The sequence below is a fragment of the Oncorhynchus mykiss genome, chromosome 15, assembly GCF_057628025.1.
Source record: "Oncorhynchus mykiss isolate SJ-2025 chromosome 15, ASM5762802v1, whole genome shotgun sequence".
Taxonomy (NCBI): Eukaryota; Metazoa; Chordata; class Actinopteri; order Salmoniformes; family Salmonidae; genus Oncorhynchus; species Oncorhynchus mykiss.
The window spans coordinates 57,256,277-57,328,365 of NC_143036.1; the positions used below are offsets into that span (position 1 = coordinate 57,256,277).

Genomic DNA, 72,089 nt, shown 5'->3' on the forward strand with positions numbered 1-72,089 from the left:
TCGCTACTTCTGAGGGAGAAGTTGGCGATCTCCTCCATCTTTCCTCTGCAGAAGGGTGGGAGGCGCACTCCATCAAACTTGAAGTATTTGCTCTGCTTGGCGTGTCTGCCTCCTCTCGGCCATCCTCCGCTCTCGGCCATCCTCAAAACGGGCACCAAACGAAAATATCTTTGTAATCAATTCAACGGTTATAATTAGATTTGTTTTGAGAGCGATAATTTGTTTCCTCTTGAGTATGGCTTGGCTAGGACGTGATAGTGCGTGAGCGAAGTACTCCTTGGCCTTCAGGCTTCAGCCAATCACGTCGTTGCAACGTGATGGAATTGTATGCGATCATGTAATGCAAGCGCCTCCTCTTCAGCTTCAGCACCAGTTCGCTGTGGCGGGGTATGCGCGTGCTCACTAGTCTCTGTAGCCGGAAGAGGAACGCCTTCAAGCGTACGCGAAGCATTCAATATGATGCAGGTAGGCCTCTTGTTCTTGGAAGATCAAATCAACAGATTATGTTTTTAAATATACGTGAATGGTATCATGAGCCTATGGAATGCTCTGGATGTTAGCCTATAGGCTCAAATCGGTTAATAATAAAGTTCGACTTGTCACAGTAAAGCAGGCAGGTGAAACGAATATAGATTTGAATATAATATATTAGAATAGAATAGACATGAATGGATTGCATCGCTCTCATGTGTTACCGATGCAGAATGTGGGGGCGTGGCTCCACCTAAAATAAGGCTCAGCCTCCTTATGCGGATTGGCCAGACTTGCCCTGTTCTAGAACCGGGAAGTTTATGGCAAGTCAGCCCTCCCGCGATTCTCAATACATAACTGTCTCTTTGTACGTTACACGAGAGGAGTAGACTGAGTAGTGTGCGCTAGTTTGAGCCGTCCTCTTTCGGAACTGTTGTTGACATTCAGTAATGAAGGGAACTTGTCATAGACTCCAAGGGTAACATTTGGGAGTCATTATTACAAGCGCATTTACCCAAACGTCTAGGTTCTCTCCAAGGACTGTCCACCCGGGATGTTCGACCTAACGAAGGAATGGAATCTATCGTTCGCCGGCTGCGGGTTCCTGGGGATCTATCACATTGGAGTGGCCAGCTGCCTGTTGGAACAAGCGCCCTACCTCATCAAAGGTGCCACCAAGATTTACGGGGCTTCGGCCGGTGCCCTAACCGCCTCGGTGCTCGCCAGCCAGGCATCCATAGGTGAGCATCCAATACCCTACACTGGCCCCTTGAGTTCATCGCACCCTGTCATCAGTGGAATGAATGCCTGGATGGTGACTTTTACGCAAAAGTCGCAATTTTAGATTAGCAACTAAATTACCTTTAAAGAATAATCACTTGTGGCCTTGATACACGGGGGAAATTATTTCAGCAATGCTTAAAACTTTGCTCTTATGTAATAGATAGGTGGTTATACTGGGGCTCCTTTGTAGCTTAGTGTAGAACATGGCGCTTTTAACGCCAGGGTAGTGGGTTCAATTCCCGGGTCCACACAGACACAAAATGTATTCACACATGACTGTACATCTCTTTGGATAAAATCATCTGCTAAATGGCATGTAATTATTTTCATGTAATAAACTACTAATTATTAAGAATTACATAATTACATGGTTAGAGCCAAAATGGCTGCCTGTGTTTAAATATGGTAGCCTTCCACTCATTGATCATGTCACACCATTGATAAATGTCATCTGGGTCAGTTATAGGACTATTGACCTATTGGTCCTCTAGATCAGAGGCCTCCCAATGGTACTGATAGATCTCGCTGACTGAGGGAAAACACAATCATGATTAAGAGCAAACATGCCCCAGCTTGACATAGAACGTGACTCTTAGCTGAGTCTCGGTGTGATACCATGTCTCTTTCACTGTCTTTTAAACCCAATAACCTTATAGTGAAGAGACAAAAGACTGGGGAACTTAGTAAGTGTCCCAGTTGTGTCCTATCTAAATGAGAGCGAGAGAGAGAGAGTTAAAGAGGGTGAGAGATTGAAATAGTAATAGAGGGATAACAATTGAGTGAACAGTCAATAAAGGCATCATTAAGAGTCAAAAGAAAGTACTGGATTGTTGTGAAAATTGGCAGAAGGAAGATATAGGTTACCGTTCATGACCTGAGAGTTTCATGACCTCAGAGTTTCACTGTCACTCAGTGACTCCAATGTGTTCCACTGAAAGTACGAGGAACATCCTTATTTCAGCCAGATAAGACTACCTCAGTGTTTTTGTAATCACTTGATTTTCTTTACTGGAATTCTGTCTGTGTGTATAACAGTCTTTAGATCCATTCCATCCAAGTGTAGACAAGATGAACACACATAACTAGCTCAGTACAGGTGCAGAGCAGTAAATACGTTAAACCAGTGGAGAAAGTTTTTTTTGTGAGCTACAGATCACTGTTTAGTTCCCTTGAGAATCAATCTTCCTTTGAATAGAAAACATCCAATCCCTCCCAATGGAAGGCCCAAACACAACTAACACACTGTCTCTCCGTCTCTCCCCTCCTCTAGCTAAGTGCTGTGAGGATGTGATCGAGACAGTCAAGGAGGCCCGGAAGCGTAACCTGGGTCCCCTCCACCCCTCCTTCAACCTGGTCAAGGTCATCAGGTCGGGCCTGGAGCGTGACCTGCCCGCCGACGCGCACACACTCGCCTCCGGGAGGCTGTGTGTGTCACTCACTCGCGTGTCTGATGGACAAAACGTCATTGTGTCCGAGTTCAAGTCCAAGGAGGAGCTCATCCAGGTGAGTGTCCCCACTCAACCCACCTGGGCTGCTATTCACAAAACATATCCGAGTACGAGTACTGATCTAGGATCAGTTGGATAAGGAGGTGGCACCTGATCGCAGATCAGTACTCATACTGTAAAACGCATTGTGAATATGGGCCCTGAACACCCCTGAGCACTTGAGTTTTTCCATATCCCAGACATATCCCATACATATTTGACCTTTCACCTACTGGCCTTGCCATTGACTGTTTACATGAGTTGTATGTAATTTAAACTGGGTTGGACTGTGTAACATCTCTCTCTCTCTGATGTGTCTACAGGCACTGCTGTGTAGCTGTTTCATCCCCATATACTGTGGCCTGATCCCTCCATCCTTCCAAGGAGTGGTAAGTGCCCAAGGCCCTAATGCCTCAACTGCTTTCTTACGTTTCTTTTAGCACTGTTTCCTTGTTTTCTAAGAAAAAGCAGCAGATGTTAGACTGGGTTTATTATGGTCTCGTCTCTAATGCCTTTATTGCTCAGGTCATAGTCATAAGGTGGCTAGGTTCAAGTGTAGCGTAATGTTGTGTTTTTCTGTTTGTGTGTATGTCTGTCTGTCGGTCTGTGCATACACTCCGGTACTTGTTCATGTGTCAGTCTACCTTACTCTAGGAGCTAATCAGCCCGTGAACCATTTCTCTTGGCAGACCAGTGGTGTATTATATACTTCCAGACTGGTTTCTGGCCTCAGCAGATTGGGACCAGGAAGTCCAGGGTGGCTCCATTCTAGACTGAGTCACTAGGACATAGGAGCACAGTCCTCCAAAACATCAACTACCATGTAACAATGATCTATTTTTGCCACTTATTCTCTAGTATATTTCACTGCTATCTGCTCTTGTTATCATTGAGGGCATATAGCCTCTATCTGGGCATGTCTCTTGCTCAGTGCCAAATTATACATCCATAGAACACAGGCGGAACACACTAGATTGTTCAATAAATATAGGCTATAGTTAGTGTGTCCCATTGTCGGGTGTGTCAGGCTCACAGATAGCTATTTAGATATCCTGTTTAACCTCCTCCACCCCCGCCCAGTCGTCTCTCTCTATCTATCTATCTATCTATCTATCTATCTATCTATCTATCTATCTATCTATCTATCTATATACACTGCTCAAATCAAACTGTCCACTTAGGAATCAACACTGATTGACAATACATTTCACATGCTGTTGTGCAAATGGAATAGACAACAGGTGGAAATTATAGGCAATTAGCAAGACACCCCCAATAAAGGAGTGGTTCTGCAGGTGGTGACCACAGACCACTTCTCAGTTCCTATGCTTCCTGGCTGATGTTTTGGTCACTTTTGAATGCTGGCGGTGCTTTCACTCTAGTGGTAGCATGAGACAGAGTCTACAACCCACACAAGTGGCTCAGGTAGTGCAGCTCATCCAGGATGGCACATCAATGCGAGCTGTGGCAAGAAGGTTTGTTGTGTCTGTCAGCGTAGTGTCCAGAGCATGGAGGCGCTACCAGGAGACAGACCAGTACATCAGGAGACGTGGAGGAGGCCGTAGGAGGGCAACAACCCAGCAGCAGGACCGGTACCTCCGCCTTTGTGCAAGGAGGAGCACTGCCAGAGCCCTGCAAAATGACCTCCAGCAGGCCACAAATGTGCATGTGTCTGCTCAAACGGTCAGAAACAGACTCCATGAGGGTGGTATGAGGGCCCGACTTCCACAGGTGGGGGTTGTGCTTACAGCCCAACACCGTGCAGGACGTTTGGCATTTGCCAGAGAACACCAAGATTGGCAAATTCGCCACTGGCGCCCTGTGCTCTTCACAGAAGCAGGTTCACACTGAGCACATGTGACAGACGTGACAGAGTCTGGAGACGCCGTGGAGAACGTTCTGCTGCCTGCAACATCCTCCAGCATGACCGGTTTGGCGGTGGGTCAGTCATGGTGTGGGGTGGCATTTCTTTGGGGGGCCGCACAGCCCTCCATGTGCTCGCCAGAGGTAGCCTGACTGCCATTAGGTACCGAGATGAGATCCTCAGACCCCTTGTGAGACCATATGCTGGTGCGGTTGGCCCTGGGTTCCTCCTAATGCAAGACAATGCTAGACCTCATGTGGCTGGAGTGTGTCAGCAGTTTCTGCAAGAGGAAGGCATTGATGCTATGGACTTGCCCTCCCGTTCCCCAGACCTGAATCCAATTGAGCACATCTGGGACATCATGTCTCGCTCCATCCACCAACACCATGTTGCACCACAGACTGTCCAGGAGTTGGCGGATGCTTTAGTCCAGGTCTGGGAGGAGATCCCTCAGGAGACCATCCGCCATCTCATTAGGAGCATGCCCAGGCATTGTAGGGAGGTCATACAGGCACGTGGAGGCCACACACACTACTGAGCCTCATTTTGACTTGTTTTAAGGACATTACATCAAAGTTGGATCAGCCTGTAGTGTGGTTTTCCACTTTAATTTAGAGTGTGACTCCAAATCCAGACCTCCATGGGTTGATACATTTGATTTCCATTGATAATTTTTGTGGGATTTTGTTGTCAGCACATTCAACTATGTAAAGAAAAAAGTATTTAATAAGAATATTTCATTCATTCAGATCTAGGATGTGTTATTTTAGTGTTCCCTTTAATTTTTTGAGCAGTGTATATATATATATACAGTGCCTTGCGAAAGTATTCGGCCCCCTTGAACTTTGCGACCTTTTGCCACATTTCAGGCTTCAAACATAAAGATATAAAACTGTATTTTTTTGTGAAGAATCAACAACAAGTGGGACACAATCATGAAGTGGAACGACATTTATTGGATATTTCAAACTTTTTTAACAAATCAAAAACTGAAAAATTGGGCGTGCAAAATTATTCAGCCCCCTTAAGTTAATACTTTGTAGCGCCACCTTTTGCTGCGATTACAGCTGTAAGTCGCTTGGGGTATGTCTCTATCAGTTTTGCACATCGAGAGACTGAATTTTTTTCCCATTCCTCCTTGCAAAACAGCTCGAGCTCAGTGAGGTTGGATGGAGAGCATTTGTGAATAGCAGTTGTCAGTTCTTTCCACAGATTCTCGATTGGATTCAGGTCTGGACTTTGACTTGGCCATTCTAACACCTGGATATGTTTATTTTTGAACCATTCCATTGTAGATTTTGCTTTATGTTTTGGATCATTGTCTTGTTGGAAGACAAATCTCCGTCCCTGTCTCAGGTCTTTTGCAGACTCCATCAGGTTTTCTTCCAGAATGGTCCTGTATTTGGCTCCATCCATCTTCCCATCAATTTTAACCATCTTCCCTGTCCCTGCTGAAGAAAAGCAGGCCCAAACCATGATGCTGCCACCACCATGTTTGACAGTGGGGATGGTGTGTTCAGCTGTGTTGCTTTTACGCCAAACATAACGTTTTGCATTGTTGCCAAAAAGTTCAATTTTGGTTTCATCTGACCAGAGCACCTTCTTCCATGTTTGGTGTGTCTCCCAGGCGGCTTGTGGCAAACTTTAAACAACACTTTTTATGGATATCTTTAAGAAATGGCTTTCTTCTTGCCACTCTTCCATAAAGGCCAGATTTGTGCAATATACGACTGATTGTTGTCCTATGGACAGAGTCTCCCACCTCAGCTGTAGATCTCTGCAGTTCATCCAGAGTGATCATGGGCCTCTTGGCTGCATCTCTGATCAGTCTTCTCCTTGTATGAGCTGAAAGTTTAGAGGGACGGCCAGGTCTTGGTAGATTTGCAGTGGTCTGATACTCCTTCCATTTCAATATTATCGCTTGCACAGTGCTCCTTGGGATGTTTAAAGCTTGGGAAATCTTTTTGTATCCAAATCCGGCTTTAAACTTCTTCACAACAGTATCTCGGACCTGCCTGGTGTGTTCCTTGTTCTTCATGATGCTCTCTGCGCTTTTAACGGACCTCTGAGACTATCACAGTGCAGGTGCATTTATACAGAGACTTGATTACACACAGGTGGATTGTATTTATCATCATTAGTCATTTAGGTCAACATTGGATCATTCAGAGATCCTCACTGAACTTCTGGAGAGAGTTTGCTGCACTGAAAGTAAAGGGGCTGAATAATTTTGCACGCCCAATTTTTCAGTTTTTGATTTGTTAAAAAAGTTTGAAATATCCAATAAATGTCGTTCCACTTCATGATTGTGTCCCACTTGTTGTTGATTCTTCACAAAAAAATACAGTTTTATATCTTTATGTTTGAAGCCTGAAATGTGGCAAAAGGTCGCAAAGTTCAAGGGGGCCGAATACTTTCGCAAGGCACTGTATATATATGACCCATCTATCTATATAGATGTACAGTTGATGTCGGAAGTTTACATACACCTAGATTGGAGTCATTAAAACTATTTTTTCAACCACTCCACACATTTCTTGTTAACAAAACTGCAGTTTTGACAAGTCGGATAGGACATCTACAGTCATGGCCAAATGTTTTGAGAATTGAGTGGCTTTTATTATCTATTTTGGTTAGGCCAGGGTGTGACTAGGGTGGGCATTCTCGTTTCTTTATTTTTATGTTTTCTGTTTCTATGTTTTGGCCGGGTATGGTTCTCAATCATGGACAGCTGTCTATCGTTGTCTCTGATTGGGAATCATACTTAGGCAGCCTTTTTTCCTTTATTTTGTGGGTAGTTATCTTTGTTAGTGGCAGTATAGCCCTAGTAAGCTTCACGGTCGTTGTTTGTTTCTTGTTTTGTTGGCGACATTTACATAAATAAAGGAAAATGTATGCTCACCATGCTGCACCTTGGTCCGGTCATTTCCACGACAACGTCCGTGACAAGAATGACACAAATATACATTTTCACAAAGTTTGCCGCTTCAGTGTCTTTAGATATTTTTGTCAGATGTTACTATGGAATTCTGAAGTATAATTACAAGCATTTCATAAATGTCAAATTTTTTCTTTTTTCTGCTTTTTTCTGGATGCCCCAAACAATCGTAAAGGGGATTCATCAGAGAAAAGGACTTTACCCCAGTCCTCAGCAGTCCAATTCCTGTACCTTTTGCAGAATATAAGTCTATCCCTGATGTTTTTCCTGGAGAGAAGTGGCTTCTTTGCTGCCCTTCTTGACACCAGGTCATCCTCCAAAAGTCTTTGCCTCTGTCACGTTCGTCATATTGATGAGACCAAGGCGCAGCTTGGTAAGCGTACATAACTCTTTAATGAAAGAGAGAACACTGAACAAAACTATACAAAACAACCAAACATACCGTGAAGCTATATGGCTAGTGCAGAACAGGCAACTAAACATAGAATAACAACCCACAAAATAACCAAGGAATATGGCTACCTAAATATGGTTCCCAATCAGAGACAATGATAAACAGCTGCCTCTGATTGAGAACCAATCTAGGCAACCATAGACATATAAACACCTAGACTAGAAAACCCCTAGACATACAAAACCCCCTACACAATACAAAAACTAAACAAACCACCCTTGTCACACCCTGACCTAACCAAATAATAAAGATAACTAAGGTCAGGGCGTGACAGCCTCACTGTGTGTGCAGATGCACTCACACCTGCCTGCTGCCATTCCTGAGAAAGCTCTGTACTTGTTGGGGGGCCCTGACCCCGCAGCTGAATCAACTTTAGGAGACGGTCCTGTCGCTTGCTGGACTTTCTTGGGCGCCCTGAAGCCTTCTTCACAACAATTGAACCGCTCTCCTTGAAGTTCTTGATGATCCGATAAATGGTTGATTTAGGTGCAATCTTACTGGCAGCAATATCCTTGCCTTTGAAAAAAAATGTAGACCTCCACAAGTCTGGTTCATCCTTGGGAGCAATTTCCAAAAGCCTGAAGGTACCACGTTCATCTGTACAAACATAGTACGCAAGTATAAACACCATGGGACCACGCAGCCGTCATACCGCTCAGGAAGGAGACACGTTCTGTCCCATCTCTGGATTTATATTTATGTCCCATCTCTCTATGTAGATGTATGCTCCATTTATCATGTTTTAAGGTAAGACCCAGATGCAGACTGTGTCGAAGTTACAATGTTTATTACAAGAACAGGGGCAAAGGTACAGGATGGCAGGCAGGCTCAGAGTCAGGTCAGGTCAGGCAGAGCTTGGTCATCCAGAGTTGTGGGGCAAAGGTACAGGATGGCAGGCAGACTCAGGGTCAGGGCAGGCAGAAGTCGATAAACCAGAGTAGTGGGACAAAGTTACAGGATGGCAGGCAGGCTCAGGGTCAGGGCAGGCAGAAGTCGATAAACCAGAGTAGTGCGACAAAGGTACAGGACGGCAGACAGGCTCAGGGTCGGGACAGGCAGAAGGGGCAAAGCCGGGAAAAAACTAGAAAACAGGAAGACAAGACTAAGACAAGACAGGAGCGAGGGGAAAAACACTGGTAGGTTCTACGAACAAAACAAACTGGCAACAGACAAACAGAGAACACAGGTGTAAATACACAAGGGATAATGGGGAAGATGGGCGACACCTGGGGGGGTGTAGTAAAGCACAAAGACAGGTGAAACAGATCAGGGTGTGACACCATGTCTCTATATAGATGTATGCCCCATCTCTCTATATAGATACAGTGCCTTGCGAAAGTATTCGGCCCCCTTGAACTTTGCGACCTTTTGCCACATTTCAGGTTTCAAACATAAAGATATAAAACTGTATTTTTTTGTGAAGAATCAACAACAAGTGGGACACAATCATGAAGTGGAACGACATTTATTGGATGTTTCAAACTGTTTTAACAAATCAAAAACTGAAAAATTGGGCGTGCAAAATTATTCAGCCCCTTTACTTTCAGTGCAGCAAACTCTCCAGAAGTTCAGTGAGGATCTCTGAATGATCCAATGTTGACCTAAATGACTAATGATGATAAATACAATCCACCTGTGTGTAATCAAGTCTCCGTATAAATGCACCTGCACTGTGATAGTCTCAGAGGTCCGTCAAAAGCGCAGAGAGCATCATGAAGAACAAGGAACACACCAGGCAGGTCCGAGATACTGTTGTGAAGAAGTTTAAAGCCGGATTTGGATACAAATAAATTTCCCAAGCTTTAAACATCCCAAGGAGCACTGTGCAAGCGATAATATTGAAATGGAAGGAGTATCAGACCACTGCAAATCTACCAAGACCTGGCCGTCCCTCTAAACTTTCAGCTCATACAAGGAGAAGACTGATCAGAGATGCAGCCAAGAGGCCCATGATCACTCTGGATGAACTGCAGAACTACAGCTGAGGTGGGAGACTCTGTCCATAGGACAACAATCAGTCGTATATTGCACAAATCTGGCCTTTATGGAAGAGTGGCAAGAAGAAAGCCATTTCTTAAAGATATCCATAAAAAGTGTTGTTTAAAGTTTGCCACAAGCCACCTGGGAGACACACCAAACATGTGGAAGAAGGTGCTCTGGTCAGATGAAACCAAAATTTAACTTTTTGGCAACAATGCAAAACGTTGTTTGGCGTAAAAGCAACACAGCTGAACACACCATCCCCACTGTCAAACATGGTGGTGGCAGCATCATGGTTTGGGCCTGCTTTGCTTAAGCAGGGCCAGGGAAGATGGTTAAAATTGATGGGAAGATGGATGTAGCCAAATACAGGACCATTCTGGAAGAAAACCTGATGGAGTCTGCAAAAGACCTGAGACTGGGACGGATATTTGTCTTCCAACAAGACAATGATCCAAAACATAAAGCAAAATCTACAATGGAATGGTTCAAAAATAAACATATCCAGGTGTTAGAATGGCCAAGTCAAAGTCCAGACCTGAATCCAATCGAGAATCTGTGGAAAGAACTGAAAACTGCTGTTCACAAATGCTTTCCATCCAACCTCACTGAGCTCGAGCTGTTTTGCAAGGAGGAATGGGAAAAAATGTCAGTCTCTCGATGTGCAAAACTGATAGAGACATACACCAAGCGACTTACAGCTGTAATCGCAGCAAAAGGTGGCGCTACAAAGTATTAACTTAAGGGGGCTGAATAATTTTGCACGCCCAATTTTTCAGTTTTTGATTTGTTAAAAAAGTTTGAAATATCCAATAAATGTCGTTCCACTTCATGATTGTGTCCCACTTGTTGTTGATTCTTCACAAAAAAATACAGTTTTATATCTTTATGTTTGAAGCCTGAAATGTGGCAAAAGGTCGCAAAGTTCAAGGGGGCCGAATACTTTCGCAAGGCACTGTATATGCCCTATACTAGGTCTATAATGACAAATATATAGAACAGTCATAAATGACTTATAAACAGCATATCTGAGGGCATGAAGTTGAACTATCTGCCAGTTGACGGAGCATGTACTTTTTCAGAATAATGTGCATACTATTTATTTAAGTTTCTTGTGAAAGTGATGAAGTTTCATTTAAACTAGATTTCATCACTGGACTCGTAACAGTTGGCTTTGACACTCTGAACAAGGAAATATAGTGCATTCTTTGTCCTCAGCCCTGAACTCTCTTTGCTAAACTCACTGCCAAGTTGAGTCTTGATCATGCTTTGGAACTGGCACTGCTATCCTTTTTCCCCTCAGATGTTCTCAGCGTTTGACACTGGAAAACGATTTATTCGTGTTGAAATGTTAGAGGGTAGCATCTGAACTTGGAATGGAGCTGCATCGGATAATTACATGAGACTGGTGTAAAAATTGATTAATTCTCCGAATAGTAATGTGAGATTGTTTGGTCATGAGTTGGCAGTGTGGAGAAGCTGGCTAAGGGGAAATCTGACATGCCTAATATGCCCTCAAGAGGGGAATGTTTCCGTGAATGTGTTGTATCGTATCATTAGATTTCAGTGATAACCAAGTTGGGTTGTAAGTTACATATTTTTTAGCAGAAGATAGGCAGAGGAAGTCAACAACAAATATTTATAATATATAAATATAGATTTAGAACAGTCATCTATGTCAGCCCTGAGACGTCCGGACTACAGTATGCCTGGGGTGTTGTTATGTAAAGGCTGTGGTCCTGGAAATAGTCAAACAAATACGGCTTGTTATTCGGCAATTATTCTCACTTTCTCGCTCTCTTCCTCCTCCCTGTCTCCCCCTCTTCTCTCTGTAGCGTTACGTGGATGGGGGAATCAGTGACAACCTTCCTCAGTCGGAGCTGAAGAACACCATCAGCATCTCTCCGTTCTCCGGCGAGAGCGACATCTGTCCCCGGGACACCTCCTTCAACTTCCACGAGCTGCGCTTCACCAACACCTCCATCCAGATGAACCTGGACAATATGTACCGCCTCAGCAAAGCCCTGTTTCCCCCAGAACCTAAGGTAGGTATACCGCTATGACTGCTTACCAATGCGTTATGCATGGCCCTGGGAAGAGGTTTGTAGTCCTTATGTCGGACCTATTCCCAAAGGTAGGATGGAGGATCAGGATGCTCCTTAGTCCAATTCATCAGATGGGTTGTTTATGACTACTTGTAAATAGAAGCCTTATGTATGGGTTGTGTGTTATGAAATCCTTATATAGGTACCCTTGAAATAGTCTAAACATTCTATACATTTCTGTAGGAGAGCGTAGTAGTCTGGTATGGGAGACTGGGCCCCTGACCTTCCACTGTCCTATTCCCTGATTATATAACCCCAACTCCCCCATTTCACCCCTTACCTTGTCTCCTCTTTGGACTCCTATCCTTACCGCCCCCCCCCCCCCCCCACCATACTTCCTATCTGAACTTTGCCCTCCCCTGTTCCTCCCTAACACTGTGATCAATACTGGCAGGACGTTATTGGCTTCTATTCTTGTTGAATTACATTTCCTGTATTGCACATACTTCTTCACTGTCTGGATAATAACATGGGAGTCAACTTTTAGCATCAGGTGAACTTTGCCCTCTTTGAGGTTGGTCTTTGTCTCTTGGTTCAGTTTTTGCCAAGATCTGCCACCGTCTTTTCCCTTCATGTGTGCCTGGAATGTTGTAACTGGAATTTTGGGATTATGCCAAATCCCACCGACAAAGCCATGTGCAGAGGCCCTACTTAGAAAAGGAAGTGTGTGTTTCACTTCACTCTGCCACCGTTGACATATTGTTTACACATGACATTCACAGACACACACACATAGAAGACTCCACCCTACCTTTTCCCTCACGTGTAATAGTGTTCAACCTACCCTGACTAAAATCACACATACTGTATGTCGTGCCACTGTGAAGTTATCTGTCCAGATACCTCTCTCCCTGTTGCTTTGTTGTTGTAGTAACACAGAATAAGGAGTAGCCAAAGAACAGAAAGAACTCTGCCACGTTGACCTTTAACCCCTAGTCAAACACTGTTGCACAGGAGGGTTCCGGCTGATATTAGTCATTCCCCTCTGTTTTATGTGGTTGTAAACAGCTGTACTTGTTTAACACGGTTGTTAACTGTCAGCGATAACATGATTGCTAATCAGTCAGCGGTAGTGATAGTTATAACTAATCACATAATGTGAGATCATGCTCTGTATCGTGTTTGGGTGGGTACAGCTGAGTCCTAATGATCCTGTGATATGATTAGGAGTATGTCTTATATTTATTCAATCTACCTCTTGCATATGATCCCTTACCTCAATAGGTATGATCTTTGTGTTTTCTTTGACAGGTCATGGCAGAGATATGTCAGAGTGGCTACAAGGACGCCCTTCGCTTTCTTGAGGAGAACCGTGAGTATGACTATGTTGCCTTTGACAGCAGTAGTGGGCTGTGCTAAGATCATAAGCTAATGTGATATACAGTACATGCAGTGGGCATCAATGATGTACAGGGTTTAACATGAAGTATGGAGTTAACCTGCACTTATTTATGGGGTAATGTTTTTATGCTGTGTTACAAAGATGATGAATGTATTGTTTATGATGTCAGATCTGCTGAAGCTGGAGTGTCCGACTGCCGGCCCCAGCCTATCAGAAGCCACACACACCTGCTGCTGCAAGCCCATCGCCACGGAAACCACTAAGGACTGGATGCTCCGCCGGCTCCGCCTCCTGAGGAAGCGGCACTGGTGGCTGGACGAGCAGATTGTTGACAACCTGCCAACCCAAATCAAAAAAGGTAGATGGGAGGTTAACCTAGACTCAGATGTTTTCTGCTCAAAGCTATTAGAAACTGTTGTTATCTAGTTACAACACTGACATTAACATTGTGTTGTTATCATGCTCTTGTCAGTGACGTGTGGTTGTTGTGTGTATCTGAAAGTCATCTGAGGCTGTGCCCGTGTCAGCGAAGTGTGACATATTTTGTCTCTATGACTGTAGTGTTTTGTGAAGCGTGCCAGCAGAAGCCTGGTCTGTATGCTCATGTGTCTGAGATGCTGCCGGTCAGAGTGGCCTCCTACATGCTCCTGCCCTGCACACTACCTGTGGTATCAGCCTACTCAGTGGGCAAGAGGTAAGTCTACATCCTATACCACTACTAGTACTACCTACCACAAACTAACAAGCCCTCAATGAACTCAATGCAGTCACAGTAGCTCAAACAGCAACCAATGACAACAGTAATGCAAACAAATCAGCTTTTAAAAAGCCCAGAAATATTATTTAGCATAACTATCCTTTAGCATAATTAGCCTTTAGCATACAGCAGCCGATACCTTCAAACTAGCCCTGACAGCAACCACTGACAACAAAGTAGTCTTTAAAGTAGTCATTAGCCCACCACAGCAACCAAATAACACTGTGAACGCAAACGAACTAGGAATACAAACAGGTTTCCTACTAAACGCAATAAATTTGAATGTGCTGCACAGGGACTCCACCTAGTTGGCAAGTCAATCCACCACAGGAATTGTTGAGGACCCCCCCACACACACACACACTTGGTGCTACATCACAGTACATTGACTCTTCTTGTCCCTCTCCTGTACTCCAGGTTTGTGGAGTGGATCCCAGAGGTGCCTGCAGATATGCGTTGGCTAGCTGGGGTGGCTGGGGATGTGGCTGGGAGCATGTACAGACAGACCCGGAGAGGAGCACCAGCAGACATAACCAGGTGAGAGACATGGAGTTTCTACTACTGGGTTATATTATGGATGGATGGAGTCTACTTGTAGATTTGGATGTATGTCATACAGTATGAATAAAGTCTAATGGCCTTGTGTGTTTTTATTTTTGCAGTGATGGTTCCCTGAGGAATTGCATGAGTCTGCCCCTACCCCTGGACAGTGACAGACCCAGGGAGAGAAACAGTCATCTCTCCGGGTTCGCTCTCTCTGCTCTTGACCTCCAAAGCCAATACTGGAACATCCCCACCGCCCCCTCTTCCCGCCGCCCCACCAGCCCCCTCATGCCCAGCCCCTCCCCACGACAGATCTGCTTCTTTGTTGGCTCGCAGGACGAGACTGACTGACAGTCCCATCCACCAATGAGAGGACACTTTGACTTTGTTTTAAAAGATGATAGGGCAGTCCAGCTCACGATCCCTCCCACAGGGCCTGTCTATAGGCTATAAAAAACTGGGATGGACAAATGATGGTCATGTGATTGAATAGCTTTGGGATCCAGAACTGTTGCTATAGACACACTAATCATGTCTTTTGATCACTCTAACAATCATATTTTATTCTACAGTACACATTGTAGAACAATTTACCAGATCACCACCAAAGACCTCTGCAAGTGAATTATTTTTTGAAATTATACATTTTATAAATAACTATGTCTAGTTTTTCCAGATAACTTGTTGTCACTACAACTATACCTACCTACTTACAGTACCTACCTACCAGAGGACGCTAGTGGAAGGAGCTATAGGATGACTGGCTCATTGTAATGGCTCGAATATAATAAATGGAACAGTATCAACCACATCAAACAGGGGCGGCAGGTAGCCTAGTGGTTAACCATGTGTATGTAACAAATAAAATTTGATTTTTTTTTGTTGATTTTTTAGAATGTTGGGCCAGTAACCGAAAGGTTGCTGGATTGAATCCCTGAGCTGACAAGGTCAAAATCTGTCGTTCTGCCCATGAAAAAGGCAGTTAACCCACTGTTCCCCGGTAGGCTGTCATTGTAAATAATACTATTTTCTTAACTGACTTTCCTAGTTAAAATAAAAAACATATGGAAACCACATGTTTGACTCTGTTCCATTAATCCATTCCAGCCAATACAATGAGCCTGTCCTCCTATAGCTCCTCTCACCAGCCTCCTCTGCTACCTACCTACAGTACACAGGAGGTTGGTAGCACCTTAATTGGGGGGATGGGCTCGTGGCAATGGCGGTAGTGGAATGGTATCAAATGGTTCCCATGTGTTTTCTGTTCCAGACATTATTATGAGCTGTCCTCCCCTCAGCAGCCTCCTTTGCAACAGTACCTACCTACGTGTGTTCAATTAAATGTAGCATTCATTCCTAATGGACTGTTGACCTGAGTTAAAGTTGACTTCCTTGACTATGAGCTGTGCGTTTTCCTGACTACTATTAGACAGGACCCTTGAACTGAACTATGAACTACTGTGATGAGCTGTGATGTCAAGAAATTTGAATCACAATGTTCTTGAAAGTTCCTTTCAGAACTTCTCGTAATGTTGACCGTTGCTTTTGCACAATAACTTGAGTTGCATAGGATTCACAATTTTTATATGGCATCTCAAATGGGTCATTTTCATGAAACCAGTTTTAAAATGTATGTAGAAAACTGAGTTACAAAACCATGATGCATCTGCAAAATCAACTATCATTCAGAGGATTAAGATGTCTAGTTTTTTGGAAAGTGTCTTATTTTCAATACATTTGACATTTTTGCCAGAATTTTTTATTTTATTTTACCCCAAATTCTCTTTACTGAAATGCTTTCGGATTAAATTATCAAGTCATTTTATTTAAAAAATTTTAGGAATATTTAGGACAACCTAATATCATATGAATAAGACACCAAATATGATGCTGTAATTTGTCCATAAATCATACAAATGGTATACTAGTTGACTATAATAATATTTATAATTAAATGCTTCAGAGTTCAAGTAACCGACACATCTCAACGTCAACTCTTCAGAGGAGACTGCATGAATCAGGCCTTCATGGTTGAATTGCTGCAAAGAAATCACTACTAAAGGACACAAATAATAAGAAGAGACTTGTTTGGGCCAAGAAACACGAGCAATGGACATTAGACCGGTGGAAATCTGTCCTTTGGTCTGATGAGTCCAAATTAAAAAAATTTGGTTCCAATCCCATGTTTTGGTGAGACGCAGAGTAGGTGAATGGATGATCTCTGCGTGTGTGGTTCCCACCGTGAAGCATGGAGGAGGAGGTGTGATGGTGTGGGGGTGCTTTGCTGGTGCCACTCTGTGATTTATTTAGAATTCAAGGCACATTTAACCAGTATTGCTACCACATAATTCTGCAGCCATACGCCATCCCATCTGGTTCGCACTTAGTGGGACTATCATTTGTTTTTCAACAGGACAATGACCCAAAACACACCTCCAGGCTGTGTAAGGGCTATTTGACCAAGAAGGAGAGTGAAGGAGTTCTGCATCAGATGACCTGGCCTCCACAATCACCCAACCTCAACCCAATTGAGATGGTTTGGTATGAGTTGGACCGCAAAGTGAAGTAAAAGCAGCCATCAAGTGCTTAGCATATGTAGGAACTCCTTCAAGACTGTTGGAAAAGCATTCCAGGTGACAACCAGCTCATGAAGCTGGTTGAGAGAATGCCAATAGTGTGCAAAGCTGTCATCAAGGCAAAGGGTGGCTACATTGAAGAATCAAATATAAAATATATTTAGATTTGTTTAACACTTTTTTGGTTACTACATGATTCCATATGTGTTAATTCATAGTTTGGATGTCTTCGCTATTATTCTACAATGTAGAAAATAGCAAAAATAAAGAAAAACTCTTGAATGAGTAGGTGTGTCCAAACCTTTGACTGGTACTGTATGTGTTACACTGAAAACCTCTGCCTACTTGTTCCTTTTATCCTTTATTGTTGTTATTGCACAGTTGGCCCTTATCTTAATAACATAAAGCACAACAAAAAATGTTATGATGTGTAAGGCGTCTAGGTGTAGCAGGTAAGGCGGAGTCAGGTGCAGGACACAGAGATGAGTAATTCACCTAACTTTACTCAAAACAACAAATATTCCAACAAGGAAAACAATCAAGTTCACAAATACAGACCAACTTACAACGATTAAACACGCACAAAACCATGGGGGAACCAGCGGGTTAAATAAGGAAATATAGAATTATGGGAATGGAAACCAGGTGTGTACATTCGTAAGTCGTGACATTCTGTGTTTAAATATACTGTAACTGTTCAAATCCTATTGTGGTGCCTCATCATTATGGAAACTGTGTATACGTGTTTTCAATATTGCCGCAGTATGTACTGTATATTGTTGTACTTTCTTTGTGCAAGTGAAAACTGAAAACATTGGGTCAATTGCAACCAACATTGAGCACCGGCTCAACATGAGGTGATCTCTCATTAAACCATCTATGGGCCGGTTTCACAGACAAGGCTTAAGCCTAGTTAGTCCAAGACTAAAATGCCTGTTTGAGCTGTCTTAACTCAAAGCGACTTGCACAGATTTATCTTAAAATAGTCGTAGATTTATCCTGTTCTGGATTAAACAAAGCCGATTGCAAGATGGAGGATTAGAGCTACTCTAAGGACTAAATTGAAGTTTAAATTAATCCTCCAAAGAGGCATGTTTAACTTCTGCTTAGTACCTTTTGTGAGGGAACATGGACTATTTGGAATATCTAAATGTAGACCAACATGCACTACAGAGGCCAGCCAGATGAGGATTTGTGGATAGGAGTAATCCAATAAATTACTTTGATGAAATTGCTTTTTGAGATCGCCTTCGTATGTACAAAGAACATGCATTGGAGATAATATCTTTGCTTGAGCCTAGACTTTCCTTTCTGTCTCAAAGAGGAAGGCCTTTTCCCAATTCTCTCCAAGTTCTGATCACTTTGGGGTTTCTGGCATCTGGAACATTTCATTGTGAAACTGGTGATTTGTGTGGTGCCAGTGAAGCAACTGTGTGTAGAGTAGTTCAAAGTGTGCAGGGCCATTTGTGAACTGAGGAGGCTTTACATCAAGTTTCCTGATACTACAGGCCAAGCCAACTATAATGTGCTATTCCATGAATATGGGCACTTCCCAGGAGTGATTGACTGTATAGATGGATGTCATGTTCCCATCAAGTGTCCATCAACTCTTGATGCTGACTGAGGAGTACAGGAACCGTAAGAACTGGTTTTCCATCAATGTTCAGGGTGTATGCACTCTTAATTTAGAGTTTTCAATCACTGTTGCCCGTTGGAAAGGCGCAACTCATGATTCAAGGATTTTTCTCAACACTTCATTGTATACTCAGTTTCAGAGAGGACAACATAGTGGACATACTACCTGGTGACAGTGGATATGGTAACTTTTCATTCACACCATACATAAATCCCACAGCAGGTGAGCAGCAAAGATACAACAGAGCTCATTTCTGTTGTATGTTTGGAGTATGGAAAAATTTATTCCAATGTTCACGCAATACACTTCGTTTCAAGTGTTGGGGTAGGTTCCTTGTTCGTTGTCAAATATTTGCTTATTGGTGAAATCAGCAATAAGAAAATATCTTTAAGTAAATCAATCAAAAACCTTTATTAATGCAATTGCAGACAGAAGTTGACAACGGGAACATAGCACGCATGTTTCCGAGTAAGTTCGACAAAATAGGAAAGGTTCCAAGTTGCTTTAATATGCTTGCAGTCAACCCCTAGTGATGTAACTGCCTACATCAAGGCCTTCTACTCATGAGACCAAGCCCATGCATATACAGTTATAGAACCTTGCAGGAGAGACAATAGTTCCAGTGTTTTCTAAGGGCTCAGCAGTCATTTTCCACTCCCCAAGTTGCTTTATAGTGGTATGTCTGACTTGTCTCTTATCTCTTTCACTCCCCTGCAGGGTTATGTGTCTATGAATCTCTTTTAGACGCGAAAGAAACACACACCTATTTAGGCAAGGTGCTGGCTAGCGGAGTAGAACACCTATTTAGGCAAGGTGCTGGCTAGCAGAGTAGAACACCTATTTAGGCAAGGTGCTGGCTAGCGGAGTAGAACAACTATTTAGGCAAGGTGCTGGCTAGCGGAGTAGAACACCTATTTAGGCAAGGTGCTGGCTAGCAGAGTAGAACACCTATTTAGGCAAGGTGCTGGCTAGCGGAGTAGAACACTTTAAAAAAATAAAGGAGAGCTGCACACTAAGAGCTCAGATGCAAAAAAATGTATGTCCAACGTTTTGACAGACAAGCTGTCTTCATCAGGGTATAATGACAAACACTGCAGGGTGACTCATTTATATAGTGTCAAAAGACACACACAGGTGTCTGTAATCATGGCCATGTATGGCCTGATATCATTGGCTAATTCTCATATATTAAAATAGCATACAAAAAACATACATGGAGAGCGTACGATAATAGATATAATTTGGCTACATAAGCCTACAAACATTTACAATAGCAAAATCACAATAATCACAAGAATGGCTTCGGATCAAAGTCTATGTTGAGACTGAAGGGAGCAAGGTCTTTAAATTAAAGATCCAGGCAGCCTCTCGTTTTAACAATAAATTGTCGAGGTCACCCCCTCTCCTAGGGAGGGTGACATGTTCGATGCCAATATAACGTAGAGACGAAATCGAGTACTGAGTAAGTCGAGTTTTTGCACCTAAATGTGCTATGACGCTCCGAGATTCGTACTTTTAATTTGCGCTTTGTTTTACCCACAAACTTTTTACCACAAGGCCAAGTTATAAGATAAATAGCTGCCTTAGTGGAGCACGTGATAACACCTTTGATTGGGATCTGTTTCCCTGTTTGGTGGTGTTTGAAGGATCTACATTTATAAGTGTCATTGCATTGAGCACAGCCGTTACATTTGTAGTTTCCATCCAGTTGGGGAGCAAATAGACGTTGTTCAGAGATATCTTGGGGTGGTAAATTAGAGGTTCAGAGGTTTCTGCCCCGCGAGAATACGACCAAGGGAAGGTCCAAAAACATATTACCAATACTTTTCATCGGATCTTAGAATGTGCCAATGTTTGTGAACGATTCCCTTAGTTTGTTCAGAGCACTTTGAATGGCAGGCAGTTAGAACGCAAGAATGCTTATCTTTGTTTTGTTCTGAATTTTCTGAATGGCAGCATAATCTGACCATTTTTGTACCCCCTCTCCTTTAATTGTCTTTGCGTCTCAGCCATATTTCTGTCGAAATCTGATTGTTTTTTACAAATTATTTTGATTCGACAGATTTAGCTGTAGGGCAAACTGTTTTTCAAGGGAAGTGGGTGACAACTGTCAGCCCTCAACAAACTGTTACGATCAGTAGGTTTCCTGTAAAGATCAGTGTATAGAACATTATCTTCACACAAGATCAGAAGATCAAGAAAACTGATTTGACGTGTATCAGATTGCATTTTTTATTTATTTTTTTATTTCACCTTTATTTAACCAGGTAGGCTAGTTGAGAACAAGTTCTCATTTGCAACTGCGACCTGGCCAAGATAAAGCATAGCAGTGTGAACAGACAACACAAAGTTACACATGGAGTAAGTAAACAATTAACAAGTCAATAACACAGTAGAAAAAAAAAGGGGAGTCTATATACATTGTGTGCAAAAGGCATGAGGAGGTAGGCCAATAATTACAATTTTGCAGGTTAATAACACTGGAGTGATAAATGATCAGATGGTCATGTACAGGTAGAGATATTGGTGTGCAAAAGAGCAGAAAAGTAAATAAATAAAAACAGTACGGGGATGAGGTAGGTAAAAATGGGTGGGCTATTTACCGATAGACTATGTACAGCTGCAGCAATCGGTTAACTGCTCAGATAGCAGATGTTTGAAGTTGGTGAGGGAGATAAAAGTCTCCAACTTCAGCGATTTTTGCAATTCGTTCCAGTCACAGGCAGCAGAGAACTGGAACGAAAGGCGGCCGAATGAGGTGTTGGCTTTAGGGATGATCAGTGAGATACACCTGCTGGAGCGCGTGCTACGGATGGGTGTTGCCATCGTGACCAATGAACTGAGATAAGGCGGAGCTTTACCTAGCATGGACTTGTAGATGACCTGGAGCCAGTGGGTCTGGCGACGAATATGTAGCGAGGGCCAGCCGACTAGAGCATACAAGTTGCAGTGGTGGGTGGTATAAGGTGCTTTAGTGACAAAACGGATGGCACTGTGATAAACTGCATCCAGTTTGCTGAGTAGAGTATTGGAAGCTATTTTGTAGATGACATCGCCGAAGTCGAGGATCGGTAGGATAGTCAGTTTTACTAGGGTAAGTTTGGCGGCGTGAGTGTTAGGAGGCTTTGTTGCGGAATAGAAAGCCGATTCTTGATTTGATTTTCGATTGGAGATGTTTGATATGAGTCTGGAAGGAGAGTTTGCAGTCTAGCCAGACACCCAGGTACTTATAGATATCCACATATTCAAGGTCGGAACCATCCAGGGTGGTGATGCTGGTCAGGCGTGCGGGTGCAGGCAGCGAACGGTTGAAAAGCATGCATTTGGTTTTACTAGCGTTTAAGAGCAGTTGGAGGCCACGGAAGGAGTGTTGTATGGCATTGAAGCTCGTTTGGAGGTTAGATAGCACAGTGTCCAAGGACGGGCCGGAAGTATATAGAATGGTGTCGTCTGCGTAGAGGTGGATCAGGGAATCGCCCGCAGCAAGAGCAACATCATTGATATATACAGAGAAAAGAGTCGGCCCGAGGATTGAACCCTGTGGTACCCCCATAGAGACTGCCAGAGGACCGGACAGCATGCCCTCCGATTTGACACACTGAACTCTGTCTGCAAAGTAATTGGTGAACCAGGCAAGGCAGTCATCCGAAAAACCGAGGCTACTGAGTCTGCCGATAAGAATATGGTGATTGACAGAGTCGAAAGCCTTGGCAAGGTCGATGAAGACGGCTGCACAGTACTGTCTTTTATCGATGGCGGTTATGATATCGTTTAGTACCTTGAGCGTGGCTGAGGTGCACCCGTGACCAGCTCGGAAACCAGATTGCACAGCGGAGAAGGTACGGTGGGATTCGAGATGGTCAGTGACCTGTTTGTTGACTTGGCTTTCGAAGACCTTAGATAGGCAGGGCAGGATGGATATAGGTCTGTAACAGTTTGGGTCCAGGGTGTCTCCCCCTTTGAAGAGGGGGATGACTGCGGCAGCTTTCCAATCCTTGGGGATCTCAGACGATATGAAAGAGAGGTTGAACAGGCTGGTAATAGGGGTTGCGACAATGGCGGCGGATAGTTTCAGAAATAGAGGGTCCAGATTGTCAAGCATAGTAGATCTCAGATGCTCAGAACAGGAGTTAAGAAAAGCATGGAATGCCTGGAGCTGTTTTGCATCACCCCTCCACAGAACAAAAATATCATCAATGTACCGTTTCCAAATAATTATGTTAGGCAAGAAAACATTTTTGAGAGGATTGAAAATAGACTGTTTCTCCATGTAACCCACATACAAATAAGCATAGTTAGGAGCCTTGGGGGATCCCATAGCAGTACCCTTTGTTTGAATAAAGAAATCATTTAGAAACATTAAGTAGTTGTGTGTGAGTACTATTTCAGCTAATGCTATAATGCATGCACTGGAAAGTAGTTCATTAGGGTCAAGTTGCAGAAGAAAATGTTCCATAACTTCAATACCGCCCTCGTGTGGAATATTTGTGTATAACGACTCAACATCAAAGTAACTAACAAAGTATTCTCAGGGAGAGGATCAAGAGATTCAATGATAGAGATCATACTGCTGGTGTCCTTTACAAAGGAGGGGAGCTGTTCTGCGAGTGGTCTAATAAAAAAGTAAACAAAGGTCGATAGAGGAGCCATTACCGCATCAATGCCTGCTACAATAGGGCGCCCTGGAGGTTTTGTAACATTCTTGTGTAATTACGGCAGAACAGTCCTGTGGTCTCCCTTCTCCTAATAGGTTGTGTCTCACTACCTCTCTTTATAAAGTATAAAAACCCACATTCAAGGCCTCCCGGGTGGAGTAGTGGTCTAAGGCACTGTGCCACCAGAGATTCTGGGTTCGTGCCCAGGCTATGTCGCAGCCGGCTGCGACTGGGAGGCCCATTGGGCGGTGCACAATTGGCCCAGCGTCGTCCGGGTTAGGGAGGGTTTGGCAGGCAGGGATATCCTTGTCTCATCGCGCACTAGTGACTCCTGTGGCAGGCTGGGTGCAGTGCATGCTGACCAGGTTGCTAGGTGTACGGTGTTTCCTCCGACACATTGGTGCGGCTGGCTTCCGGGTTGGATGTGTGTTGTGTCAAGAAGCAGTGCGGCTTGGTTGGGTTGTGTTTTGGAGGATGCATGGCTCTCGACCTTCGCCTCTCCCGAGTCCGTACGGGAGTTGCAGCGATGAGACAAGACAGTAACTACTACCAATTGCTCGTTGGCTACAGCCTTCTTCTTCATCTTTCTTTCCGGCCGTTTGGTCTGGGCCCTCTGCTTCTGTCCTTTGGCTCGAAACCCTCTTCCTCCTTCAGATGTTCTCAGGGCCCTGCTCTCCCTCCAGTCACTCATCCATGGCTTCCACTCTGGGAGATTCTTGCAGTGGGAGAGATGATGCCATCCGGACCTCTCCGCTACCTGGATTGCAATCGGTGTTGCCATGGTTACCTGGAAGGGTCCCATCCATCTTGGCTGGTTCCATTTTCTTTTATGGACTCATAGTTTCACCCAGACTTCCATGCAGATGGTCAGAGCATCTGGATCCTCACCTGGGATTGGTTCGGCTGCTTTCCTAGTGTGAGAGTGGAGAAAACTGAAAATAGAAGTTAGTTCTTTCATGTACTCAATGTGATCACACTGTGCCTCAGTTATGTCTGTCGGACAGTCACAGGTCTCACTCCTGGGGTGTTCATTGGTCGTCTTGTTAACATCTCGTAAGGTGTACACCCAATACCTTTGTTAAGGCTGGTGCGCATTTTCATGAGAACAAGGGGCAATCCCTCTACCCATGTCATTCCTGTGGAATGGCAGTTTGGCAAGGGAGCCTTTCAGGGTCTGATTAGCCCTCTCAGTAACTCCCGTTACTCCGCGGGTGATAGATGGACACAAACTTCTGGTCAACACCCATCATTTTGGCCATTTGGGCAACCACATCTCCTATGAGATGGGTCCCATTGTCTGCAGACAAAACCTCAGGCACTTCGAACCTGAGTATAATTTCCCTGACTAGCAATTTTGCAACTGTTCGTGCATCGCAGTTGGTGGTGGGAAATGCTTCCACCCACCTGTTAAACCTGTCAATTATCACCAGGCAGTATCTCTTTCTTTCTTTTTGCTCTACCATGTCTATGAAATCCATAGCAAGGTGGATAAAATATCATTTTGGAGTGGGGAACTTCCCTGGTTGCAGTGGAGTTCCCTTGTCTATATTATATAATAAATAATAAATATGTTACGCAATGATAAATGAACTGTTTTACATGCTGATTCAAATTTGTGCAAGGAGGGAAATAAGAACTGTTGGTGTTCTGATTTCCCATTGGCCATGGCTGTCCTCTGTCATTAACTTGTCCACTGTGTCCATAGGGCATAGGTGGCCCCTGGGGAGCATTTTCAGCTCCGGGCGAGTGGTACTGTGGCTGAGGAGCATATTGTTGCCATGTTGCCATAGTTTCCTCTTCCTCTGCAAGGCCCAAAGTTTCCTCTGCCCCTGTTGTAACCTCTTCCTCTTTCATTTCCCCCACATTGCAAACTCACATGCCCAAACTGCCCACAGGTCCAGCATTGTTCTAGTCACCTCTTCCTCTTTCATTTCCCCCACACTGCAAACTCACATGCCCAAACTGCCCACAGGTCCAGCATTGAGTGTTGTTCCAGGGCGGGCCCACCTCCTCTTCCGGTCCATGTTTGTGGGTCACCATAATGCTGAATGGTGAAAAGCACATACCCTGCATGCACTGGGTTCACGGGTGTGACTGATGTGACTGTGGGGGAGCTGCAGACTGTGGATGTGGTGAGCCTGTCGAAACAACTTGAGCCACCATCATATTGTGAGTAAAATCACCACTTCCTGTCTCAATCTGTGCAAGCTGGGCCTTCTTCAGTGCAGTGTTGTGTCCTCCTTTCACACTCTTCTATCTCCCTCTGGAATTGTCTTACCATATCCGTGGCTTGTCTGACCTCCTCTTTTAGCTTTTTACTTTTGTCCACATCATCTGTGTCCATTGTCTCTTTAATCTTATCAGCAATTAGCACCTGCAGATCTTCTTTCAACTTTCTCTTCTCTTTTCACAGTGTATACAACTTATCGTTTTCCAGTCTTCCTTCTTCTCTCTTCATTTCTTCCATTTCTCTCTGGTCTGGTCACCCATGGATGGTAACACTGTTCTTTTACTTCTTTAATTGTTAGTTTGTTTTCTACAGACGGCCATATGTCTAGGGTCTGCCAGTGTGTTTATTTTTGTGGAGTGAGTTGGGGTGTCGAAGGATACTCCCTCCAGGAACTGTGCCCCCCTTTTCCCCATCCAATTCTATTGTTATCACGCCGCTTGTTGCTGCTGTTGTGTCATTCACCTCCTTCATCAGAGTCCCCGTGAGGACAGTTGTGGTTGCTTCTCCATTTTCTTCTGTCAGTGGTGTGAGAGGGTAGATCTGTGTATAGTCACCCGGGGTGTCCTCTGGGTTGAGTCTCATACGGCGGTGGGGAGTACTCCTGTTCTGCCTCTGTCCTGACTCATTTCTTTCCTCCCGCACTCTATTGTTCTCTCCAGCTTTAGTTTGGTCACGGTAGCCTTGTTCAGAAAGATCTGTCCTTTCAACATCATCATTCCTATCACAGTTTCTGATACGAGGGTACTCTTCTTCATCCCTTTCTTTGTGTCCATTTTTCTTGTCTGAATGATCTCCTTGACTAAATCCAACCTATTCTTGTACAGGCTTCATTGCTCCTATCTCCTCATTCTGGTTCGACTGTGCCATGGTGCTCCGGCTTTTTATTTAGCTAGTCTGCGTGTAATGTATTGTTTAACTTCTATAGGGTTATCCTAAAGTGGGCGTAATATGTAGCAGTATGCCTATATAAATGATTCTCTATCTCTTTTTAGTGTGTGTTAAACAACAGTGGATGATACTGTAATCCTATTTCTACGCTCACTTAATCCAGGCTATAGTAAATGGTTCTACTAAACGCAAATATATTTCACACACGGGCCTCACAGAGACAACCGCATGATATACTTCAATTCCTAATATTATATCTTAAGGGTGCAGAGTAACAGTAATATGTTATACACCAGTGCCCCCTGGTGATAGCGTCACAAAGTCATTTTCGATGAAAATCTCTACAGAACACAACTTCCTTGTAATAATTGTACTGGTATACTAAGGGTTGTACATTTCCTATGGTAGAAAAATATCATTAACAAATATGTTCAACCTTTTATTCAAATAACTTCTGTGCTACTCCTAACTTTTTATTCCACCATTGGGCCATTACCCAATAAACTCCACCATAATCCACAGACAAACAAACAAATGAAACATACAACGCACTATTCATAAACAGCTCATTCACTGGGTCATTTTCACAAACAGCTCATTCACTGGGTAATTTTCACAGAATGACCTCTACAAAAATAAACCACCATCCCATAGGTCAAGGTGGCCTGGGTAATTCTCGTTGAATTACCCCTACAAAATAAAAAATAACTTGTATCCAGAGCGACTTTGTGAGTGCATATATTTTCGTACTTTGTAATAGTACTATAAAATGATAACAAAGTGTACTTCCATATGCTAAAATTACCACACTTAAAGTGTAGCCCACTTGTAAAGACATGATTCAACCCTATGGATTAATCAACCCTATGGATTAAGGGATGATCACCTAATTACATCCAGGTCATTGGGAGGGATCAGCCAATGAATTATACCTTGAGAGGAAACATTCCGTAACTGAAAGTGGAAGTAAATCGTCAACCTTGGCTTTATAGTATGTATGTTTTCCAACTCAAAGAAGTAGTAGAGGAAGAAAATGGACTTCTTCAAAATGGAGATGGCCTCAATGGCGCTCATGGTCTCGTTACCACAGCCACAAAGTCCTGAACCCCGCCTATTTCTACAATTTATCTAATTAAAATGTGATTTTAAACCTAACCTTAACCACACTGCCAAAATCATGCCTAACCTTTAATTAAGACTAAACAGGATTATTTTGTTTTCATAAATGTTTACGATACTGCCAATTTTGACTTTGTGGCTGTGCTAGTGGAAACCGCTGTAAATGCTCTATTTTATTTATATATATTTATTTTATTTAACCTTTATTTAACTAGGCAAGTCAGTGTAGGAGCAAAAACACATGTGTCAATGATTGTAGTTCTAGTTTTTAGACTGACCACTTTGAAGCCTTAGGACAGATTAACATATATAACGATGGACAAAGCTAGATAAACATAGAATTGAACATTAGACTACAGTGAAAACATAATGTCAGCAGAAAATACATTTGGAAACCCTCACCAGACATGTAGACATTGCATGTCAGTAGGTAGAGGTGCATGAAGCTAAAAACCAGACATATAGAAACAGAATGTCAGCAGAAAATGCAACAAAACTAACAATGGTTGTACTGGAAACACATGTGTGTAATAATTGTATTATTTTTTGTATCACAGCCACCATTATAATCTAGACTGTAGCAGATGTGGGCGTTAACAAGAACTGAGACTGGAAGATAACAGTGGCGGAGGGGCAAGGGGAGTTATTATCCATATAGAAGGAGGTAGCTCTTTATGCTATGCAAAGAATGAAGGCTATAAAAACAGAGGTCCAGGGCAGGAGAAGTCAGTCGTTCCATGGAATTGCTCGGCTCTGTTACTTTGTGTTACTCTGTAATAAAGTCTAAACTTTTACAAGTTCCAAGTTCCGGTATCGGTGAAAATATTTGACTTAATATTTCCACAACGTCAGTTAAGATCAAATTCTTATTTACAATGACGGCCTACACGGGCCAAACCCGGACGACGCTGGGCCAATTGTGTGCCGCCCTATAGGAGTCCCAATCATGGCCGGTTGTGATACAGCCTGGATTCGGCCCAGGGTGTCTGTAGTGACACCTCCAGCACTGAGATGCAGTGCCTTAGACCGCTGACCACTCGGATGCTCTAACACAGGGGTTCCCAAACGTTTTCCCTCAGGGCTTTCCTTCCAGCATTGGGGAACATCCCGCGCGCACCACATCTATTTCTATGGGCACAAGCACTGTTCATGACAAACTGTTCACAACTCTCCTGCTGGTGGAGAGAATTTTACAGGTTTATTTCCTGAAATTATACACATTTTGTCATGGGGTAAAAATAACATTTAGCAGTTTTAAAGCAAATGTTCTTGCAATTCTATCGTTTTGCCATGTCTAATGTGTATACATGTGATATTTGAGTGACAAAAAAACGGTATCTGACATGGGCTAGTTGAAGGTATGCAATGACTAACATGACAAGAATAACTTATGATGCACTAACCAATTTCGAAATTGCACCTTGTGCATTCTACTATTACAACTTTAAACTGGGTGGAGCGCCCCACCGTTTGGAAACCACTGCTCTAACAGACACAATAATGGGACAAATACAATGACGACATGTCTATCCAAGTCTATGGTTCCTTCCAGAAATTGTTTGAATGCTAAATGACGAGACAGAGGCATTGATGCGAGTAACCAGTCTTGTTCAGTACATCACAACACATCCGGGTATCTGAAGCACCCCGGTAAAACACAAGAGTTGCAGTAATGAACATTTACCAACAGATGGCATCACTGTGCCATCTTACACCCATAACATCTTCCCTTTAATAAAATAGGACAGGAGGTGTCAATTCACTAACAAAACAAACCTAGTAACAATTTCCAACATGAACAGTTTAGTATTTTTTTTTTTTTTTTTTTTTTTTTCCAGAACAACAACACATTTTGATATTCTCTTCACTTTTATCTCTGTCAACAATCCCTGATGGGAAACCTACAGATTAAGTCTTTTTGGTGGCTGGGACAGACGCCCGCATCGTGAAAAGACAGGGGGCTTGTCTGCGAGGACTGCGGGTTCCCGCACAGGCGTGTCACCTGAATGTCTAAGGGGAGAATTGATGGGTGAGGGAGCGGCCGACCTGTGATCCCCTGGCTCTTCGCCCAGTGCCTCAGGCCCCATGTGACTTGCTGGGGTTCTGTCTTTTGTCATGCGACCCCTTTGACCATCAGGGTTCTGAGTAGGTGCTGTCTCAGCAATCCGAAGGTCAACCCTGTTACGACGGTACAGTGATCCATTCACTTCGACCAAGTAGGAGCGTGGTGCCACTTTCTGTACACAGGATCCGAGTCTCCAGAGGCCTGTCCGGTCCCCTGGTAGTGGCTTCATTCGCACCGTTTCACCCACCCTGAGCTCAGGTAAGTCTTTTGCTGATTTGTCGTAGATGAACTTGGAGACCTGTCTTCTGTGACGTAGCTTCACCAGCACGTCTGTCACCACACATGGCTCCAGGAGAGTGCTGGCTACTGGCAGAGCTGCTTTTAAGCGCCGTGCCATGAGGCGCTGTGCCGGGCTGCTGTCCATGCCTTCTGTCGGGGTATTGCGCCACTGCAGGATTGCTTTCCAAGCATCTTTGCCCTCTCGCAGAGCCTTTTTGCAGAGGTTCTTTGCGATTTTTACTGCGGACTCTGCCTTCCCATTAGCTTTTGGGTGTCGTGGTGATGAAGTGACGTGCTCGAATTCCCATCCTGCAGCAAATTTTCGGAACTCAACTCCGGAGAATTGGGGTCCATTGTCTGAAATTACCCTATCTGGCTGTCCATAGCGGGCAAACTGAGCCTTGCAGCGTTTGATCGTTGTCTCTGCTGAGAGGTCGGGGAGGAGGTCGATCTCCCAAAAGTCTGAGTAATGATCGACTACCAGCAGAAAGTCTTTGCCACTGTGCTGGAAGAGATCTAGACTTACTATCTGCCAGGGGCGCATCGGTAGCTCGTGGGACATCATCGTCTCTCTCTGTTGCTCAATGGCATATTCATTGCAGATTGTGCATTTACTGACATAGTCTTTAATTTCACTCTGCATTCCTGGCCAATACAGTGTGTCACGTGCTTGTCTGTAACAGGCCTCACCTCCTATGTGACTTGAGTGCACGCGTGCCAACATCTCAGGGCGCAGAGACCGGGGAATAACGACTCTCTGACTCTTGAATATCACTCCGTTTTGAACACTGAGCTCCTCTTTGATTGGCCAATATTCTCTGACGGCTAAAGCAGTTTCTTCCCTGCAGTCGGGCCAGCCCATCAGAATCACAGACCTCAATGCCTGGAGTTGCCCGTCCCTGTCTGTGTGCTGTCTGATTTGTATAAAGCGCTGGTCCGTAACATTAAGGTAGTCAGCCTGGTTGATGTGTTCAACATCCACTTGCTCTGTTTGCAAGCTGCACACTGCGTGTTGTTCATGCATGGAGCGTGTGTGAGTGCCTGATGCAGTAGCCCTGCTGAGCGTGTCACTCACATACATCTCTGGCCCTGGCTTATACACCACCTTGAGGTTGTAGTTTTGTAGGGCCAGTAGCATGCTCTGCAGTCGTTTTGGGGCATTCAGGAGAGGCTTGCTGAATATAGCAATAAGGGGCTTGTGATCGGTCTCTGCGGTAATATTGTCGCGCCCGTACAGGTAGTGGTGGAAGCGTTGGCATGCAAACACAATGCTGAGGCACTCCTTCTCTATCTGGGCATAGTTCTGCTCTGTTGGGGTGAGTGCCCTAGAGGCGAATGCCACAGGCTGGCCCTCCTGCATGAGGCAACAGCCAAGTCCATACTGGCTTGAGTCACTCTGAATCGTGACAGGTTTTGACACATTGTAGTATCGCAGTACAGGTGTCTGGGTGACCAGTTGTTTTATTTCCCTCACTGCTGCGTCATGTTTTGGGAGCCAATGCCAGATGGTGTCCTTGTCCATGAGCCTCCTCAGTGGCTCACACACTTCAGAGAGCCGCGGTAGGAATTTGGCCAGGTAGGTGACGAATCCGACGAAGCGCTGCACTCCCTTCACGTCAGATGGGTGGGGCATTTCCAAGACAGCCTTCACTTTTTCAGGATCCGCCTTCAATCCGGTGGAGGACAAGATGTGCCCATGAAAGCGGACCTCTGGCACTTTAAACTGAAGCTTTTTTATGCTTAGCCTTAGCTTGACCTGTCTGCATCTGACCATCAGGGCCAGCAGCTTGGCGTCATGGTCACATTCTGCCTCCTCATCACTGTCCCCACAGCCCACTACGAGAATGTCATCTGCTATGGGTTCCACGCCACTAAGTCCCATCAACAGCTCATGCTGTTTCCGCTGATACACCTCTGGAGCCACGGAGACACCAAACGGAAGCTTCAACCACCTCTTCCTGCCCCAGGGTGTCCAAAAGGTGGTCATGTAGCTGCTGGGCTCGTCGAGCTTGCACTGCAGAAAGGCATCTCTGGCATCCACGAGCGTGAAGACTCTGGCCTTTGGGAGCTTGTAAAGAACATCCTCCAACGTGGGCATAATGTAATGTGAACGTCGCAGAGCCCGGTTGAGGTGTTTAGGATCAATGCATATCCGTAGCTTGTCTGGTTTCTTGACGATAACCATATTACTTATCCAGTCCGTAGGCTCGGTGACGGATATGATGTGGCCATCTGCTTCGTATTTGTCAAGCTGAGCCTTCGTAGCTGCTTTCATGGCCACTGGTACATTGCGGGGTGCACACTGGACAGGCTGGATTTCTGCGTCCAACTCAAAGTGGACTTCCCCAGGAACTGACTCGACCGGTGCGTTGAAGACATCATGGTACTTGCTTAGGAGTGTCTCCTTGCTCAGGGGCCCAGCCTGGACTTTGTCAATAATGTTAAGATCAGCTGGGATGGTGAAGTTAATAAGTCCAAGGCGCTCGCATGTAGAACCTGACAGTAATGGCTGTTGACTAGCCTCAACTATTTCAAACTCAAGGGTGTATTTCTGGCCACGTAAAACACACTCTGTCACAAACAGGCCTAAAGAGGTCATGAACTGGCCTGAATACAGTTTCAGCTTGGTGCTACTCTGTGTGAGTTTGTCTCTGGGCGCAAGCCTCCTTTTGTCTTTAAGGCTCATAACGTTGCATGTGGCCCCTGAATCTAGCTGGCATTGCTGTGGTTTATTATTAAGTAGCAGAGTGACAAACCACTTTTGTCCTTTTGCCCTCACTGCCCCTATGCACTCGCTAGCATATACATCCTCTGTGCTGTCGTTCCCTTCATCTGTGTTTGTTTCCATGGAGTGCACTTTACCCTCCTTTCTCTTGCTTTTCATGCAGACCCTTGCGAAGTGATTAGCTGTACCACAGGATTTGCATAATTTTCCATAGGCTGGGCAGTGTTCTTTTCCTCGTCCATGAGAAATGCCACAATATCGGCATGTATTGGGGTTGTCTACTGCAGAGTTGGCTGTAGTATTAGCATTAGCTGTGGCAAAGGGGAATTTCTTTACTGGCTGCCTGAATGTAGCATTTACATTGTCCGTATGTTGCCTTTCTAGCTCCATGGACCTCATCCGTATATCAGTAAGCTCTGCTGCACGGCATGTCTCCACTGCCAAGGCCAGCGTCAGGTCACGTTCTCTCAGCAAACGTCTGCGGGTGCCCTCATCCGTTATGCCAAGCACAATCGTATCTCTGATCAGTTCATCTCTTAAAGCACCATAGTCACATGTAGCTGCCTTTTCCCTTAACCTAGTGACAAAGCTGTCAATGGACTCCCCGTCCTCCTGTTTGCAACGACCGAAAACATAACGCTCGTAGATGACGTTCTTTGCTGGCGTAAAGTAATGTTCAAGAGCATCAAGAATAGCTATAGCGTTACCTTGCTGTGCTGCTGTTAGGTTCAGGTTGTGTTTGTATACGTGTCGGCATTCAGTTCCCATTATAGTCCTCAAAGTGGCAGCCACTACCTCATCTTCCTTTTCCAGAAGTCCCGTTGCTAGCGCGTAGTCCTCCCATTCACCTCTAAACGTATCCCAGTTCGTGCTCCAATCCCCGCTGAGCTTCATAACGGCGGGAGGGGGAATGTTCGCTGCCATGTCTAACCGATGCTAACAACACTGAAGCTAACTAGCAAACTCACTCTAGCTTAAGGCCAATTCCGGGCGAAATTTTACACAAATAAGCATTTGTTTGTAAACCAGAGCAGGTGACTCTAATTTGCGGAAAGCATGGTTAGTTATCCGACTCTGACACCATGTTTGAATGCTAAATGACGAGACAGAGGCATTGATGCGAGTAACCAGTCTTGTTCAGTACATCACAACACATCCGGGTATCTGAAGCACCCCGGTAAAACACAAGAGTTGCAGTAATGAACATTTACCAACAGATGGCATCACTGTGCCATCTTACACCCATAACAGAAATCTCCCATAATGCACCGCCAGTATGCTCCGGTACTACCCGGTAGTTCGGTACACGTTCTTATGTACCTCATGCTATTCACGCGTAACGTTAAAGATGGAGCAGCCAAACACGGAATCTAACACAAACGTTATGAATGGCGAGGAGGAACATTTCAATACCTTCCTGTCTTTGCACTCCGCTGCATTACAGTCCTCAAGAATCCCTTCGCTGTATTGGAAGAGCTTGTACTACAAACTTATCAACGAGGTCGGTAGCGTAATGGCTGAAGCTAAAGATATAGCCCTTGATCATGACTGTTCAATTACATTACGCGTAACGTTAAGTCATTGGACGAAGGGGAGATATTTGTTAAGATCCTGGGCGCTCGGTCTGAACACATGCAAAGCTTGAGGTACGGTTTTGCAAACATAAGGATCGTTGAAATCAGTGAGAAAGAATTGTCAAAAAACAAAAGGTTAGGTTAAATTGATATACACGTTTATGGCCGTGTAGGAACAGTAACCCCTATTTTTTTTTACCGCGCGTTTATTAACGGAAAACAAAAGGAGACCGAGCACCTGTGGTAATTAGCTATGTAGCATGCTCCGAACACCTACACTATCTATACAAAAGTATGTGGCTGTTTCGGCTGTTTCAGTCACACCAGTTGCTGACAGATGTATACAATCGAGCACATAGCCATACAATCTCCATAGACAAACATTGGTAGTAGAATGGCCTTACTGAAGCACTCAGTGACTTTCACTATGGCGCCGTCATAGGATTCCACCTTTCCAACAACTCAGTCAAATTTCTGCCTTGTTAGAGTTTGGCAGATGCCAGGAGGATGCTACCTTCCCGAATGCATAGTGCCAACTGTGATGTTTGGTGGAGTAGGAATAATGGTCTGGTGCTGTTTTTCATGGTTTGGGCTTAGGCCCCTTAGTTCCAGTGAAGGGAAATCTCAATGCTACAGCCATCAATGACTTTCTAGACGATTCTGTGCTTCCAACTTTTTTGGGGCAAGACCTTCACTGTTTCAGCATGACAATGTCCATGTGCACAAAGGGTGGTCCATACAGAAATGGTTTGTCGAGATGGCCGTGTAAGAACTTGCCTGGCCTGCACAGAACCCTGACCTCAACCCCATCGAACACTTTTGGGATGAATTGAAATGCCAACTGTGAGCCAGGCCTGATCGCCCAACATCAACTCCATATTAATGCCCATGGTTTTGAAATGAGATATGCGATGAGCAGGTGGCCACATACTTTTGCTCATGTAGTGTATGTGTAAAAGTAACTCAGGAAGTGTCGTTTCGTATGGCTGTATGGATCCATGGTTATATGGATCTGTGCAAAACTGCTACAGTAAGTGTTTTTTAAATATTTTATGTTAAGGATTCTTTCTCGCTGATGAAAGATAAGGGCCATATGTTTCAAAGCCATACCGAAAGTGATCATTATTGATGTTTCTAGAAGATGTGTATAATAAAATGAAAATCCTTGATGACAGGACAGGGGCTGCTGTATTGAACCCACTGCACAGCCATCTTGATACTTGATATGTTTTGGAAGCTATAGAAATGCATTTATTAAGATTTACATTAGTTAATTCTATTGCAGGCACCTTAATGTACACTTTTAATTTATATTATGTGAGCTAAACGTTCTGTGCATGCTGTTGTCTGGCTAGCCTATCTAAATCTGCCCTTGCTCTTCGGATCTAGGTGTACGATGCAGGAGAAGTGTTTGGCGTCATGCAGGTAGAACAGGACGATGAAGATGAAGAGGGAAAGAAGGCTTATCCTAGTGTAGAGATTAGGTGTAAAGTGGTTGTGACCAGGGGGACTGGCATGCAAGCCTCGGACCCCACCAGGTGAGGGCGCTTTAGTCATAATAAATAACCACCTGTTTACCATCTCATGCAAGTCATCAGTGCATGTCACCTACCACCTCACTTTTTCATGGAGATATATTGTTTTTCTTTATTTTCTCAAGGTCAAGTGCAGTGTTTTCATAAGTAGGTGTAAAACTACAGATAGTATTGTATAAAGTGGGTACACTTATTTTCTTACGCTTTGGTGAGTCTACCCATTTTTTTTAAAGACATCCCACATACTAGCATTTCACCTCCAACTACATCTCTTCTATTCTTTGTCTGTCCTGCCTCATCACTTCCTCTTCCATCTCCATATCCTGTATCTCTTTTACCTCATATCCTCTAATTCCTACATCCTCCAGTATCTTCCTGGTTGACCATGCATGGACGTACCGTGTGGAGAGCTCTAGGCAGCAGCTGGAGCAGATCCCCGGCCTCCTGCCCAGGATGGCTTCCCTCATGGGGGTGGACTTCCACGGAGAGGCCCCTGACCCAGACGTTGTGGAGCTGGTGCTGAAACAAATGTGGAAGTACAACCAGACCTACCAGCTGGCCCAGGGGGTATGAGCACATACTCTCTCTTTTTCACGCACACTATTTCTTTCTCTTGCTCTCTAACACCCCCCCCTCTCCTGTGTGTGTCCAGTCAGCAGAGGAAAAAGTGCCCGTCTGGTACATCATGGATGAGTTTGGCTCCCAGGTGCAGCACTCTGATCAGCCTAGCTGTTGCATGGCCCCCTTCTTCTACACACAGGGCCAGCTGGCCTACACTGTGCTCTGGCCTCTCGCAGACCTGCAGGAAGGAGGTATAGACACTCATGTGCATATACACACACACACATTCACAGTGTAGGGTTCTGAGTCTTGATGAATCCCGAGAACAAAATGACAGAAACACTTAAATTCAAGGTTTTATAAATGACGAGCCATGACGAGTTGTACACATGCAGCGTACAAACTTCCAACACACATGGATCTCAATCACCACTTGATCTACATTAGAGAGAGGGACGTTTCCTCAACCTGTAGAATCCATGCAATACTAATCATAATGTGATTATGACAGAAGGAAACTACTGGAAAAAAATAACCGCAACATGCAAGAATTTCATAGATTTGACTAAGTTACAGTTCATAGAAGGAAATCAATCGAAATAATTTCATTTGGGCCTAATCTATTTATTTCACATGACTGGGAATACAGATATGCATCTGTTGGTGACAAACGTTGAAAAAAAAGTAGGGGTGTGGATCAGAACCAGTCAGTATCTGATGTGACCACATCTCCTTCGCATAGGTGATCAGGCTGTTGATTGTGGAATGTTGTCCCACTCCTCTTCAATGGATGTGCGAAGTTGCTGGATATTGGTGGGAACTGAAACACTCTGTTGATCTGTAGGACCGTTAAGGTACCCCCCGTCGAGTGATATAAGTCGTCTCACTCAAGTTCTTATGCCACCCGGCTAACAGGTGACTCACAGGCCCGCCGGACTGGCCTGGTTATGTATCCTACCCTTTATTCAGAGATTAGCCTTGTGTGGTGCCGTTAGGCTTGTTTCGGGATCCTAGATAATATCAATCAGACTTAGAGTACCTCTTGTTTTACTTTCCCTTTAAATGCTCTTATATCTAGACTCGCGCAAGTTATAACTTGGTTACGATTTATAGTCTATGTCCGTCGACTAATACTACTAGAGTATTAATATTGAGGATAACTGTTACAATAAAATGATTATTCTGCCCAGACCATTATATTGTCTTTAGTGTAGAAACTAGACTTGTTTCCCTAGATTGGGAGTGTCAGAGGTGTTCTCTCCCCTAGGGTTTTGGGTCTAGTTTCTACTTTTTATTCAATGTTTGCATTTCACACAGTTGTACACGTTATTACAGTTGTATTTTTTGTCCTAAATCTATAACATCAACAATCATCAAAACACTTACTACTATTAATGCCTTATATGTATTACAACAAGCGGTTAATTACCTTAGCGTAGGTTGACCTGGTTCGTCTCCAAAGAGTGTTTTTCCACTCACAATTTCTCTAGAGGCTTATCCAATCACTCAGTATCTGTTTCTCCTACTAGATTTTTGTACTATGATTTACTGATTAGTGAAGAGAACGGTTCGAGATCAAGTCCCTTGGTAACACCCCCGATGCTATTTATCTACCCCGGTTAGGGGGTGGGTACATTCAGCACGAGGAGGGTATTTGGTAGGTGTCTCAGTATGTCTCGTTCAGAAATCAGAAGTCAAGAGATACAATTGTTCTAGAGAATGAAAGTCGGATATGTATCTGTTTCTCCTACTAGAAGTTGTACTATGATTCGCTGAATGTTGTTAAAAGGCTGTGTCGAGGTCAAGACCCTTCGTATCTCCACTGAGGCTGTGTATCTACTCCAGTTACGGAGTGGATTTATTAAGCAATAGGAGTGTACAGGGTAGTTGTCTCTGTTCGTCTCTTTACAAAATCCAGAAATCAAAAGTTACAATTCTTCTAGAGTATGAAAGTCAGATAGAGGGTGCCAAATTCAAACCACAAATCTCATAATTACAATTGCAATGCAAATAGTCTGGTTAGCCATTTGATTAGCTGTTCAGGGGTCTTATGGCTTGGGGGTGGAAGCTGTATAGAAGCCTCTTGGACCTAAACTTGGTGCTCTGTTACCGCTTGCTGTCTGGTAGCAGAGAGAACAGTCTATAACTAGGGTGGCTAGAGTCTTTGACAATTTTAGGGGGTTTCCACTGACACCGCCTGGTACAGAGGCACTGGATGGCGGGAAACTTGGCCCCGGTGATGTACTGGGCCGTACGCGCTACCCTCTGTAGTGCCTTGCGGTCGGAGGCCGAGCAGTTGCCATACCAGTCAGTGATGCAACTCGTCAGGATGAGGAACTGAGGACCCATGCCAAATCTTTTCAGTCTCCTGATGGGAAATGGGTTTTGTCGTGCCCTCTTCAAGACTGTCTTTGTCTGCTTGGACCATGTTAGTTTGTTGGTGGATGTGGACACTAAGGAACTTGAAGCTCTTAACCTGTTCTACTACAGCCCCGTCGATGAGAATGGTGTGAATGGGTGTGCTCAGTCCTTTTCCTGTAGTCCACAATCATCTCCTTTGTCTTGATCATGTTGAGGGAGAGGTTGTTGTCCTTGCACCACACGGTCAGATCTCTGATCATCTCCCTGTAGGCTCTCTCATCGTTGTCAGTGATCAGGCCTACCACTGTTGTGTCATCAGCCAACTTTTAATAATGGTGTTGGAGTTGTGCCTGGCTGTGCAGTCATGAGAGTACAGGAGGGGACTGAGCACGCACCCTGTGGGGCCCCTCTGTTGAGGATCAGCGTGGCGGAGTTGATGTTACCTACCCTTACCACCTGGGGCCGGCCCGTCAGGAAGTCTAGGATCCAGTTGCAGAGGGAGGTGTTTAGTCCCAGGGTCCTTAGCTTAGGGATAAGTTTGAGGGCACTATGGTGTTGAACGCTGAGCTGTAGTCAATGAATAGTTTTCTCACAAGTGTTCCTTTTGTCCAGGTGGGAAAGGGCAGTGTGGAGTGCAATGGAGATTGCATCATCTGTGGATCTGTTGGTGCGGTATGCACATTGGAGTGGGTCTAGGGTTTCTGGGATGATGGTGTTGATATGATCCATGATCAGCCTTTCAAAGCATTTCATGGCTACAGACGTGAGTGCTACGGGTCGGTAGTCATTTAGGCAGGTTACCTTAGTGTTCTTGGGCACAGGTACTATGGTGGTCTGCTTGAAACATGTTGATATTACAGCATCAGACAGGGAGAGGTTGAAAATGTCAGTGAAGACTCTTGCCAGTTGGTCTGCGCATGCTCATAGTACATGTCCTGGTATTCCGTCTGGCCCAGTGGCCTTGTGAATGTTGATCTGTTTAAAGGTCTTACTCCCATCGGCTGCAGAGAGCGCGTGATCACAGTCATCTGAAACAGCTGATGATCTCATGCATGTTTCAGTGTTAATTCCTCAAAGCGAGCATAAATGTTATTTAGCTTGTCTGGTAGGCTCATGTCACTGGGCAGCTCTCGGCTGTGTTTCCCTTTGTAGTCTAACAGTTTGCAAGCCCTGCCACATCCGAGTGTCGGAGTCGGTGTAGTACGATTCAATCTATACAGCTCATTGAGTGCGGTTTTAGTGCTAGTCTTGTTCTGTGGTGGTATGGAGACCGCTACGAAGAATACAGAAACTCTCTAGGTAGATAGTGTGGTCTACAGCTTATCGACTTACGGAGGTGGTCCCTGCACAGGGACAGCTCAGCGGAAATTTCAGAGCGCCACCTATAGTACTAGAGTATAGTACTCGATAAATCTCAAACTTTCATAAAAATACACATGCAAGGTACTGAATTAAAGCTACACTCGTTGTGAATCTAGCCACCAAGTCAGATTTGTAAAATGCTTTTCGGCGAAAGCATGAGAAGCTATTATCTGATAGCATGCACCCCCCCAAAATACCAGCACGACACGTAAACAACAGATTTTGCGGTAGCCGGCGCTACCCAAAACGCAGAAATAAAATATAAAACATTCATTACCTTGGACGAGCTTCTTTGTTGGCACTCCTATATGTCCCATAAACATCACAATTGGGTCTTTTTCCCGATTTAAATCCGTCATTGTATACCCAAAATGTCATTTGCTGAAGGCCAGTCTGATGCTGCAAAAAGCCCATTTACAAGACGCAACGTCACTTTTTAAAATTACAAAAGTCACCTATAAACTTTTACAAATCACTTCAAACGACTTTTCTAAACCAACTTTAGGTATTAATAAACGTTAATGATGTATCAAATTGATCACAGGGCGATCTGTATTTGATAGCAGCAAGTCTGGAAATCATCGTCCATTTTTTCAGTTTCACAACATACTGTGGTGCGCCTCAAGAAAGGAGGGGCCTATTCGTGACGTAACCAAGGATAAATGAGTCAGAAATTGACAGCAATGGCGAAATCGTGTGGAAGCTGTAGGCGTTTACAGGGGATTCACATACATTGAATGGCGGACAAATATTTTTTTTGTGTTTTTGGTAAACAGTTTTACCAGGGATTTTTACTCCTAAACACGTTCTGTTATAGCCACAGACCCGATTTAACCAGTTTTAGAAACTTCAGAGTGTTTTCTATCCACACATACTTATCATATGCATATACTATATTCCTGGCATGAGTAGCAGGACTTTGAAATGTTGCGCGATTTTTTACAAAAAGCTGTGAAAATTCGCATCATCCATAACAGGTTATCACAATACCTACATGAAGTTTCTGAACTAATGTTTACCACGGTTCCTTTTTAACTCTCTTTATTTAGAACCTGGCGGACAACTAGTCAAAGCTCCAAACCAAGTTTATTCACCTGCTGGTTCAAACAGCTGAAAAAGACAGCCATAAAGACAGACACAAGTACATATATTGTGTGGAGTCAACTCATTGCACATCTAGACAGCCAATACATCTCTGTTGCTAGGCAGGAACTTAGAGTGTTGGACTAGTAACCGAAAAGTTGGAAGTTCAAATCCCAGAGCTGACAAGGTACAAATCTGTCGTGCTGCCCCTGAACAGGCAGTTAACCCACTGTTCCTAGGCCGTCATTGAAAATAAGAATTTGTTCTTAACTGACTTGCCTAGTTAAATAAAGGTTTAAAGAAAAATGTGTGTAATAAAACTGTTCCTTCTCCTTTCATCTGACCTGACCTCACCAATTCACCCTTATCAGTGACCGCAACAATGTTATTCCCTTTTCCCCTTACTTAGTAACTTTCCAGGCCCATGGCTCTTATCCACCCTCCATTGACCCCACCATATACATGTAACCAACCGTATGACGAATGTATACTTCTAGTATAGCAAGTATTTCAAACTAGAACCCAACAACACACTGCTTAAAAATGGTCCACGTAATCTATAGGCTAGGTGTGATGAACCGGTCAGTGCATCTCTTTCTCTCATGTGTGTTCCCCCTATGTCCCCATAACCCTTTTTCCCCCAGTGTCTCTCTCTTAACTAAGTTTCTCTCCCAGAGGAAGTGACACGGGACTATGCTTATGGCGAGAGCAACCCTCTGGTGAGGAGATGTCGACTGTTGCCATGGGTACCAGCTGACTTGGAAGGGGTCAGCACTCTGACCCCTGAACCCTCTGATATCTACTATGAGGTAGGGAGACCGGAAACATGTTTCTAGTGTCAATACAGTCAGCCAATGAATGACTCACGCAATGTCTTGAGGAAGTTCATAAGTGAAAAGTCTACACATGAAACCTGCAGAGGTCAAATGAATGACATTTTTATCTACATTTAAATATGTCCTCTAGTGAATTATGTAATTAATAATAATACTTTTTTAAGATCCTGTTGAAAAGTGATATACCAAGTATAAGTACAGTAAAGTACACACACTAAAGGGTAATTTAAAAAAAAAATGTTTAACAAAAGTGTTTATTTAGACAACTGCAAACCTGCATGGAGTAGGGAATTCAAGGAGTTGATCTGATGGAGATCTGTTGCTTGAGGAGCAATAGAAAACAAATAAGTAAAGCCCCCCCCCCCCCCCCCACACACTTGTGCCATGTCATGACTTACCTGGACCAGTTATTGAGATGTGCCTTTTGTTAAATGGAGTGAAAAGCAGACTGGAGTGCCATTTTAAACTGCCAACCCCTCTTTCTCCCCCTGCCTTTCTCTCCTCAGACCATTTCACAGGAGAACAAGGAGATTCTTCCTCTGGACATTCAGCCCCATACTGTCCCCAAAGACAAAGTGCTCAAGTCAGTCCAAGTCCATCTTAATTTCATTACCGAGATGTGACATAATCATGCTCACACACCTCTCTGCGTGCATGCCTTGCAGGGTGTTTACAGAGATGGGACAAGTTCTAAACAATCTCCATCACCCCCGGTTCACCTTCACCGAGACTGAAGAGGAGGCGGATATTCTTTGGACCTTCTCCCACATCAGAGACTACAGGTGAACACACACACACTCTTTCGACATGTACCCAAAAACACTGTTCCATCATGTAATCACACTGACGCCCGATGAGAATCTACCCGACGTATCAAACGCCTGCATTATTTCAGAAATGATACTGTTCACTTCTACAACTAATGTGGGGTTTTCACTAGATGTGGTCTTTTTGGTGTGCTCTCTGAGAATGTTGCTTTTGGCTGACACCGCACTGTCGTCTTAGTAAGATCAGGGCTCACTTCACCACAACCCATATCTTATGTCAACCACTGACGTCACAGGTGCATATGTAACGCTGGTGGCCTTCCAAGTGTGAGTACCTTTTAGTAAGAAGTGTTAGGTGACATGTAAATGATGAGATGCTTCAAATTGTAGTTAATTTCTAGTGCATTGGGACAGAGATGGCTGCTCTCTGTCCCAATGACACACACCACAGACACTTTAACCAAAGCCTCCAGGCTGTTTGGGTGGTGAGATAAGATTGAGATAAGACTTATCTGTCTTTTAGGACACCATTAATGAGAGTACAAGTGATTTATTGATAATTTACTCATCTAGGATCTCTCAATCCTAGCCTTGATGTGAACAATACCAAACTAATATAATAATCCTAATCTGACTCACTCTCCCTCAAACACGGAGTCTGTCTGTGTCTCCACAGGAAGTTAAGCGAGGAGCGTCCTCACGTTATGACTAATCAGTTTCCCTGTGAGACGGTTGTCACAGTGAAGGACTGCGTCTCCGCCGTGTCGCGGAGGGTCCGGGGAGGCCAGGGGGCCGAGTGGCTGCCAGAGACATTCAACCTGCAGACCGAGCTGCCTCAGTTTGTCAGACATTACCAACAAAGACAAGGGAGGTAAGCTCAGATAATCAGATGTCTCCCTTCATATAGGACATAACTTGCTACCTCGATATGTTTTCATCGAAGTCATTGTGGGTGTGTGTCTGCTCCAGGGGAGAAGACAATCATTGGATCTGTAAGCCTTGGAACCTGGCTCGGGGGCTGGACACACACATCACCAACAACCTAGACTACATAATCAGACAGAGAGAGAGCACACCCAAGGTAACACACACACATCACCAACAACCTAGACTACATAATCAGACAGAGAGAGAGCACGCCCAAGGTAACACACACACCATGGTCATATGGAATAACAATTATGGAAAAGCATGCTAATTTAACCCCCTGCAGTTGTATCTATTTACATCAGACTTAAATATTAACACCACCAGTCTTCTCTGTCTAAGGCCTGGAGTTTTGTGTCCCATGTGGTCTTATCTTAAACCCCTCTGAGACCCGGTCCAGATGGCCTCATGATCAAAGCCGTTAACCCCTCACTACCCCACTTTATCGCCAACAGAGGTGTCTCTGGGCCAACAAAAGGCTAATTGAGGCCATTCACACATGCTTGTAACCCTTTAGCACCTAGTGCAGCCATCTCTTTCCCAATGTAGTTCTAAGAGGTTAAATGACATGTCACTTTGCACTACTCACCCTTTAGTGATCACAAGTAGATTTATGTCAAAACTGTAACTAGGCCACTCGGGAACATTCACTGTCTCTTTTTGGTAAGCAAGTCCAGTGTAGAGTTGGCCTTGTGTTTTTAGGATATTGTCCTGCTGAAATGGGAATTCATCTCCCAGTGTCTGGTGGAAAGCAGACTAAGGTTTTCCTATAGAATTTTGCCTGTGCTTAGGTCTACTCCATTTCTTCTTTTTTTTTTATCCTGAAAAACTACCCAGTCCTTAATGGTTACAAGCATAGCCATAACATGATGCAGCCATCGCTGTGCTTGGAAATATAGAGTAATAGTAATAACACTTTGTATTCAGGACATTTTTTGCGGTATTCCTTAAAAATGTTTTACCTTTATTTACCTAGGCAAGTCAGTTAAACAAATTCTTATTTTCAATGACTGCCTAGGAACAGTGGGTTAGCTGCCTTGTTCAGGGGCAGAACGACAGATTTTGTACCTTGTCAGTGTCACGAGAATTTCTAGTTCCAATGATATTAACTCAGTTAATAGAAGAATTTGACCAAGTCCCAGAAGTCTGCAAAAGGTAAATTCTTTATTCAGGGAGCTCTGAAAATCATACAAGCACATAGCCTCTTATACCTCACATTTGGTCATACCATATACCGTACCCCTTATAAATGCCCCTCTTCTTTAACACTGTCAATGCTATTTACAAGTCTACTCCAACACATACGTTGCTTTTCATATCCTGCAACATGTTGCATAATCTACTGCAAGCCTAACGGTTTCTCCCCTCTCTGGTTGGGGAGACCTCCTTCCTATTGTCAGTTTCACAGTGGTCACAAGTTGTCTGACAATTCCTCTTTTCCTGTGCACACACTGTCTCGACTACACTTCTAAATAGTACAGTCTTAACTTGTCCTATGCACACACATTAAAGAATTCTAGTCTTATGATTCTGATACATTTCAATCCATTATACAGTGACTGGGTGGAATAGTCATTGCCTTAAATATATCATTTCCTTATCAGTCAGCTCGGGGTTTCATTCTTGCAACCTTTTTGTTACTAGTCCAACGCTCTAACCACTAGGCTACTTTAGTGCCTTGTTGCAAACAGGATATGTGTTTTTGAATATTTTTCATTCTGTACATGCTTGCTTTTCATTGTGTCAATTAGGTTAGTATTGTGGAGTAACGACAATGTTGATCCATCCTCAATTATCCCATCACAGCCGATAAACTCTAACTGTTTTCAAGTCACTGTTGGTGAACTGTGGCTTTAGACTGTGGAGGAAATTAATTACATACTATGTGGTTTAATTAGACTTTGTGACCTCTGTTTACGATCGGCAGGATTTTAGCTATGTGGAAATTACAGAGAATGGTGGCGATATCAGCTCTCTTGATCTGCACAGATGAGCTAAATTACTTTTTTTACCACTCTGTTCCCCGGGCCCCTGCACATCTAACTGTCACGTGGATAAGAGGATGTACTTCCTATAAAAGGAGAGAACTCTGATCGTTCGGATTTTCAGCTGTGAGCTATTTGAGTGATGGTTGAATTGTTCAATTTCTGCTAAAAATCATCTAGTCTCTTGGTTAGGATTTCCACCACAGGTGTAAGCCTAAGGCAAGCCTCGGAGAGAACCATAATGCCCATACACATCCAGTCAAAACAGCACATTATGAAGTGAACACAGCAATTAGATGTTGCCTGATGAATGAAGTTGTTGACTAGCCTATTTGTTGAAGGTGTGTGTATTTACGCCTGTGTGTGTGTGTGTCTCCCAGGTGGTGTGTAAGTACCTGGAGGATCCGGTGCTGTTTGAGAGGGAGGAGGTGGGAATGGTGAAGTTTGATATCCGCTACATGCTGCTGCTGCGCTCCGTTCAGCCTCTACGCCTCTACTCCTACAACGTGTTCTGGCTGCGCTTCGCCAACAGGTTAGAGACACTTCCCATCAACTGCTACAGGAGGTGGAGATTGCTTGCAACACTTGTTTGTCCACGTTTGTGGCGTTCACCACAAAATGCTGGTCTATACTGGGTTTCTTTCCAGTAGGAAACCAATCAATCACGTTTTATTTGTCACATGCGCCGAATACAACTGGTCTCGGCTTTACAGTGAAATGCTCGTTTACAAACCTTTCCCAACGATGTGGAGTAAAAAAAGAAAAGAAAAAAAGAATATAAAATAAAATATGCACACAAATGGAGCTTACATACAGAGAGTCCCAGTACCAGATCAATGGTACTGACTAGGCATCAGGATATATGATGATAATAATAATGTGTACATGAAGGCAGGGTAAAGTGACTAGGCATCAGGATATATGATGATAATAATAATGTGTACATGAAGGCAGGGTAAAGTGACTAGGCATCAGGATATATGATGATAATAATAATGTGTACATGAAGGCAGGGTAAAGTGACTAGGCATCAGGATATATGATGATAATAATAATGTGTACATGAAGGCAGGGTAAAGTGACTAGGCATCAGGATATATGATGATAATAATAATGTGTACATGAAGGCAGGGTAAAGTGACTAGGCATCAGGATATATGATGATAATAATAATGTGTACATGAAGGCAGGGTAAAGTGACTAGGCATCAGGATATATGATGATGATGATAATATGTACATGAAGGCAGGGTAAAGTGACTAGGCATCAGGATATATGATGATAATAATAATGTGTACATGAAGGCAGGGTAAAGTGACTAGGCATCAGGATATATGATGATAATAATAATGTGTACATGAAGGCAGGGTAAAGTGACTAGGCATCAGGATATATGATGATGATAATAATGTGTACATGAAGGCAGGGTAAAGTGACTAGGCATCAGGATATATGATGATAATAATAATGTGTACATGAAGGCAGGGTAAAGTGACTAGGCATCAGGATATATGATGATAATAATAATGTGTACATGAAGGCAGGGTAAAGTGACTAGGCATCAGGATATATGATGATGATAATAATGTGTACATGAAGGCAGGGTAAAGTGACTAGGCATCAGGATATATGATGATAATAATAATGTGTACATGAAGGCAGGGTAAAGTGACTAGGCATCAGGATATATGATGATGATAATAATAATGTGTACATGAAGGCAGGGTAAAGTGACTAGGCATCAGGATATATGATGATAATAATAATGTGTACATGAAGGCAGGGTAAAGTGACTAGGCATCAGGATATATGATGATAATAATAATGTGTACATGAAGGCAGGGTAAAGTGACTAGGCATCAGGATTGATTATAAGAGTAAAATAAAGAAATGAGTTGCTGCAGCAATGAGTGAGTGTGTGGGAGTGGCTGTGTGGTGTCAGTGCACATGTTTTCTCTGGTACCGTTTGCCGGACGGTAGCAGACTGAACACTCAATGGCTTGGGTGGCAGGAGTCTTTGGCAATTACACCGCCTGATATAGAAGTCCTGGATGGCAGGAAGCTTGGCTCCAGTGATGTCCAGGTGGATCTGTTTGGGCCGTATGGGAATTGGAATGGGTCTAGGGTGTCTGGGATGATGGTGTTGATGTTTTTCATGACCAACCTTTTCAAGGCAAATCATAATTACAGATCTGAGTGCTACAGGGAAATGGTCATTTAGGCAGGTTACCTTGTGAACAGGGACAATGGTGGTCAGCTTGAAACATGTTGGTATTACAGACTGGGGTAAGGAAAGATTTGAAAATGTCTGGGACACCTGCCGGCTGGTTTGGGCATGCTTTGAGAATGCACCCTGGTATTCTGTCTGATTGTTAACCTGTTTAAATGTTTTACTCCCATCGGCCACAGAGCGAGATCACATAGTCATCTGGAAAAGCTGGGGCTTTCGCGCAAGGCACAGCGTTATATTCTTCTAAGTGAGCATAAAAGGCATTTAGCTCGTTTGGCAGTTCTGCATTGCTGTGCAGCTCATGGCTGGGTTTCCTTTTGTAATCTGTTATAGTCTGCAAGCCCTACCACTGTTGTGGAAAATTGTCCTCAAGTTTCCTTCAAAAAAGCAAAGCATCTCCAAGTTTGTGGAATCAAGATGGACTTTATTACAAAAGCGATAGAGCCGAGCTGGTCTGCAGAGCAACTGATTTTCCAGTCTCGGGACATTTCTTTTATACAGTTTCATCCTTGCATCATATTCATAGCCGTTTCCTCTTGTGTAAATGATCTATACCCCTTGGCTTCTCACAACCATTATCTTTGTCTCCTTCCATTATGTTTACTCCCATCTTAATCTGCTCCCCTTGTTGGTCCGTGTTTAGATTTTATTGGTGGCGTAACCTTGACAATATCTGATTAACCCTCTTCCTGGCCTTAGTTTCCAAGCATCAATTATATTGGTGGCGAAACCACAGTGTTAATGCAAAAATAGTTTGGATGCACTCTCCTAATGTAGGTCTGTGTCCACTGGTGCCCATATAGTTGGTCAATGGCTCCCAAGCACAGATCTAATGGCCTCTTGGGATAAAGCAATGACTTTCAACCAGGTAACCCTTTCTCTAGTCCACCTACCATGACACACACACACACACACACACACACAACTTCTAACCTAGTAACCCTTCCTCTAGTCCAGTGACCATGACACACACATACATTATAATGGACTCTTTGGACTAAGTAATGACTTTCAGCCTAGTAACCTTTCCTCTACATGTGGTAAAACCCTGTAAGATGCATACAGTGAAGCTTATAAAAACATAATTCCAGTATACGTGTTTTCTCCAATGACACCTTCCTTCTATATTGTCCTTTTGCATTTTTGGTGTCTCGTCGGAGGTCGTAGTGGGATTTCTTGTATGCGTCTGTGTCCTGTTACTTGTCAGTGGTAGCTCTAGCCTTTAGCACAGTGCAGATGTTACCTGTAATCCAAGGTTTTTGGTTTGCATACATTCTTAGTCACTGTGGGGATGACATCATCTATGCACTTGGCTGTTGTGGTTAACCCCTCAATTTTTATCAGATGAGTCCCGGAACATGTCTGTACTAGCAAAACAGTCTTGTAGCCTCGCGTCTGCTTCATCCGACCATGTCCGTATTGAGCACGTCACTGGTACTTCCTGTTTTTAGCTAGAAACCAGCTGCCTTGCTAACCACAGCTTCCCCCTTTATCGACATGCTCCACTCAAGACTGCATATTCTGTTCGTCGCTCATCTTTTAGAATGTGTGGGGGAGGGGTGTGAGGCTCATAACATTTAAGCAGGGGCAGAATTTGAAAGTCAAATGCTGCAACCCATAAATCAAATGTATTTATATAGCCCTTCGTACATCCGCTGATATCTCAAAGTGCTGTACAGAAACCCAGCCTAAAACCCCAAACAGCAAGCAATGCAGGTGTAGAAGCATGGTGGCTAGGAAAAACTCCCTAGAAAGGCCAAAACCTAGGAAGAAACCTAGAGCGGAACCAGGCTATGTGGGGTGGCCAGTCCTCGTTTGGCTGTGCCGGGTGGAGATTATAACAGAACATGGCCAAGATGTTCAAATGTTCATAAATGACCAGCATGGTCAAATAATAATAATCACAGTAGTTGTCGGGTGCAGCAAGTCAGCACCTCAGGAGTAAATGTCAGTTGGCTTTTCATAGCCGATCATTAAGAGTATCTCTACCACTCCTGCTGTCTCTAGAGAGTTGAAAACAGCATGTCTGGGACAGGTAGCACATCCGGTGAACAGGTCAGGATTTCATAGCCGCAGGCAGAACAGTTGAAACTGGAGCAGCAGCACTGCCAGGTGGACTGGGGACAGCAAGGAGTCATCATGCCAGGTAATCCTGAGGCATGGTCCTAGGGCTTAGGTCCTCCGAGAGTGCATACTTAAATTCACACAGGACACTGGATAAGACAGGAGAAGTACTCCAGATATAACAAACTGACCCTAGCCCCCCCGACACATAAACTACTGCAGCATAAATACTGGAGGCTGAGACAGGAGAGGTCAGGAGACACTGTGGCCCCATCCGATGATACCCCCGGACAGGGCCAAACAGGAAGGATATAACCCCACCCACTTTGCCAAACGCACAGCCCCAACACCACTAGAGGGATATCTTCAACCACCAACTTACCATCCTGAGACAAGGCCAGTATAGCCCACAAAGATATCCGCCACAGCACAACCTAAGGGGGGTTCGCGTTAGACAGGAAGATCGCGTCAGTGACTCAACCCACTCAAGTGACGCACCCCTCCTAGGGACGGCATGAAAGAGCACCAGTAAGCCAGTGACTCAGCCCCTGTAATAGGGTTAGAGGCAGAGAATCCCAGTGGAGAGAGGGGAACTGGCCAGGCAGAGACCGCAAGGGTGGTTCGTTGCTCCAGAGCCTTTCCATTCACCTTCACACTCCCGGGCCAGACTACACTCAATCATATGACCCACTGAAGAGATGAGTCTTCAGTAAAGACTTAAAGGTTGAGACCGAGTCTGCGTCTCTCACATAGGCAGACCATTCCATAAAAATGGAGCTCAGTAGGAGAAAGCCCTGCCTCCAGCTGTTTGCTTAGAAATTCTAGGGACAATTAGGAGGCCTGCGTCTTGTGACCGTAGCGAACGTGTAGGTATGTACGGCAGGACCAAATCAGATGGATAGGTAGGAGCAAGCCCATGTAATGCTTTGTAGGTTAGCAGTAAAACCTTACTCAGCCCTTGCCTTAAAGGAAGCCAGTGTAGAGAGGCTAGCACGGGAGTAATATGATCAAATTGTTTGGTTCTAGTCAGGATTCGAGCAGCTGTATTTTACACTAACTGAAGTTTATTTGGTGCTTTATCCTGGTAGCTGGAAAGTAGAGCATTGCAGTAGTCTAACCTAGAAGTAACAAAACCATGGATTCATTTTTCTGCATTATTTTTGGACAGAAAGTTTCTGATTTTTGCAATGTTACGTAGATGGAAAAAAGCTGTCCTTGAAACAGTCTTGATATGTTCGTCAAAAGAGAGATCAGGGTCCAGAGTAATGCCGAAGTCCTTCACAGTTTTATTTGAGACGACTGTACAACCATCAAGATTAATTGTCAGATTCAACAGAAGATCTCTTTGTTTCTTGGGACCTAGAACAAGCATCTCTGTTTTGTTTGAGTTTAAAAGTAGAAAGTTTGCAGCTATCCACTTCCTTATGTCTGAAACACAGGCTTCTTGCGAGGGCGATTTTGGGGCTTCACCATGTTTCATTGAAATGTACAGCTGTGTGTCATCTGCATAGCAGTGAAAGTTAACATTGTTTTCGAATGACATCCCCAAGAGGTAAAATATATAGTGAAAACAAGTGGTCCTAAAACGGAACCTTGAGGAACACGGAAATGTACAGTTGATTTGTCAGAGGACAAACCATTCACAGAGACAAAATGATATCTTTCCGACAGATAAGATCTAAACTAGGCCAGAACTTGTCCGTGTAGACCAATTTGGGTTTCCAATCTCTCCAAAAGAATGTGGTGATCGATGGTATCAAAAGCAGCACTAAGGTCTAGGAGCACGAGGACAGATGCAGAGCATTGGTCTGATGCCATTAAAAGGTATTTTACCACCTTAACAAGTGCAGTCTCAGTGCTATGATGGGGTCTAAAACCAGACTGAAGCATTTCGTATACATTGTTTGTCTTCAGGAAGGCAGTGAGTTGCTGCGCAACAGCCTTTTCTAAAAATTTTGAGAGGAATGGAAGATTCGATATAGGCCGATTTAGTTTTTAAATTTTCTGGGTCAAGGTCTGGCTTTTTCGAGAGAGGCTTTATTGCTGCCACTTTTAGTGAGTTTGGTACACATCTGGTGGATAGAGAGCCGTTTATTATGTTCAACATAGGAGGGCCAAGCACAGGAAGCAGCTCTTTCAGTAGTTTAGTTGGAATAGGGTCCAGTATACAATACAGCTTGACGGTTTAGAGGCCATGATTATTTTCATCAGTGTGTCAAGAGATATAGTAGTAAAACACTCGAGTGTCCCTCCATAAATGCCACCTATGATGCGTTGACTTCTGTTACTGTAATTTAAATATACCAATGTGTTTTCATTACTTGAATTCCCGTAATCTATTTTATGAGAATTTGTACGATTCTTGTTTGCATAAAATAGACAGAGACCAGTCTCACCAATAATAGGTAACATAATTTATTCTCGGAGTACGCTCCCACGTTACCACGAGCAACAGTTTATATACAATAACATGAAGTAATTTCATTGCTCCTAAAATGAATCCCCTCCTCCCGACCAAGAATCAAGTGAGGTTAAAAGTTAATTCTAAGTCACTAACACACTCACAGGTCACACAACATAACTGAATTAACGTTTGACCCCTCAACATTATCGATCACCACTTAGCTGACGGTTCTAATTAACAGAACCTAGGAATGCACTCACAGCCTTATCTAAAACACCCCAGAGCTCAGTTTCATCGGTTCAACCATAGGTTAACTACCTTATCTGTTTACTTAATCCACAACCCATTTGTTTCTGCCTAGTTGGAATGGTGTTCCTTAACTTTAATTACTCCTTGTCCGTGTCACACAATCCCTTCTTATGAACTCATATTGTTAATCAGATATAATAAAACAGAGTATAAGTTTACTTAGTTACAGTTCCATTTAAAATGATTTGTTCAGTCATTTTAATCATAATTTTCCTAACACTTCCAGAATGAGAGTGCTGATCTAGGATCTGTTTTGCCTCAATAGAAGACGAACCTGATCCGAGATCAGCACTGCTATTCTGAGACGCTTTGTGAATACAGGCCCTGAGCTTTATGCTGGTCTCATCTCTGTTCCACACAGGCCTTTCTCTCTGGACCACTTTGATGACTACCAGAAGCACTTCACTGTCATGAACTATGCAGAGGGGGTCCAGCTCAAACAGGTAATGATGACAAAGCAAACCCCCGCCTTCATCAAAAGCAGACGAAGCCAACCGACTGAAAAGGACACACACATCCACACACACACTCAGAAAAGTAAACAAACACTTGTCAAAGAAAACGCGCGCACACACAAGGCAGCAACACAAAAATATACACACAGCTACAATAAACACACACCACCTGAATGTATTTCCTAAATCTGATACTCTGTGTGCCCCAGGTTCACTACGATGAATTCATACCAATGTTTGAAAAGCAGTATCCTCAGTATCCATGGAAAGCGGTTGAGGTAAACGCACACTTTTAATCTTTCACTTGTCTGTCTGTATGTGTGAGTGAAGACGGGTGAACACTACGTGACTTTCAACATCCTAACATCACTGAGCCTCACGACCGTCTTTCCTGTGTTTTTGTTGGTGTTAACAACGTAGTGGTGCGCACACTAAACAATGTGTCACAGAAGGTGGGGGTCACACACTACAAGATTCTTCACTTGGTCGTGAGGATTGTTTTTGCGAGACAGCGTGGTATCGACACTGTGATTTATCGTCGCTACAACGAGCTGTGGCTCAAAGCAGCCTCAAATGTTTTCAGTCAGACATTCAGTTGAAATATCTAGGCAGCATTTTTAATTGAGTAACATTTGCTTGTGAACTTCAGAGCTGTAACAATATGACACTTTGTTATGTAAAGAGGGAAAACTATAATAGACAGGGCTCTATGATAAGAAAGTCGGTTCTTCCATGGAATTGCTCGGCTCTGTTACATAGACTTTATTACAAACTGAATTTACAAGTTCCGGTATTGGTGCAAATATTTGATTCAATATTTCCACAACACCTTTAAGCAGGGTCACCTCCCTCTATATGGAGAATAATAAGTCCCCTTGACTTCGCCACCATTATCTTCCAGTCTCAGTTCTTGCTTGTTAACGCCCACATCTGCTTCGGTCTAGATTATAACGGTTGCGGGTCCTTGTTACTATACAAAAAATAATACTTGTGTTTCCTGTATTGGTTCTGTATTTTCTGCTGCCATTCAGTTTCTTCATGTCTAGTTATCAGGTCCATATACCTTTCCTGCTGATATTCAGTTTCTTCATGTCTAGTTATCAGGTCCATATACCTTTCCTGCTGACATTCAGTTTCTACATGTCTAGTTATCAGGTCCATATACCTTTCCTGCTGATATTCAGTTTCTACATGTCTAGTTATCAGGTCCATATACCTTTCCTGCTGATATTCAGTTTCTACATGTCTAGTTGTCAGGTCCATATACCTTTCCTGCTGACATTCAGTTTCTTCATGTCTAGTTATCAGGTCCATATACCTTTCCTGCTGATGTTCAGTTTCTACATGTCTAGTTATCAGGTCCATATACCTTTCCTGCTGATGTTCAGTTTCTACATGTCTAGTTATCAGGTCCATATACCTTTCCTGCTGACATTCAGTTTCTACATGTCTAGTTATCAGGTCCATATACCTTTCCTGCTGACATTCAGTTTCTACATGTCTAGTTATCAGGTCCATATACCTTTCCTGCTGACATTCAGTTTCTACATGTCTAGTTGTCAGGTCCATATACCTTTCCTGCTGATATTCAGTTTCTACATGTCTAGTTATCAGGTCCATATACCTTTCCTGCTGATATTCAGTTTCTACATGTCTAGTTATCAGGTCCATATACCTTTCCTGCTGACATTCAGTTTCTACATGTCTAGTTATCAGGTCCATATACCTTTTCTGCTGACATTCAGTTTCTACATGTCTAGTTATCAGGTCCATATACCTTTCCTGCTGACATTCAGTTTCTACATGTCTAGTTGTCAGGTCCATATACCTTTCCTGCTGATATTCAGTTTCTACATGTCTAGTTATCAGGTCCATATACCTTTCCTGCTGATATTCAGTTTCTACATGTCTAGTTGTCAGGTCCATATACCTTTCCTGCTGACATTCAGTTTCTACATGTCTAGTTATCAGGTCCATATACCTTTCCTGCTGATATTCAGTTTCTACATGTCTAGTTATCAGGTCCATATACCTTTCCGCTGACTTTTTTTACTGTAGTCCAATGCTTAACTCTTTTTATTTTTTATCTAGCTCTGCCCATTTCCCTAAGCAGATATTCAGCTCACATATGTTTTATCCCTTATACATGTTTCTGTCTCAATACCTCAGTGGTCAGTCCGGATACTGGAAGTGTAATCATTGTCATGAGTTTTGCTCCTACAAAGGCAAGTACAAACGCATGCTAGTAGTAGTCATGGCTCCTGCCCCAGAGTCGACACATTCTGGGTGATGTCTTCTCTGGTGAGCTCTCATTGGCTATTGCTGATCATCGTTCTCAAAAATTGTCACACCACAAGAGCGTTGCAGATTTTGTGCAGATAAAATCAAAAATGTTTGAGGAGTCCCAGACGTCCCGATACTGTCAGACTAGATCGGTAACCCTCACATTGCGTCTTTGACCCGCTCACATTAAATTAGCGTCGGTGACGGCTGCGCGCCCCGAATAGGTAACAACATTGGCATATTGTCTCCGGTCTCAAAAATGTGTCTAGGACTGATGAATCGTGTAGCGTACACTCAGCTTTACTCTAACTCTGTTACATAATCAGTGTTGAGATGAGTTAGTTGGGAAAGTAATATATTATCTATTGCGTTTAACAAAGTAATGTTACTTTGCAATATTACTTTTTGTCGGAACTAACGAGTTATTACTTTTCACTCATGAAAAGAAATCTGAATCTCACCGGTGTTACTGTCAGAACAAGGCAACACGCGCATGCTCTACCAAAGATGAGCTACTTAATCAAATGTTATTTGTCACGTGCTTCATAGACAACGTGTGAACTAACAGTAAATGTCTTACTTGCGGGTCCTTTTCCAACCAAGATAAAATAATATAAATGGTGACACAAGGAAGAAATGAAGTGAATAAATAGTTAAAATAACATGGCTATATACCGCGAGTACTAGTACTGAGTCGCTGTCCAGAGGCACGAGGTAACTGAGCTAGCTAGGTTTCTATAGGTAGAGAAAGTAACTAGGCAACAGGATAGATAATAGACAGTAGTGTGTATGTGTGGTGTCACTATGCAGAACTACTAACTCAGGTTTGACGATCACTAGTTTCCCCTTTCATCTGTGGCGCTGCTTTCCTGTGCTAGTCTACAAGTGCTGCGCTGTATATGGGATGCTTAATTAGCCATATATACTGATGTGTAAATAATTGCTTTAGTGTGATTTTAAGTTGAAGTTCAATTAGGCTTTAAACCTTTGGGATGTTTTGATGTATAAAGTCGTAGTATGAGAAGAGAAAAGGCTTGCTGTATGTCTGGGGAAGTGTCTGTGTGACCGAAGACCCCAGATATGCAATCTGGCACAACAGCAAGTCAGTATTTTTCACTGCGACTCCAACATGTTTATTACCTAAACTTAATGAAGGTATATTAAACAACGTTTACTGTTAGGTTCTACTCCAGGTCCAGACCAGACCGACACTGATAAAAGCTCAAACCAGATTTATTCACCTGTTTAGGTTCTGAACAAAAAGAGAAACTCACGGACGACTAGAAAAAACTCAAACCGAGTTTATTCAACCCACTGGGTCATACAGTTGCAAAGACAACATACATGTCACACAAACACCGCTTTTGTACATTCCAACTAGCTGGAGTCACCTCCTTGCAGGTCTAAGATAAGCAATCATTCTTTGGTTTTAGGCAGAAATGCCGTAGGTTCCTCTTACTGGTATTGTCATGGACCTGCCTAACTCTAGGACCCTGATGGGAGTGAGTATGTGAGAGAGGACTGTATTCGGATGTTCTTCAATGTGGGCCCCTGTGGCCCCCCTTTGTCATATAAATATTTGCTCAATAATATTTCTCAGATACCGGAACTTGTGAATTCAAATAGACTTTATTACAAAGTAACAAGCCGAGCTGGCCCATGGACCAACTGTCTTCCCAGCCTCGGCACACACTTTTATGTCTAATGGTGCTTAAGTAATACACACCTATGCTCCTAATGCAGGTAGATGTCTTCTGGCGCCTATAAATGATTAACTAATGTGTATGGCCTTCACAAGACCAGGCATGGCCCAGAATGGTTATGCCTGTTCTGATCCAACTTTGCACATTCACATGGATTCTGTAAGATGCATAACACATGTACTGGAATATTCCCAATACCTTCCAGCAGATTGTGTGCTTTTTCCAAGGACATCTGTTTGGAGAAGTGTATTCCCTGTGACCTAAAGACCCCAGCGGTGTCGTTTACCAATCATGCTTGAGCACAAATCTGTGTAAACCATGCATGGGATTTCCACGCAAAGTGATGTTATCAATATGAGTGTTTGCTTGAGTGTGTGATATGTCATATTACCCAATTTGAGAAAATGATTTTACTCCGTTAATCATAAAAGTAATCAAACACCTGCCCCCAATCACCCCTTCCCCAAAACAAATGTACATTTTGGACTATAAATTGTGCCTTCCTGTATTATACGTTATTTTAAAATGTTTGTTCTATTCTACTGACATTGACTTTATGTTCGTACTCTTTTATTATTTCTTATCGTTGTATTGTCAAGAAGGAACCTGCAAGTAAGCATTTGGTTGGACAGTGTCGACAATGTGTATCCTGTACATATGACTAATAAAACTGGAAACTTTAATGTGTTACCCCCAACACTGTAGGTAATATAGTTGTTACTGTTCTCTCTCTACTCCCATCCTCTCTCTTTCCCTCTGTCCTTCACCTGTCATCTTTCTCTGTCTACCTCCTCCCCTTGTTTTTTCTCTCTACCCCCTTCTCACACTTCACCTCTCTCCTCTTTCTCAGAGAGAGGTGTTCAAAGCATTTGCAGAGCTCTTCCAGGCAGCCTCGTCCCGGCCGGCCCCCTACGGTTTCTGTGCCTACCCCTCCTCCCGGGCCATCTACGCTGTAGACCTTATGCTCAAGTGGGGCACTGGGGACAGAGGTGAGGCCTGGCTGTATTCATGCGTCCTTATCATGTTTCTGTACCTCCAAGTGTGTCTACGTGTGAGAGCGCTACATTCCTCACTGAGTTCCTCACACATTCACAAGATGGGCTAACTGTGTACACTGCAGGAACAGGAGGACGGCTAGTCTGGCCTTGAACTGGCTACAGTCTCAAACAGTAGATAAGCTAACTGTTATTGTCCACGTTCTCATTGATAATCTCCCACTTTGAGTGGCAGTGATCCCACGCATGGGTTACACACAGATGTGTGCTTACGCACGATTGGTACATGAGGCCTTGTACGCATTTCACGTTAAGGTCTACACCTGTTGGCGCACGTGACAAATGCATTTGATTTGATCTATTGTTTCTGAGAATAGCCAGTTCAAGGCCAGACCAGCTGACCAGTACCCACGTTGTATGCAAGGTAACGCAGCCAAATCAGCCTCTTGTCTCTGTGACCAGACTAGTTGAACCAGCTACAGGAGACCCCCATAACTGATCGTGTTGTAATGATGACACCATGCATCTGCACTGTGAGAAGTAAAGAACCTGATCTGATGTGTGGTACTGCCAGTATGGGGCGGGGAGGACCAGCAGCAGCTGCATACATTTTTGTATAGTAACACATGCCTTGGCATAAGGTTGTTACTCTGTATTCGTTGGGTTCCTACATTTACAGACCTAAAACTGTATGGCTACTGGGGCTTGTTGGGAACAATACATTTTTTCAAGGTGTGGAAAATGCTGGATAAAAATATAGTGAACACGTTTTAGTATTTTAAAATGTTTAATAGACACACATGCATATGGGGAGACACATGTTCCTTGGAAGGTCTGTACTTATCTACTGAAGAACTGAAGGACAAACCACTCATCTTATCTCTGTTTGCTCTCCAAGTGCCTAGAGGTCATCATGAGACCTGAGTGACAGGGCACTAAATGGTCAAAACATCTCCACCCTCTGGGTCAGAGTAAACTCTATCATTTGAATGTGCCTATAGCTGAGTTATAGCTATCGGCCTTAGCCTCAGGAAGGTCACCTAGGATACCAAGTTCTGCTTTATGGCGATGAGGTCACCCAGATGCTACAAGTTAATTTAGTGGGCATGAATAATTTAGGACCCAACAGGCTAGGAGGGTGAGAGTGTAGTTCATTTATTTTATTTTTTTATTTCACCTTTATTTAACCAGGTAGGCAAGTTGAGAACAAGTTCTCATTTACAATTGCGACCTGGCCAAGATAAAGCAAAGCAGTTCGACACATACGACACAGAGTTACACATGGAGTAAAACAAACATACAGTCAATAATACAGTATAAACAAGTATATATACGATGTGAGCAAATGAGGTGAGATAAGGGAGGTAAAGGCAAAAAGGCCATGGTGGCAAAGTAAATGCAATATAGCAAGTAAAACACTGGAATGGTAGATTTGCAATGGGAGAATGTGCAAAGTAGAAATAAAAATAATGGGGTGCAAAGGAGCTAAATAAATAAATAAATAAAATACAGTAGGGAAAGAGGTAGTTGTTTGGGCTAAATTATAGGTGGGCTATGTACAGGTGCAGTAATCTGTGAGCTGCTCTGACAGTTGGTGCTTAAAGCTAGTGAGGGAGATAAGTGTTTCCAGTTTCAGAGATTTTTGTAGTTCGTTCCAGTCATTGGCAGCAGAGAACTGGAAGGAGAGGCGGCCAAAGAAAGAATTGGTTTTGGGGGTGACTAGAGAGATATACCTGCTGGAGCGTGTGCTACAGGTGGGAGATGCAATGGTGACCAGCGAGCTGAGATAAGGGGGGACTTTACCTAGCAGGGTCTTGTAGATGACATGGAGCCAGTGGGTTTGGCGACGAGTATGAAGCGAGGGCCAGCCAACGAGAGCGTACAGGTCGCAATGGTGGGTAGTATATGGGGCTTTGGTGACAAAACGGATTGCACTGTGATAGACTGCATCCAATTTGTTGAGTAGGGTATTGGAGGCTATTTTGTAAATGACATCGCCAAAGTTGAGGATTGGTAGGATGGTCAGTTTTACAAGGGTATGTTTGGCAGCATGAGTGAAGGATGCTTTGTTGCGAAATAGGAAGCCAATTCTAGATTTAACTTTGGATTGGAGGTGTTTGATATGGGTCTGGAAGGAGAGTTTACAGTCTAACCAGACACCTAAGTATTTGTAGTTGTCCACGTATTCTAAGTCAGAGCCGTCCAGAGTAGTAATGTTGGACAGGCGGGTAGGTACAGGTAGCGATCGGTTGAAGAGCATGCATTTAGTTTTACTTGTATTTAAGAGCAATTGGAGGCCACAGAAGGAGAGTTGTATGGCATTGAAGCTTGCCTGGAGGGTTGTTAACACAGTGTCCAAAGAAGGGCCAGAAGCATACAGAATGGTGTCGTCTGCGTAGAGGTGGATCAGAGACTCACCAGCAGCAAGAGCGACCTCATTGATGTATACAGAGAAGAGAGTCGGTCCAAGAATTGAACCCTGTGGCACCCCCATAGAGACTGCCAGAGGTCCGGACAGCAGACCCTCCGATTTGACACACTGAACTCTATCAGAGAAGTAGTTGGTGAACCAGGCGAGGCAATCATTTGAGAAACCAAGGCTGTCGAGTCTGCCGATGAGGATGTGGTGATTGACAGAGTCGAAAGCCTTGGCCAGATCAATGAATACGGCTGCACAGTAATGTTTCTTATCGATGGCGGTTAAGATATCGTTTAGGACCTTGAGCGTGGCTGAGGTGCACCCATGACCAGCTCTGAAACCAGATTGCATAGCAGAGAAGGTATGGTGAGATTCGAAATGGTCGGTAATCTGTTTGTTGACTTGGCTTTCGAAGACCTTAGAAAGGCATGGTAGGATAGATATAGGTCTGTAGCAGTTTGGGTCAAGAGTGTCACCCCCTTTGAAGAGGGGGATGACCGCAGCTGCTTTCCAATCTTTGGGAATCTCAGACGACACGAAAGAGAGGTTGAACAGGTTAGTAATAGGGGTGGCAACAATTTTGGAAGATCATTTTAGAAAGAAAGGGTCCAGATTGTCTAGCCCGGCTGATTTGTAGGGGTCCAGATTTTGCAGCTCATTCAGAACATCAGCTGAGCAGATTTGGGAGAAGGAGAAATGGGGAAGGCTTGGGCGAGTTGTTGTGGGGGGTGCAGTGCTGTTGACCGGGGTAGGAGTAGCCAGGTGGAAAGCATGGCCAGCCGTAGAAAAATGCTTATTGAAATTCTCAATTATGGTGGATTTATCAGTGGTGACAGTGTTTCCTATCTTCAGTGCAGTGGGCAGCTGGGAGGAGGTGTTCTTATTCTCCATGGACTTTACAGTGTCCCAGAACTTTTTTGAGTTAGTGTTGCAGGAAGCAAATTTCTGCTTGAAAAAGCTAGCCTTGGCTTTTCTAACTGCCTGTGTATAATGGTTTCTAGCTTCCCTGAACAGCTGCATAGCACGGGGGCTGTTCGATGCTAATGCAGAACGCCATAGGATGTTTTTGTGTTGGTTAAGGGCAGTCAGGTCTGGGGAGAACCAAGGGCTATATCTGTTCCTGGTTCTAAATTTCTTGAATGGGGCATGTTTATTTAAGATGGTTAGGAAGGCATTTTAAAAAAATATCCAGGCATCCTCTACTGACGGGATGAGATCAATATCCTTCCAGGATACCCCGGCCAGGTCGATTAGAAAGGCCTGCTCGCTGAAGTGTTTCAGGGAGCGTTTTACAGTGATGAGTGGAGGTCGTTTGACCGCTGACCCATTACGGATGCAGGCAATGAGGCAGTGATCGCTGAGATCTTGGTTGAAAACAGCAGTGTATTTAGAGGGCAAGTTGGTTAGGATGATATCTATGAGGGTGCCCGTGTTTAAGGCTTTGGGGAGGTACCTGGTAGGTTCATTGATAATTTGAGGTTGAGGGCATCAAGTTTAGATTGTAGGATGGCTGGGGTGTTATGCATGTTCCAGTTTAGGTCGCCTAGCAGCACAAGCTCTGAAGATAGATGGGGGGCAATCAGTTCACATATGGTGTCCAGAGCACAGCTGGGGGCAGAGGGTGGTCTATAGCAGGCGGCAACGGTGAGAGACTTGTTTTTAGAGAGGTGGATTTTTAAAAGTAGAAGTTCAAATTGTTTGGGTACAGACCTGGATAGTAGGACAGAACTCTGCAGGCTATCTTTGCAGTAGATTGCAACACCGCCCCCTTTGGCAGTTCTATCTTGTCTGAAAATGTTGTACTTTGGAATTAAAATGTCTGAATTTTTGGTGGTCTTCCTAAGCCAGGATTCAGACACAGCTAGAACATCCGGGTTGGCAGAGTGTGCTAAAGCAGTGAATAGAACAAACTTAGGGAGGAGGCTTCTAATGTGAACATGCATGAAACCAAGGCTATTACGGTTACAGAAGTCGTCAAAAGAGAGCGCCTGGGGAATAGGAGTGGAGCTAGGCACTGCAGGGCCTGGATTCACCTCTACATCGCCAGAGGAACAGAGTAGGAGTAGAATAAGGGTGCGGCTAAAACCAATAAGAATTGGTCGTTTAGAACGTCTGGAACAGAGAGTAAAAGGAGGTTTCTGGGGGCGATAAAATAGCATCAAGGTATAATGTACAGACAAAGGTAAGGTAGGATGTGAATACAGTGGAGGTAAACCTAGGTATTGAGTGATGAAGAGAGAGATATTGTCTCTAGAAACATCATTGAAACCAGGAGATGTCATTGCATGTGTGGGTGGTGGAACTAATAGGTTGGATAAGGTATAATGAGCAGGACTAGAGGCTCTACAGTAAAATAAGCCAATAAACACTAACCAGAACAGCAATGGACTAGTTAAATAAAATGACTAAGTCGCTTTGGATAAAAGTATCTGCTAAATAACATGCTCAGATCTGTCAGAGGTAGATTGGATGGTTTAACAGTTGATTAGTGATGTATAACACATACTGATTCCAACAGAGGTTTAGTTTCACACCTTAGCGTGTAGGAAAACTGCTATGTATCTTAGAGGGGGTTTCCCGTAGTGATAGTTTCCACCCAGGAGGATGGGTACAATGGCACTGTTCATCTATAAATCAATAGTTATACCATTGTGGAGTATTACCAGTATAGACCATTGTACACTACATACCATATACTTAATCACATTTCTCACACTTAATTTGTATTTCTTTATAAAACTCATATTTTAGTTATAATATAAGTTCCATTGAAATGTAATCCATTATTATCCCCTGCTAATAATATTCAGTGTATGATCTAACCCTCTTTGATCTGTTCCTGGATCAGGTGAACGTGTGATGAAGCCTCAGATCCTGGAGGTGAACTTCAGTCCAGACTGCGCCCGGGCTTGCCTCCATCACCCTGGTTTCTACGACCACATGTTTCAAACACTCTTCCTGGATGAGGCTGATCAGTGCCCTGTCACTCAGGTCTCATGATGACCTCTAACCCCTGATCTTGAACCCATATTACACACTTGAAAAGGTCCATTTGGACAATTTGTTTCTAGTAGGAATTGATCATGAGTAATGGTCTGGACCAGCAGTGCCAAATAAATGTTTCCCCGTGGGTTGCATTCGTTCACTACTGAGGTCCAGAGGATCGCACTTCAAATGTATTATATTTCCTCTTCATCAAAATTAGTAAGGAAAGTTTTCTATGCTTCCTGACTGTCTAGATTTTGTTTCGATGGCTGTTAGCAAACTGGAAAGAGACTGTAAATGTAGGTTCCTTATACACAATGATCACACCCCCAGTAAAATGGGGGGGGGGGGGGGGGCTGACATGGGGAAAGATTGGGAACAAGCTAGAGGTTGGGAAAGTGTTCTAGAAGGAGGGCAAGGGGAAAGTGTTCTAGAAGGAGGGCAAGGGGAAAGTGTTCTAGAAGGAGGGCAAGGGGAAAGTGTTCTAGAAGGAGGGCAAGGGGAAAGTGTTCTAGAAGGAGGGCAAGGGGAAAGTGTTCTAGAAGGAGGGCAAGGGGAAAGTGTTCTAGAAGGAGGGCAAGGGGAAAGTGTTCTAGAAGGAGGGCAAGGGGAAAGGCAAGTTTTTCTCCGCTCCAGTACAGGAGGTCGACCACTGCACTTCCTGCTGGAGAGGACTGCTGAGCAGGCAAAGTTAGGAAATTGCACTGTTATGCTCTGTGGTTTCTCTCTAGAACACTGGTTTATTTTGTAAGTGTTCTGATCGGTATTAAACCTCATGCAAATGTTAAATGAACTGTCAGACAGACTGGTGTATTACTATTAATTTGTGTGGGGCGTTCATAATCATACCCCAATCAGAAGTATGGTGATTAGTGTGAAGAGGCGTTCATAATCATACCCCAGTCAGAAGTATGGTGATTGATGGGTTACAGTGTTGTAGAAAAATTTGCTCTTGTAGTTAAACAAAAACTTTTAAGTATTTACATAAGGTTTATTCAATAGTGACCTGCGCAGGGAATACGTTTTCTGGACAGACATCAATTTTTAGCTTATATAGGCACGGAACATCGGGTTTAAATGAGTATTCTCTTTTCTGCTGGGTTTTCTTGGCAAACTTAACAATTAGATACTGCCACGTTTCATACTACCTTCTCTCAAATCCATATTTGTCTGGTTCTAGTTCAACTTAGATAATAGCTTTAAAGCACACAGTACAGTTGTCTTTAAGCTCATAACGTTTTCCTTCTGTGAGCATTTCTCATTCTATGACAACGTTCTCCGGACTCCACGTGCTTTCGGCAAATGATGGAATTTCACCGTTTTGAATATGCTTTCTAAATAGCTGCAGATCTATAGTCAGTTCTTCCATATCACTAAGCATTAGTTCAGTAATAAATCAACGAAACAACTGGTGATCTTTGTTTTTTACTTGATCAACGGTCAATTTATAGAAGGATTTTATATTTTTTTAAATAAGTAAATTATAGCAAAAAACACAGAAATTATAACATTTTTCTGTAGATTAATTTGTCTTGTAAAATTGGTTTCATGTTTTTTTTTGTCATTTGCTTCAATAAAATAGTTAAAAAATACTGCCGATCAGTTGCGAAGGAGCGAAGAAAACTCTGGGGGCGTGGAACTTGAATCTACTAGTACCAGCCACGGGCGCTCCCACATATACATTTGAAGAAGTTCTAACAGAAGACAGGAGTGTTTTTACCAATAATGCACTATAACGTTGGATGCTGATAAACCCCACCCCAGAAGAAGAAGAGTGCGAGTTGTTGATAGATATCGGTTAGGGATATCCATGTGTTCAGCTGATCTGCCGGATGTGAAAGAGAAAGGAGCGGGGCAGACTTTCTGTAAGTATTCTAGGAAAATCCAATGGTTGACATGAATAACAATGCTATCTATGTTGAACAGTTTTATATTTGTGCAAAAAAAGCAGCAGATTTACGTATGGGATTTACGTTCATTCCCCAAGAGATATCCAAGCAAATGCGTGGATGACCGTTTCAAGGTGTTTGCGCGTCACTTTGTAACACATTTTAGCGCAATCATTACTAAGCTCTTCACCCCACAAAACACATTGGGCGCTCTTCGTTATTTCTCAAAGTTTGTATGGAAAATAAGAGAGAAAGTCATCGCTATTTGCGTTTTATGACGATTGAGCTCAGTCAGCACCTGTGGGTAGCTTGAGTCCACTCGATAACGGCGGTGAGTTGCTGAGGAGTGGGACTGACAAGTCAGTGTCTGATAGCTTATCACCTGCCGCACAGACGCTGCATGGGCGGGGAGTGATCTACAAGAAAACAGCCGAAAAAAGATCCGTTAAACCACGTAGCGCACAGACATCTCTCTCCCACTCGCAAAGCTGTCAAACTGAGCAGAGGCACCGCTGCTAAGCAGAGAGCGCACTGAACCCGAGAGCGCAGATGCACTTGGCCAAATCAATTCCAGTAATTTATATAATAATTATACATTTCCTCTGACACATCGCGACCCGACCAATACTTTAAGATACGATGCTCTAGGGAAGTTGTTTAGATAGCTAAGAATGAATAGGCTCCATTGTTATGTTAACCGTTTAACCAGTGTGATTCATGCACTTCAAGGTTGCGTCTCTGCATCACTTCAAGGCTGGAGACAGTTGTGTGGTTAATCGTTATAATACTGATTAGTCTGAGACAAATTACTTTAGATTAATCCCGGGAAAGGGCCTTGGATATCAACAATGCCGATATTATATACTAAACAGATGTGGGTGGATCAACACTCCTCCTATATGAGCGTGTACTATATTGATGGTGTTACTTGATTGTGATCTGCACTCTAACTAACTTTCAGCCCATAATGTCAACTGGCAGTCACATATCAAAAACATGTTGCAGTTTGTTAGAAAAATCAGTAACTTGGTTGATGGATAACCATTACTTAGTTTTCACAATAGTTTCTCTTTTTTTATACTTGAAATCCTACCCAGTTCAATGTGCTGGGACGGATAGAACTGACACAACATGGATAACGCCTATGAAAATGCCAGATCAAGAGAATGGAGCTATGGTGATGGATACAGCCGCCATAATATGGCTCAGTGGCAAAGTGCTCTCCCTGCTGGTGAAAGACAGTACCTCACCCAACAGGAAAGGGAACGACAGTGGCTGAACCATGAGAAAGAAGCTGCCATACGGGCCCACTACAACTCCCTTAGACAAAACTCTCCAATGGACTTCCGTGGACATGGGGCACAAGCGACCCAGCCGCCGCATCTGTATCATCAGGACCATCACAGAATGGCTCCGAGTCAGAACATAAGGGATTGGCCAAATCTCTATGGACCCCTGAGAGGCCAGGCATCCCCTAATGTAACCTTACACCGCAGTGGAGAGATAACAGAAACATGGGCTAAGCATGAACCCCACTTCCCCAGCTATGAGTTTTTACCCCCACTCATTGTCGAAAGAGGGCATGAGGATATAACCCATCACCATAAAGCTGACCGGGATTATATGGTTGGTCGGATAGTGAATCATAACAATCTCCATTGCTTGGAAAGCAAATGGCAGATGTTAGATCCCACCCATTCAAATGGACATGCTAGAGGACATTTTAATGAACATTCAAGGGGACATTCTAATTCCTATTCCAGGATTCATTCTACTGAATGCTCAAAGGGAAGTTCTAGGGGTAGGTCTAGTGCACGTTCTAGGGGTGGCTCTAGTGGACGTTCTAGGGGTGGGTCTAGTGCACGTTCTAGGGGTGGCTCTAGTGCATGTTCTAGGGGTGGCTCTAGTGTATGTTCTAGGGGTGGCTCTAGTGGACGTTCTAGGGGTGGCTCTAGTGGACGTTCTAGGGGTGGCTCTAGTGGACGTTCTAGGGGTGGCTCTAGTGGATGTCCTAGGGGTGGCTCTAGTGGACGTTCTAGGAGTGGCTCTAGTGGATGTTCTAGGGGTGGCTCTAGTGGACGTTCTAGGAGTGGCTCTAGTGGACGTTCTAGGGGTGGCTCTAGTGGACGTTCTAGGGGTGGCTCTAGTCGACGTTCTAGGGGTGGCTCTAGTGGACGTTCTAGGGGTGGCTCTAGTGGATGTTCTAGGGGTGGCTCTAGTGGAAGTTCTAGCGTCCATTTCAGCAGGTCTCCCAGGCTGGACTTCCAGGCTAAGCATGTCAACCCTTTTCAATCTATGACCAACAGTTCTACAGACATTCAGAACGCCAACATCACTCCAACTGTTCCTATGGTCAACAACAAACACAGTGAAACAACATCAGGACATACAACTGGTCCTGCGAGATATTCTACATCACTTGTTTTTACAGATTTCCCTTCCACGGGAGGTACAGAATCTGGTGTTGTTGACCTAAAAGCAGCCCAGGTAACACATGCAGACACCCATGGTATACTAGGACCTAGTGTTCCTTCCCAAGCCATAACACAACATACAGATCATCTTCCTGGCAATGCTGCTCTGGTTTCTCACACACAGACCTCTACCACCCCTGAACAGCAACATGCTTCCTCTCCTTCTCTCACTGACACCCCTCAGGAAAAACCTCATAAACATAAGATCTCGCTCAAGGAAATACAGCACTGGCCCCAGAGTGTTTTAAGATCTAAAAATGGACCTGTAAATGGGAATAACTCAACACAAGACCCCTCTCAGTCCCTACAATTCAGCACAGAGAAGATGTATGTTTTACAAGCAGGCAAAACACAACTACATCTAAACACCAAAGACTACCAGGCGAGGCCCCCTGAGAGGTTTAGTGATGAGGACTCCGCTATACGGCTGGAGATTAAGTCCAACCCCAGGTACATGACCCTGACGGCAGTCGCTACCGCTCCGCCGCCCCCCGTGGCTATCGTCCCGCCAATGGGTCCACAGCAGTCCCCAGAGCCCATGGAGACAGAGAATGCAGGCAATGAGCTGCCATTTAAGATTTTACAGGCCTGGTCCATCAACGAAAAACAGGCAGAAAACCTGTGGGAAAGAGCTAAAGATGATGCAAGTTCTCTCTCTGTCCTAAATGAGATGGTTCAAGTTGAGAGTCTTCTGGAGTGTGATAAACCTGTAGATGCATCTGCAATAAGTTCAATGGCATCTACAGGAGAGGACAATGATGAGGTCCTTCAGGTCATCACACAAATGGACAAGAGATCACCTTCACCATTTGTCCACACCAACCCTCAGGCAACTGATATTGTATGCATCGGTGGTGCCCAGATAATCGTGGAAGGTAGCTCTAATGTTGCAGATGAGAACACTCTTGATTTGTCCACAATTGCTGAAGTTCAGTTCAAGTTATGTGCGCTGCAGCAACTGGATACTTATCTGGAGAGTGCGACAACAGTCACAGAGGCAGAGGATGGTTGTCTCGAGGCCATATTGGAGTTGTATCGGGGAGGGGATACCTCTGACCTGGTAGAGGCTTTAAAAGATCAAATGGATGAGAAAATCATGCAGGATGTGTCTGCCTGGGCCGCAGAGGATGAGAAGGCAGTGGTTCTCTTTGCAGTCAGTGGTATATCACTAGGGGAAGTGCTCGAGAAGTTTCCCATTCCAGTACATGTTGACACCTCTTCCCAAGTGGGTTACAGGTCGTCATGGTTAAATGTCAACGAGAAGCTGAATGACATTGACAAAGATTCTGGAAGAGCTTGGTCTCTGTGGTTCATACCAGATAAAGCAGAGGACAGTTCCAAAGTGGTTGGGGGTGTCCAGATGGATGACACCTTCCACAGCAAGATGGAGACTGTGGAATTTCCTGCAGAAGCAATAGACTCAGACCTCACAACAAACACACACCTCACGATGGACGTAGACCCCCCAACAAACACAGACCTCCCAACAAACGCAGACTTAGAGACAGAACCCCTTTCCCCAATGATTTTGACCGTCCTCACACCAGAGGACGCTGTGAAACTGCTTGCTGAAACAGAGGCACCAGACACAGACCTCAAAACGGTCGTAGACCTCACAACAGACTCGGACACAGAACCCCTTTCCCCAATGAATTTGACCATCCTGAGATCTGAGGATGCCATGAGACTGTTTTGCCAGATCGAGAATGGCTCTGACCTCCAATTCGCGTCCCCTGAATCCTGCTCTAAAAACAAAGATAAGACACAGACAAACCAACTAGAGAATATAGAAAGTGGCAGCTTAGATAAGTCCTGCTACTGTCCTTGTGGTATTGAAACTGACAATGGGTTTGAAATGGGCCTATGCTCCAGTTGTCAGAGAGAGAAAGGATTGCAGCAAGATACAAGATGCATAACAATCGCTCACTGCTTTACCATGTCACATAGAAATGATCAGGAGACAGAGGTCCCTAAGGACTCTGGGGGGAAGGTGACTGCTGTTGACAATCAATGCAGGGACAAGAAGCAGACACATTCAACTGAAGAAGAGGGTGATGACAATAAGACACAGGGTGAAATGCAGCAATGGACAGGCGTCATACCGATCATTGACTTTTTTTTCTGGTCAGATACAAGTGAGGATTCTGATCAGGAGACAGAGGAGAGCTATAATGAACAACATGCTCAGATTGAGGCTCATGCTTCTAGTGTTAAAAGGACAGAGCCTGAAACTGATGCCAAAGCACCATGTGAGTCAGCCCAAGAACGTACGACCCAAAGCAAAGTCAGTCCTGGTTCCGAGGATAGGGAAAGATGGCAAGAGAAGGACCAAGACTGCAGGATGACTACATTACCACTTCCCAAGGTTGAAAACCCCTCTAAGTTAAGAGCTAACATCATAGCAGACAACTGGTTTTCACCTATAGAGGACTGTGGTTCACCTGTAGAAAAGTATGACAAAGTTGCTGACTTTGTCACCCAATACAAAACCTGCAAGTCAAAGCAAAAAGGACATAAAAAAATGGAAAAGGAGAAGTCCCTCCATCCAACGTCATCTGACAGGCAAAGTTACAAGAAAAGCCATGGGAGAGCAGAGAGGGGAAGGACACCATCCCAAACCACTAAGTGCTATGGGTTGAAGGCAACTGTGGATAATCAATGCAGGGACATGAAGCCACATGCACCACACAAGACGAGACATTCAACTGAGAGTGATGGAAATCGATGTAAAGACAAGAAGAGGGGATCATCAACTGTGAAAGCGTGTGAAGGCTGTCAATCCAGGGACAAGAAGCCACCGAAGAGGAGACATTCAACTGAGAAAGAGAGAGAGGATAATCAAAGTAGGGACAAGATGTCACAGAAGAGAAGATATTCAACTGAAACTGACGGCAGGAACTCAAACTCCAAAGAGTTACAGTGCCAGTTGGTGGACATAGAGAGGAGCAGTGGAAGCTCACTCCCGTGCCCTGGGGTGAAAACCCTCCATGTGCAGGGATCCTCAAATACCACCGTTCCTCTCAAAATCTCCATAAACATCCCCAAAAAGCCTTCCATAAACGCCTCACCCTCAAAACATGCAGAGGAAATCCTCAAAATCCCGAAGACTAAAGCCCAGAACAAAACTAACAGACACTGCTCCCTTGCAAAGTCGGTGTCTCCTGTTGTCAAAGAGAGGCAGAGGAATGGCGGCAAACAAAAGCAAACAATTCAATGCTTAAAAATCAGATTGGAAAAGCTGTCCTTACCCCAAAATCTTGTCAGGAAAGGTTCTCCACCAAGCCGGAAGAGGGAGGAAGGTTCTCCACCAAGGCAGAAGAGGGTGGCAGATAGAGGAGAGCCTGAGGGTTTAGGGGTAAATGTTTCTAGGCATCCTGACTTGTCCAAGAAACTAAAACGTAAGGCACAGAGCGACTTGAAATCCCAACAGAATTTGACAAAGATTCCGAAGATGTTGAATGGAGTGTTTTCAAAAAGTGAGTGTAAGAATGACTCGCCGCCAAGGATTCTGAAGCTTCCAAGGACTCCAGAGGTTTCAAAGGATTTGCATGAGAGAGAGAACAGGAAAGAGCCATCTCCCAGTGCTTCCCCTGAATCACAAATGCTGGACAAACCTGCAAGAGTGGCACACAAGCCCAAATATTTTATCAAACCTGCCAGTCCCAGTTGTTACAGCCCAGGTAGTCATGCTTGCCCTAATACGGCCATGGTTTCACCGTCACATAGCAACGTAGATTTTTGTGAAAAAGTCTCTGCGAGGCAACAGGTGTTCTCAGATTGGGAGAGCAGCTTTGTCCCGACTCCAACCCCCCGGACTTGCAGGCGATCAGGGTGTCCTCCAGAGGAAGTGGAAGGTCAACAGGCCAGTCGCAGGTCCAGCTCGGAGACCAGGATCATCCGACCCATTCTAAAACGTGTCGATGCTCCGCCAAAACCCAAGCGGAACATCAGCTTTCCTTTGAATCCAAGGAACGTGCACTACTTCAAGCCC

General features: G+C 43.9%; 3 protein-coding genes across 10 annotated transcripts in view; all 3 read left to right on the top strand.

The window, feature by feature from the left end:
* Positions 1-370: 370 nt before the first annotated feature.
* On the top strand, positions 371-17,600 carry LOC110490314 (patatin-like phospholipase domain-containing protein 2). Its single transcript, XM_021563628.3, has 10 exons — positions 371-465; positions 998-1,211; positions 2,525-2,757; positions 3,065-3,130; positions 11,813-12,022; positions 13,334-13,394; positions 13,594-13,782; positions 13,986-14,118; positions 14,599-14,718; positions 14,844-17,600. The coding sequence occupies exons 1-10, from the start codon at positions 457-459 to the stop codon at positions 15,073-15,075; spliced, it is 1,467 nt and encodes a 488-aa protein (XP_021419303.1). The 5' UTR covers positions 371-456; the 3' UTR covers positions 15,076-17,600.
* A 16,540-nt stretch (positions 17,601-34,140) lies between these two features.
* The window catches only part of ttll12 (tubulin tyrosine ligase-like family, member 12), a 49,514-nt gene continuing 11,565 nt past the window's right edge, over positions 34,141-72,089 (top strand). Inside the window, exons 1-14 of one of the 5 annotated variants that reach the window (XR_016486776.1) lie at positions 34,141-34,398; positions 35,861-36,009; positions 36,375-36,573; positions 36,659-36,818; positions 42,049-42,182; positions 42,716-42,792; positions 42,875-42,991; positions 43,653-43,847; positions 43,946-44,121; positions 46,269-46,420; positions 53,257-53,338; positions 53,560-53,628; positions 58,187-58,325; positions 63,599-63,880. Coding sequence is in view for 4 of the 5 variants with exons in the window: in XM_036944628.2 (XP_036800523.1) it covers positions 34,174-34,398; positions 35,861-36,009; positions 36,375-36,573; positions 36,659-36,818; positions 42,049-42,182; positions 42,716-42,792; positions 42,875-42,991; positions 43,653-43,847; positions 43,946-44,057; positions 46,269-46,420; positions 53,257-53,338; positions 53,560-53,628; positions 58,187-58,325; positions 63,599-63,750 (1,962 nt within the window). In the remaining variant the exon portion in view is untranslated. Of the gene's footprint in view, positions 35,502-35,860; positions 36,010-36,374; positions 36,574-36,658; positions 36,819-42,048; positions 42,183-42,715; positions 42,793-42,874; positions 42,992-43,652; positions 43,848-43,945; positions 44,122-46,268; positions 46,421-53,256; positions 53,339-53,559; positions 53,629-58,186; positions 58,326-63,598; positions 64,525-72,089 lie in introns of those variants that run through there. The other 4 variants (XM_036944628.2, XM_036944632.2, XM_036944631.2 and 1 more) reach the window with 4 other exon arrangements.
* LOC110490318 (uncharacterized) overlaps positions 64,641-72,089 on the top strand; it is an 11,789-nt gene continuing 4,340 nt past the window's right edge. For all 4 annotated transcript variants that reach the window (XM_036944617.2, XM_036944620.2, XM_036944626.2 and 1 more), the window contains exons 1-2: positions 64,641-65,600; positions 66,722-72,089. The exon at positions 66,722-72,089 is cut by the window's right edge and continues 313 nt beyond it. In XM_036944617.2, the coding sequence (XP_036800512.1) occupies positions 66,756-72,089 (5,334 nt within the window). In that variant the 5' untranslated portion in view covers positions 64,641-65,600; positions 66,722-66,755. The remainder of the gene's footprint in view (positions 65,601-66,721) is intronic.

Bases quoted from the DNA above. Each gene is read 5' to 3' on its own strand.
- LOC110490314 (XM_021563628.3), top strand. The intron at 3,131-11,812 runs GTAAGTGCCCAA...TTCTCTCTGTAG, and splicing joins CTCCATCCTTCCAAGGAGTG to CGTTACGTGGATGGGGGAAT. The intron at 12,023-13,333 runs GTAGGTATACCG...TTTCTTTGACAG, and splicing joins TGTTTCCCCCAGAACCTAAG to GTCATGGCAGAGATATGTCA.